Source organism: Camellia sinensis, chromosome 8, assembly GCF_055761805.1.
Source record: "Camellia sinensis isolate YWXY chromosome 8, ASM5576180v1, whole genome shotgun sequence".
Lineage (NCBI taxonomy): Eukaryota > Viridiplantae > Streptophyta > Magnoliopsida > Ericales > Theaceae > Camellia > Camellia sinensis.
In genome coordinates, this window is record NC_138968.1 from 87,912,268 (window position 1) to 87,984,356 (window position 72,089).

Consider the following 72,089-nt stretch of genomic DNA (forward strand, 5'->3'; position numbering starts at 1 on the left):
AAGCACTGAAATCATATGCCAAGTGATGACATATCATGCAAACAACACAAGTATATCGTGCAAGAGGATTTTATGCATTAACACTAGTGAAGTACACAACACTAGGACTATGCAATACATTGCTCAATAGACTAAACCACCCCTAAAAAGACCTCATGCTGCCAAAATAGTGGCCAAAATGATCTAAAATGATAGCATGAAAGGCAAGAAAATGATGTTCATGCATTGGCTCATAAACGAGGCATAAGGCTCAACTCTCAAACACAATTAAAGAGCGATATATATGAGTGTATGATGGAAGTATATGCTCTGAAATTTCATCCCAAATGATGCCATATCATACAAACAACACATATACAACATGTTAAAGGCTCCAAAACTCAACGCTAGTCAAGGCCCTTTACACTACAACCATACTGAGCAATGCTCAAATGACCTTAACCATTCAAAACAAACCTAAGGTAGGTCAAAATAGTAGCAAAAACATGCTAGACTCACAGCATAGATGGCAAGAAAGATATGCTCAAGTATGAGGCCAACAAGACATAGAACCAAGAAGCAAGGAGGGGAGGCCATCCCTTCCTACTTTAGACCTTAAAACATGGTTTCTACCACTGAAATTCCTCTAAGTTTTAATGGTAGAAAGGCCAAACAAAGGGTGCCTCTAAAGCTTTAAAAGATGGCACCAAGCTTAAGCAAATAAGGCACACAAGAGGGTAGAACGCCCTCAACACCAAAGAGACCTTAGACAACCATTTTAAGCACTTAGAAACAAAGGTTTTTATAGTTGCAAGCAAGGCCTAAAATAGCATGCAAGGATGGCCAAATAAGCAATGAAAGTAAAGCTTTAAAGAGGATATGGGACTCACCCTTAAAGCGCAGCAAAACCAGCCACTTTTCTGAGCCAAAACCAGCTTTATGAAACTCCAAACAAACCTTAAGAAACCTTAGCTCCAAGGTAGGGTGTTTGGCTAAGAGGGTTGTGTACAAAAATGCAAAGAAAATACACTTCTAAGCACAATATATATATATATAGAGAGAGAGAGAGTGAGAGAAGTCTAGAGAGAGAGAGAGAGATATTTTGCTTCTCCAAAATTCTGAGCCCCTTAGAAGGGGGAGACACCTTCCCTTATATAGAGGAAGCAAGCATAAGCTTGCTTGACAAGCTTAGAGCTTGTTCCAATCCCTCTATACACGTATATAGAGGATGCATTCTATGCCTAACAGCTGGCACAACTGGCACCAAAAATATCTGTAAAAATAGAAAAATGGCCGTAGGCCACTTCAACTAGCCTACAGGCCACTTAAAGTGGCCTACAAGAGGAGAAAGTGGCCTACAACCACCAAAAGTGTCCAACAGGCCCTCCCCTCCCTCTAGGCAAGGGGTAATAAGGTATGGTCCAAAAACAAACCAAAAAGAAGAGAGCTAAGAGAACCCAAGACAAGGCATTCAGCCGAAAGCTCTGGAAACTAGCCTACCGGCCACGGTAAGTGGCCTACAAGAGGGAAAAGTAGCCTACAGCTACAAAAAGTGGCCTACAGGCCTCTCTCTCCCTCTAGGAAAAGGCACCAAGGCATGGTCCAAAAACAAACCAAGAATAAGAAAGTTAAGAGGTCTCGAGACAAGGCGTTTAGGCAAAAGCTCCAAAAACTCATAACGAGTACAAACACGCGCAATCACCGAGTGCACAAACGATGACATCAAAGTCTTGCGGTCTGTCAAAAATGGGGTGCCTACAACCGGCCATCCCTTTTGGCTGCCCGTCACCCTTGTGCCTTACTGGCCAAGTGTGTGGCCTACCAACTAGAATTGGTGGCCTGTCGACCACAAGTGTGTTTTGCATATATTTTCTGCTAGCTGTTTGCACAGATGTTTGCATCTACCTACACATATATGGATGGATGTTTTTGAGGGAGTGTGATGTTTTTCGATAAATAGAGGACCTCCCCTTCCATTTTTGTGGGTTAAAAAAATTAAAGCAAAATTAATTTTCTCTCTCAACAATTCTCTCTCTTTTGAAATTTCTTGAGCTTTTTGCCTATACACTCTTAACCAAACCTTGCCATCTTTGATTTGAGGTACTTTTGAGCCTACTTTGAGCTCTTGAGGGTGTGTATGTGTTGAATTGTTGCTTGAAAGTGTTCTTCTCTCCGAGAGAGGCATCTGGCAGTAGGACAATGGCCTTTTTCTGGTGAAATTCGTCCATGCATGAGCATTCCTCATTTCCCGAGGCAGAGTAATTAGAATAGCTAGCTTAGTACTTCTTTCATGTTGTATTCATGTAATTAATTGGTTCGTTTTGATTTGCAATTAATTAATTGGTTAGTTCAATTAGTTAGTTAATTTGTTATAATAATTAATTAGCTAGTTTAGTTGATTATTTCATTCGGTTTGTAATTCGTAGTAATTAGCTTAGCTAGTTATTTTATTCAGATCCTCCTGCGTGAGGGTGCAAACTTGTAAAAATGTGTATGTCTTCCTACCCCACATCTTTCTTCTTTTTATTTACCTGCTTATGATGGTTAGTTTAGAAGCATCATGTTTCATTTAGCATCTCTGATGTTTGCATCCACTTGTATTGCATGCATTGAGGCTCGATGCATCATTCTAACTTGCATCATTAGTTAAATGCATATTTGAATATGTGCTTAGACCGCATGCTATCAAATTCATTCATATGCCATATTAGTAGCCGAGCCTAGTAGTTGCATTTTTGCATGCGTTGCATTAGTCATGTTGCATAAGTTAGGATCATGCATTTTTTCTAACTCTTTTGTTTATTTTGGCTTGGAGTACTAGGTGAGCCTTTACTCGCTTTAGCATATCACATAGGTGTGATTGTTTCCACATCTAGCATGTTCACCATGAGGCTAATTGCTTAAATGATATAATTGTTTGAATGCCTGTGGATGAAGGCTAGTTGCTTGACTTGGGATAATTTGATTAATGGCCATTTTAGCCCACTTTTTTGAGTGGCAAATTCACAAAAAAACTTTGAAATAAAACATGAAATCAAATGTTCCAATTCTTGCAAAAATTAGTCTATACTTGTGTGAGTCACATAGTAATATAGCTAAAAATCGGAATAAGAGCATATAATGTAAATCAGAATCATATCATGAATAGTAGAGGCCAATCTTTGATCGGGTGAGGGGGGTGATCAATTCATGACCTTCCCCTCTCGTACCTAAGTTCCCGAGCCGAGACAACTTCGGTGATGATGGACTAATGGCCTTTAACACGAGTCTTGGGTTTCCTAAATTTTCCAAAAATATTTAGATGGCGACTTTGAAATCTGACAAAGCAGTCCATTTTTGGCGTTTTATTCAAAATATCAATTTTCCAAAAAGAATTTTCAGATTTGGACTCTTTTTGTGTTTTGACTATTGCACATTGCACTTGTGAAATCAGATTCAGAACCACAGGTAGAGTCCGAACTGTAGGGCTTCTCGTATTCTGAAAGGAGCTCAAAAAGTAGAGCTACAAGCACAAATTAGGAATGAAGCCGGGTATTCCACTCCCTCCTCTAGGTAGGTCTGATCATACCCGAATTGGCATCTGAACTAAAAGGAAAAATAGAACACGCAGTGTGTGAGGCCAATCAACTGTATGCCTGTCTGTTAGACATGTTATAACTCATCTCAGTCAGATTGAGCCAAGGGCAACGCCAAGCTATGTCAGTTGCGGACCTACTACACATCCAATTGCACCACCATCCCTCATTGGGAAAGTCCACTAGTCGCTAGCGAAAGAAATAAGCTCGAGCTGAATACTTGAGACAAGGGTCCACCTCTCTCTGCTTATCCATGAGCCATACTTGGGAAGGGATGAAAAATAAGAGAGATTAAAGAATAGAGAGATGCGCGTGAAGAGAAAAGTAAAGAAAGGGCTTTAAGAGAAAATAGAGTATGAGTGCCGAGTTATGTGTGAGGCATATATCAAAAAGGGTAGGAAACAATACCTGAAGAAGTAGTGGACTCCCCGCAAATCTGGTGGTCTCTCGCCGATGAAAAGCATCTAAGTTGATCAAGGTCTTAGCCAACGTCAAACCAATACAACTCTTACCTTCTTTCAGACATTAGGCCATTTCGATCAACTAAATGTTGGTTCGGCCGTAACTAGGGGCAGGAAGAAAATGTGCAAGTATGCATAAGCAGAGAGCATGTTACCGAAAACCTCGCCAGAGAGGGTCGCCTCTATCACCAATGTCAGAAAACTGATGAATCAAGCTGGGTATATCTAGCTCTCCATCATGGGCCAAAGATCGAGCTTCGTGCAAAGTGAGCCCACACATTTGTCCCAAAGCCTGGGCGTGGCCAAAATAGGACTAAGGCATGATTTCCTCATCGAGCCAGGTTTCCATCAATGCTCAAAATTCTTCAAGAGTTGGACACATTTCTTGTGTGCCGAAGCGAAATACATGCATAATTGGGTCCCAACATCGAACCGTGGCACGGAGGAATGGAAAAAAAAATGGAGTACGGCTCAATAGGAAAAGTGCATTTATGCCAAAACCTCATAAATTTACCTTTTCTGTGCCGTCCAAAGTGGTTATCTAATCCGTAAACTTCTCAGCAAGGAATATCTCCATTTGTGGAGGAAACAGTAGCAAAAATGAGGTTCTGATGATGAAATCATGAAGAAAGCCCTTTTGTAGAAGATATGACTGTGAGTGGAGGCCAACTATTAGCTGTCTGGTGGATCCATCACAAGTGGCCGGCTGCTCACTTTTTCTGGCCTGCCGCCCACTTGTGTGGCGTGCCGTCCACTTGTGGGCCTAGCAGTTTTGGCAATCTGGTTTTGTTTTGATCTTTGTGTTTTAAGGTCTGGTTTTGAGTCTTTTGGTTTTAGCAAGCGTACATAGTTATGTTCAGTTGTTTTTACTTTGTTTGTTTTACTTGTCGAGCTATATTTTGTTTGTTGGTCGGCTCATTATCTGGTTAAGAAGATTGTTCCAATACAATCCGTTTTTAATCTATGCAAATGTGGTACCCATGATGGGAAAACAATAACTCATTTCATAAAACTGCAGGGCTTTCCCCCGATCATAGTTTTTATAAAAGAGAGTACAAGTTTGCAAAAGCAAAAAGAAGCTATACATGCGCTAAACTACCAAAATAAAAGAAACTAAGCAAAAAAGTACAAAAATTGGTGCCAGTCATCTCAATCTCGAGAGGCCCTCTTCGTCCTCTTCTTCAGAGGGGACACAGGGGTACTGTCTCCATGAGCACCACTATCAGATTCAGACTCTAAGCAAAAACCGGTACCATTATCTCCGCTCCCTACCTCAGAGCCAGCCTCGATGTCATTTTCTCTCCCTCATCCCGAGCCAATGGCATCGTCTCCGCTCTCAAATGACTCAGAATGTTGACTCACTGCCTCCTCGAAATCACTGGTCTCGGTATGACAAAAATAGTTACAAAATAAGATCCACTAACAATACATTTCAAAAGAGTAAGATAATACAGAGGAAAATAACCCTAACATCGTTTAGGACAACCAGTACTCTTCAAATGTCTCTGGTTTTTTGTTGTCCTAATATGTTTCTCCGATACTTGACATGAAACTCCATGATCTTGAAATGCTCAGTAAACACACACACACCCCACCCCATTTTCTAATCCAATACACATTCACATGTATAACAAACATTTAAGCATGAAGGTCAAGTGACAGGTAGAGAATTACAAGATTAGAAATTAGCAACTAGAAATCTCCAAAAGAGATCTCATCCTCCCAACCTCAAGAGTTGAACTCAGATTATTCGGTATGCCCCATCTTTTGCTCCTTTGTAGACCTTACCCAGATGCTCACCACGGTTACATACCACGTATGCCAACTATGGACCTCAGAAGAGATAGTAAAATAAGGGTATTGCCCATTCCATCCATACACCAAATAACCTAGGGTCCGAATGCAACCGATTCCTTCAAGGGTCCTAAATGTAGGAACGTGTGGGTATGCCTTTCATACTCAAAGTATAGAGGGGTGGTGTATTTATAGGAAAAATGGTGTGAAAAGTCTATATTGCCTATTGGTTGACAATGAATTAAATAGTTTGGATTTAGTTATGATTCAATGGAATGGAGGATGATTAAGGTGCCTAATTAGGAGTCATGATCTAGTTATGGATTTTTGTTGGGATTGAATTGAAAGTATAAATAAAATCCCTAGTGTTTGGGATACTAAGGTACTAGGGTTATGATTACATCCTCAAATCATGCAAAGTGTATCAAAAGTACATGCATATATATATATATATATATTCACCTAGTATAGCCTGCCACATGGGTGGATGTTTTTAAAGATTTTTCTTTCATTATGCGTACTAAAAATCTATATATTGAAGATATTGTTGGACAATATTATTTGTTTAATTAAAGGTACAATCATATATATATATATATATATATGTATGTATGTATGTATGTATACAATGGTACTAGTATGATGGCAAAATGTAATTCAATCAAAGATTAAGGGTTTGAGCTTTAATTTATGATTTGAAAAATCTATTTAAGAGTATATTATAATTAATTTAGGGTATGAAAATTCAATTCGATTTAAGTTTCTTCATTTCGAATTAAACAACGATCAACTGAACGAGCATGATGAAAACTAAATATAGGGTTTTGAGTGATAAATCTTCAATTGAGAAGTTAATTAATTAGTATTAGGGTTTTAGATAGGTTCGATTTGGGTTTGTGTGATTTTGATCAGGATGCGTTTTCAATTTCAGGTTTAAAATTGCAAGACATCAAGGAATTGAGGGTTTTCATTTAAGTAATTCAAAAGTGAAGGCCTCAAAGAAATTACAAAAGTCAGGGGCTTCGCAAGGAGAGAGATTAGAAGGTCGGCACACCTAAAGGAAGTGATGACCTTGTCTAAAGGTTCCACAAAGAAAATGCATTCGTTAGAACTGAGGATCTCATTTTCTGACAAAGACTTGTCATGAATTCACTATCTACATAGTGACGCTCTGGTGGTGACCCTTCAAATTAGGATAAAAAGGATACTGGTGAATCAAGGCAGCTCATCGAAGATCACGTACTACGAGTTGTTCAAGAAATTAGGGTTGTCACATGACGACCTATATCCTATAGATTCACCATTGTATGACTTTAATTCCAGCCTAATTTTTTCTCTAGAAAAGGTCTTCTGGCCAGTAAGGGTAGGAATAGTAATTCAACAGGTGGAGTTTTAGGTAGTGAATGTCTCCTCTCCATATAATACGATAATTGGACGGGTGTGGCTTCACAAAATGAAAGCAGTTTCGTCCACCTTTCATCAGGTTATATGGTTCCCAACAGAAGATGGCATTTTTGAAATCAGAGGTGATCAAATGCTTGCTAAGCAATGCATGGCAGTATCTTCTGTCGACAAGAGGATTTAGGAGTTCTGAACACAAAAAGAATTTAAGGAACAGGTCGGCATGGAGCCTTCCGTGGAAAGTGCAGAAGAATTGGAAAAAGTGCCAACGACCCAACAGACGAGGAAAAGTTCTTTCTTGTTGGAAAAAGGCATAGTTCGAAAGAAAGAGACTAGTTGATCTACTTTCTACTATAATTTAAGGATGCGTTCGCATGGACTCCATACGAGATGAAAACAATAGATCTGGAAGTGGCTTGCCACAAGCTAAACATGGACCCAAACTTCAAATCGATAATATAGAAGAGTAGGATATTGGCACCACAATACGTGGAAGCCGTTAAAGAGGAAGTAACAAGGTTACTAGAAGCCAACGCCATCCGAGAGGTTCAATATCCGGAGTGGTTATCCAATACCGTCGTTGTAAAGAAAAAGAGTAGAAAGTGGAGAGTTTGTGTAGACTTTACCAGCTTAAATAGAGCATGTCCAAATGATAACTTTCCTTTGCCAAAAAATGACCAGTTGGTAGATGCCACATCTGGACACCAAAGGATGAGCTTGTTGGATGCGTACCGAGGGTATCATCAAATAGTTATGCACCTAGATGATCAGGAGAAAAAGAACTTCATCACCTCTATAGGGTTGTTCGGCTACAAGGTGTTGTCGTTCGGATTAAAGAATGCAGGGCAACTTACCAACGTCTGGTTACGAAGATGTTCCATTGTTTGATTGGGCGAAACCTTTATGTGTATATCGATGACATGGTAATCAAGTCGCAATGAAGTGAGGACCATTTGACAAGTTTCGGGAAGCATTTGCAATCCTCTGAAGATTCAAGATGATGCTTAACGCAGCAAAGTGTGCCTTTGGGGTTGACGTGGGAAAGTTTCTTGGCTATACAGTCACTGAATGGGGAATACAGGCAAGCCCCGAGTAGATTCAAGTATTGCTTGACATAACCCCACTTACGTTGTAACAGCTCGAGTGGAGACTGGACCCTTATTCATTTTCGTATAAAGATGTTGTATTAAAATGGTTTTCTATCAAAAATTAGACTGGACTTGAAATTTTTTTAAGTATGGAAATTGAGTTTTTCAAAACTTACGATTTAGAAAATAATTTTTGACAGTAATTATTCCTTATATATTAAATAGTCTAATATGATTTTATTTGATTTTTCTACGAAGTATTAGCCCCTTTACTTCAACATCAAAATTAGAAATTTCAGTCGAAAAATTATTTTTGTACTAAAATTGGGGGAACCACTTTTTGATTTAATTGGATTTTGATTTTTCTTTTTAATTTTTTTTTCTTTGAATCCAAATGGGGGGTATTTTCTTATTTACATTGTAAACTTAAGTAAATGAAATATAAATGTAAAAGGCTAAACGAAAGCATTTCAGGTTGATGTACTAGGAGTCCCTCAGTGCCTCAAGTGCTGAGCCTGTGTGCCGTGTTGTGTTTAGGGTGACCGCTTCGGTGGTCAATTTACTAATTGAGCGGTGAAGGGGGTGCATTCAGTATTTTGTTTTGCTAATCGAAATACTTAGAAATTGATTTCACCGCTCAATCAATAGAAAGACAGATCGAGTGGTCTACACAAATCAACAAACTTAAAAGTTGACTTATCTCCATTTTTCTTTCACTTTTTCAAATCCTCTCTCTCTCTCTCTCTCTCTCTCTCTCTCTCTCTCTCTAACACCAATTTCCAAAACCCTGGTCCCTAAAACACTTGATTCCCCTCATTTCTACTAACAAACCACCTTAGATCTTTCAAGAGAGTTGAAGAACAAACCTTTATCAAGATATCTACCGATTGATTCGTGATTTTGTTAAAGCGTCAAGTTGGGTTTTCATCTTTTCATCATCACCTTTGAGGTAGGAATACGTTTAACCTTATATATCTATATTTTGATTCGATTATGTGTTAGTTTTATAATATATGTAGGATATGGGATGGATGATTTGATCTAATGGGTATTTATGGAAAAATTAGGTTTTGTTTCAATAATCTTCTAATGTTTGAATATTCTTGAATAAAATCAACTTTGATTCCATGATTTTTGAATTTATAGAGAATATAGAGAAAAGCCCTAAATTTTACAAAACCCTAGCTATGGATTTTGGTGTATAAGAGATAAATGAAAATAAATTGATGTTGTGTGGATGTGTTAAAACATTTTGTGATGAGGTAAATTTAGGGATTTGTTGAAATGATATGTTGTGTGATGTATTTGGTACCTATGCGGGGAAATTGAGGTGCCACTTGCTCGATCGTGTGAGGACGACAAATATGGGAATGTTTGAGGTGGCCATGTGTTCGATTGTGTGACAACAATGAATATGGAAAACTTGAGGTGCCTATTGGCCATCCGTGTGAGGACAGGAAAATATGGACATAATTGAAACGATGTGCTTTGGAATATAGAAATAAGGGATTAGTGTTCATGGATAAGGGGCAGGGTTATACATAATTTAAATCAAATATTTATATGCTTGGTTAAATATATTATCCACTAGGCAATCGCTCATTTCTATCTAACAAAATTTCTAGACTTTGTGAGCCACTACCACCCCACTGAAGAGGAAGAGGATCAACCCATTTGTTTAAAATTTAAGGATATTTTGAAATTGTAATTCAATAGTTGAACTTTTAATTTTTTTTTGGAATCAAGGGCTCCTTTTGTTCATTGAAGGCCATGTCATAAATATTGTAAGCCTGTAGGGCATTTGTTTGACTTTCTCTAACTTCTTGAACTATGAAAGCTTAATATGTATTTTGTAGCTCTAGATTAGTAGTTCAATGAGAAGCAAAGCCTTTCGGACTTGTGTAGTAAATTGTAGTTGTTGATACATCTATATCTCAACCAGGTTGGATGGTTTTTTGTTTCAGAGTTGGTAGCGCTACAACTTAGTATCAGAGCTAACCAGGTTTGAGCTCATAGGATGTGGCTCTTGCCACAATGTGTTTATCATGCTATGATGGGACACTTGTGTGTTTTATGTGCTTTGTGTGTATATATGGCTATTTGGGTATGGGCTTAAGCTTCTAGGATATAGCCTGTGCCTATTCCATTTATTGAAATCCTTTTAGAAAGGCACCTGATCAATTGTTTTTCCACTTGGAGGTCGTTGAGCTCCATGGGACTAGTTGGCATCCTAGAATAGTAACTTGTATGTGCTCTATGGGACTATGTGCTTACCTACTTTGCCTTATGTGATGTAGATATGTGTATAGGTGTGCATGCTTATGTGTGTGTGATGCGTGAGGTAACATTGTGGGTATATGAATTGTGAGCTTAATCTTATCTCTATTTTCTTAGAGGATGTCCAAACACGAGTGACCGCAATTGAGGGAAACCTTTGTTGACGCCAATTTTATTGGTAAGGTATATAGTTTTGCGATAACATGAGAACACAATTGCGAGATTTGTATGGAACCTTAATTTACCGACTTTGTAAGTTCATGAGAAGTAATTGTTACTTTAGGAAAGTAAAGCTTTTATTTTATGGTGAATGGTTTGTCGTTATGAAGAGTTTTGGAAGTAAAATGGGATAGAAGTTATACCCGTTGAGTGTAGTATGGTCTGGTTGGGACTTTAGTGATAATTAGAATATCCTAAGAACATATGTTGGAAACATGGATGTTAGAACTAGTGAACTAAACCGAATCTTTCAAAAAAATGAGTTTAGTCTGTTTGAGTTGATTGTTGAGTGGAGTAAGGAGAAGATGGCATAATTGGAGTACATATAATTAGAATACCAAGCATTTCCTTCCCCTATAAATGTATCTATATTGAACTTAATTTTGGAGTTAACGTGTGAAACTATTGAGATCCACAAGAGTTGATGATAAGTGTTTTAGAATCTGGGAAAAAAATTAAATTTAAAAAAAAAATAATTATTGGAAGTTGTGTTAGACATGTTCAAATGAATTGATGTCAAACCTCATGGTCATTTTAAGCTATAGGTAACAAATTTGAAAGTGAGAGTCGTAAGTAAGTCTTTTAAGCTAGGTTTGGTGTATGTTGACTATATGATTTGGGTGCTTGAAATGGAGGGCAACCTGAGTCCTTGTACCTTACAGTAATGACTATTTTGTAGTACGAGTGTGATTTTGTGTAATGGCTTTCGTCCCACTGTGAGTAAAATGGGAATATGTATCATTGATATACAAGTTTAGTACTATCACTAAGTTCAACACGAAGTATTCAATCTAGAGAATTTAGCATTTGTTGTTTATGATTGTTTCAGCGTGTGATCTAGAATTCGTAAGGATTGAAATTATATATGAATTCCTAAATGAATTCGATGTGAGTTGTGACTATGAAAATGGTGTGAGTATAGTAAAAATTAACTCCTCCATTTTTATTTATTTATTTTTTTGCGATGATGACATTTTGTGTTATAATATGTTGAAATAGTTGCATAGGGGAGTATGAGTTGTTTGGTGAAGAGGAAAATGACCTTATTATAGTTTTGTCTTACCTTGGGGGTGAGGAAACTTTGCAAAGTAAGAGCCTTGATTTACCATATTACTAAGTTGTGGCATAATTGAGCATGTGTGTTTACCAATAGGTGGCTCATAAATACCCTGGATTGATGATGCCTAGAAAATTTTTGATCCTTATTATCCGACTTGACGTGTTCATTCTAGTGTGTATTTGAGTATATCTGGGTGAATCTCTATAGTGAGTATTTATTATTACCTTTAATCGACATGAATGCACGTGCTCCTCTTGGTGAGTGAAAACCTTAGGGGGGAAATCATTGGTTATGTAACGAGTAGAAAATGTGCTAACCTATACCCTTGCCTTTCAATGCTAGCGTCTGGATGATGCAGTAAGTGGTGCTAGAGAGAGTTATGGAACTATCTATTAATACAAAAATTAGTTGGGGTAGCCTTCCTTTATAAGTCTTCTATGTTTAATTGAAATGGTAGTTAGTATCACCATATTGTGACCTCGTTAGTTAAGAAAATTAAATCCTCGTTCTCATTTCAAAAAATTTGTTAAGTGGTTTGGGTGTAATGGTCTTAAAAGTAAGAGGTTGACTTTAGTCTTGATTGCCTTTCATTAATTTCTCATGCTAAATTAGTCGCCTATGAGTGTGGGTAATTGTAATTTTTGGGTAAGAAAATTATTTCTTAATGGTTGATCTAATGATGCAATCTTGGTTTTTTCAATTCCACCATGGGTGTGGAAAGATTTTGGGTCACTGGTGTGTTAATCTAGCATGGTTATTGAGGCTATCCTTGTGTATTCGACTTACAGTGGATAAGAATAGTTTTGATTTTGAAATGATTTATAGTTCTCCTGCTTTTGATTAATTAAGATAATTTAAATTCTAGATTTAGCTGTTATCTTTAAGATAGTTTTCTTGTAATTAGTTGGGAAATTTTTGACTAGATAGAAGGTGTGACTCATCATTGAACTAAGATGTTGGGTTGTGATTTAAGGAGTAGGAGTATGTTGTTGACTTCAAGGAATGTACCATGTTGTGCAGTTATAGGTAGATGATTTTCCTTGCGTGGTGTGTTACTTATTGTTGTGGCGTTAGTAGAGGTTGACAGGGAGTCACCTCAGAACTTGTCTTAAGCTTAGAAATGAAGCATGTGAATGAGAATTGCTTGGGGTTGGGTGTGTGTGTGTGTGTGTGTGACTCACGGGAGTGATAAGTCATGCTAATTGCATGATAGTTGTTTATAGTGGGTTGCGTGTGACCCTTATGATAGGGTTGTTGCGAAAATTGTTTTTGTGAGTTTGAAAATTTTGATGGATCGTCAATAGATTGTAATGGCAGCTGTGAGGGAAAGTGATTCCCAAGCTTAAAAGTGAACCTTATTTGTTGTTTTACTTAATATTATCGATATTGTTTTGAATTGTTGTTACTTGCATTATTGTGATTAGGGGATGAAATTAGCGTGATGGTGATGAGATTGTTGGTTGGGTGACGACTGGATGTTTCACTGGTTGAAGTGTTTTGAGAAAAGAGTTGGGAATGAAATTTCCTATTGATTATGATTTGGTTTGGTCGGAATTGGAATTTATTGTTGGGAATGTGAAAAGGAATAAAAGAAGATAGTTATGTAGAGATGTATTGAGCCATATAATTTCTATAAACCTTAATCGTTTTCAAATAAAATAATATATATGTATATATATATATATATATATATATAAACTAAAAAGAATATAAAAAAAAATTGTCTTTTATTGATGCTCGGTTTGGATCTAAACATTTTTTTTTTTTTTATATAAAATTTTATAGAAAAGAAGAGATACTTTATATTCTAGTAGTGAGTAATTTTTTTAAGGTGTTATTGGCTGTTAAATATTTTGAAAACTCAATTGTGGAATATGTGGGCATTATTTGCTAGCCAAATTGCAAGTGCCTAGACTATGGTAAATTGATTCGTTAAGACTTGCCTCACGGAGAAACCATATTGGCGAACTATATATCTTATATAATTCCTTTCCTTTCTTGCAAGAATGGGTTGAGGACTTCTTAGTATGAAGCGAAAGTTTATTTTGTGAGGTTTTGGTTATTGTGCGACCATAGAGTTATTTCCTTGCATGTGAATGTGTTTGGGATGCACGTAAGGTAGGGCATACCAATGAGATCTTTTGCTTGATTTCTAATCTCGTTGACACGATGAGTTCTTGTGATTATTAGAAGCATTCATGTTTATTCTTGCCTAATCTTGCCAACCAGGGACCTATACATAACGAGAGCCACTCATTTTGATGGAGGGAGCCTTTGTAATCCTTGTGAATGAGTTAGAGGAAAGACTCACCATTTAGCGTTGTTACTTGTATCAGTTGGAGTGTCATTCGGTGTGAGTTATGAATAATGCAAATATGAAGAGTCACATCGTTTGGAGGAGGGGAAGTAGAAATGTGTAAAGTTATAAAAGAATGGCAGATACGAGTAACAGGGATAGTGGAGGGCAGAGGATCGGAGCAGGTGGATGGCAGCCAGTTTTGTATGGAAGAAGAAGGCAAGACCAGCGGATTGGAGTCCAGAACGATAGAATAAGAGTCATTACAGTTTTTGTGGATAATCTTCCATGGTCAATGAATCCTAAAGGTCTGTTCCTCCTATTTTCAAAGTTCGGGGTAGTTAAGGATGTATTCATTCCAAATAAAACCAGGAAGTCCACCAGATCAAGGTTTGGGTTTGTTAGATATGATTGTTCAGTGGCAGCTGATGTAGCTATCCGAAAAGCTAATGGCATATGGTGTGACGACAAGGAACTTCATGTTAAGAAAGCAGCCTTTGAGAAAGTAAGAAGTAATACAAATATAGTGGGGGAGACAAAAAAGGTGGTTACTCATACAGATAAGCCGAGTGGTTATAAGGGAAGAAATGATGGCAGTGTAGACAAGAAGATAATGGGTCATCAATCATATGCAGAAGCCCTAGTTCAAGAAAGCAAACAAGGGGATAAAGGTCATGTCATCTTGGGGGTGGAATCAGGAAATGGATGGCTGTATAACAGTGTTATAGTCAAATTGAAAAGTTATTATGCTTTCTCTGACTTCCGTGATAGCGTCCTCCAAATTGGTTCCAAGGATGTGGTGGTCAGAAAAGGAGGGGGAAAGATGGCCGTTGTGTCGTTCTTGTCGGCGGAGGACATGAAATCTCAGATGGCCCTTTTGGAAGATTGTTTAAAAGAATGGTGTGCGTCTGTCACAGAGTGGAGGAGGGGGACATATTTAGCTCCGGAAAGAGCTGTGTGGCTGTGTTGTTATGGGGTGCCCCTGAATTTATGGAGCAATGATACGTTCATGAAGATAGGCCGGTTATGGGGAGAAATAATCCGAATAGATGAGGATACATTAAATCAGGTGTCATTTAGCTATGGGAGGATAAAAGTAGCAACAAGTGTAATGTCTTCCATTAACACAGTAGTACATATCCAATGTAATGATATGATGTATCCAGTTAGAGTGTGCGAAGAGCATGTGATGGTAACTAAAGTAATGGGTGATTCATACAAGGTGAAGTCATCTCAGAAGAGGGAAGATCTTTGCAGCGCAGTTGGGATGGCAAGCCATGCTGCTGGGAATGGAATGAACTCGAACAAGGAGGATGCTGAGGTGGAGGATTCAGCGCAAAATGAGCTGGATACTTACGCTGATATGGCAAGATCAAACAGGGATGAGATGGCAGTCAATGTACCTGTGGTGGAGGAGCTGATTCCTAATGATTGCTCCACCTCGGTAGTGGAAGAGACGGTTGGCGATGCTTCGGGAAGACGCGTGACTATCAAAGCAGGCGTGGGAACAACTTCTGGAGTGCTGTCTACGGCTCAAGGTCATAATGAAGGAAGTGGGAATGAGGATAGGACTGGACTTGTTAATGGGTTTATGAAAAGCTTGAGTGGAAATGGACTGGACAAAGATGGAATATCACTAGAAGTTAATTTGGGTGAAGTTCAGTGTTGTGGGCTACCATATGGGCCCATTATCAATGGAAATAATTCAAGAGGGGTGGGCTTGGATCATACGAGGCTTCAGGTCCATGGGAATGGGTCAATATCATCACCTATGCATTGCACTATTGTACAAAGAAACACAGGCACAAAAATGGGTGAGGTGAAGCAGAGGAAAAAGTTGGTGAGAAGGAGGGGGACTTCAATTGCTAGCAGAAATTCGACGGAACTACAGAGGAAAGGTAGCGGAGGAAGATGGGAGAGGATGGGTGGAGCAGTGGTTATGGGAAGTTGGAGCAGAGGGGCTGCGCTTAGGGCAAAATTGGGGTTATCAGCAAGATCGGTGCCCCAAGGGTCAACAGCAAAATCAGGATCAAACGGGAGTAGTACGAGGGTTGACAAGGTCTTGCATGAAGAGGCTAAGGCAACAATTCGCATAGGTAAAGCTCTTGGCATCTGTTTTGAAGATAAGGAAGAGGAGGTAATCATCAAATTAAAAGAGATGGAAGCCAAAGATAAAGAGAGGGCAGCACCTAGGGTTTCAGAAGCACAAAGCTGATGTGCTTCAACTTGGCGGTATAAGGTGTTAAGCATTTATGTTAATGAAGTTACTATCATGGAATGTAAGGGGTTTGGGCAAAGCCGAAAAGAGGAGGAAGGTCAGAAGCATTCTTAAAGACAGAAAAATTGAGTTTGCTTGCTTCCAAGAGACAAAGAGATCTGATGTTTCATCCTTATTTGTACAATCATTATGGCCAGATGAAGATATGGAATATATGGTGGTTGATTCTGTAGGAAGGGCAGGGGGATTGTTGTGTATTTGGAAGTCATCTGTATTCCAGCTCTCTCAGTGCTGTAGCACTAGGCACTGTATTATACTCTCTGGGACACTTTTGCCAAATTTCAAATGTGTACTGCTCAATATCCATGCTCCAAATGAGGTAAATGAGAGGGGTAAATTTTGGAGTGTATTACATAGATTGAAATCAATGTTTAGTGATCCTTGGTGCTTGGCTGGGGACTTTAATGAAATTAGGAATATTGGGGAAAGAAGAGGATGTTCCAGAAGAGACAAAGGGATGAAGGAGTTCAACCAATTCATTGAAAAGTTAGAGCTTGTTGATTTACCTATGATGGGTAGGCAATTTACTTGGTGTAATGCTACTGAAGGCGAAAGATGGAGTAGGATTGATAGGATCTTGCTGTCAACTGAGTGGCTGGAAAGGGTTAATTTTAAACTATGGGGGTTGGAGAGAAGTGTGTCTGACCATTGTCCACTGTTACTGTTAGAAGATGGGAGGGATTGGGGTCCAAGGCCGTTTCGCTTTTTAAATGCTTGGTTTCTCCATCCCAATTTTGGAAGCCTTGTGAAGAAATCCTGGGAGGAGTCTGCTTTGTCTGGATGGGCAGGTTTTGTTATAATGAATAAACTAAAGATGCTTCGAGCAGATTTGAAGAAATGGAATAGAGAGGTTTTTGGGAATGTAACTTCGGCGTTAAAGGTAGCAGAGGAGGAGCTTCATGCTATTGATTTAGTGGCTGAGTCGAGAAATCTTGAGGAGAATGAAGTTCGAAGAAGAAGAGAAGTCAGAAAAGAAGTATGGTCACTGGCTAAACGAGAAGAATGGATGTGGAAGCAGAAATCTAGACTGAATTGGAACCTTCAAGGGGACAAAAACACAAGATTTTTTCATATTGTTGCCACCAGTAGACAGAATAAAAATTTGTTAAACTCAATTGAAGTAGATGGGGTGATGTACGAAGATCCTTGTAGGATTAAACAGGAGGTGTTTAAACATTTCAAAAGGAGATTTTCAGAGGAGTGGAAATCCAGGCCCAAGCTTAAAGGTCTCTTCGAAACCATTGGGCATGATGAAGTTTCGGATGGGTTAGTTGCGCCATTCTCTGAGGAGGAAATATGGAGGGCTGTGAAGGAAAGTGATGGCAACAAGGCTCCAGGACCGGATGGGTTTAACATGGCCTGCTTTCAGAAGTGCTGGAAGGTGTTTAAAAAAGAAATCCTACAGTTCTTTAATGAATTCTATGATAATGGGCGTCTAGCTAAAGGGATTAATAGTTCTTTCACAACCTTAATTCCTAAGAAAGATTGTCCGGAGGGTATTTCGGATTATAGGCCAATTAGCCTTATTGGTTCCATCTATAAGATTCTTTCTAAGGTTCTAGCATCAAGGTTGAAAAAGGTGCTACCAAGGATAATTGGGGATTCTCAAACTGCATTCATTGGGGGACGGAACATTTTGGATGGGGTGTTAATATCTAATGAAATTGTGGATTGGTGGAAGAAGAAGAAGCTGAAAGGGATGATTTTGAAATTGGATTTTGAAAAAGCTTTCGACTCAGTAAATTGGGAGTGTTTATTCGAAATGCTGTCCAGCTTTGGCTTTCAAAACAAGTGGACAAGGTGGATAAAGGAATGCTTGCAATCATCTAGAGTTTCAATCTTGGTGAATGGCTCACCTACAGCTGAATTTTGTCCAGAAAACGGACTCAGACAAGGGGATCCACTGTCGCCGTTTCTCTTTATCATTGTGGCTGAAGGTCTTAATATGTTATTCCAAAGGGCGAAAGATGTGGGGCTAATCAAAGGAGTTGTTATAGGCACTAGGAGGATCAATGTAACCCACCTACAATTCGCGGATGATACTATTGTGTTTTGCGAGGCTGAAGAGCAAGAAATTCTGAATGTTAAACGAATCTTGAGATGTTTTGAAATGCTGTCTGGATTAAGGATTAACTTCCATAAAAGTAAGGTATGTGGGGTGGGGGTACAAAATGAGGTGGTGGCTGATTTCGCCAAGAGACTGAACTGTCAAGGTCAAAAGCTGCCTTTCACATATCTTGGGTTGCCTCTTGGGGCTAGTCCAAAAAAGAAGACTACATGGTTGCCAGTGATCAATAAATTCAAGTCCAAGTTAGCTTCTTGGAAGAGAAAGACACTCTCTTTTGGGGGTCGGTTAACTATGATCAAGTCAGTGTTAACTTCATTACCAGTGTATTATTTATCTTTATTTAAAGTCCCTGTGGGTGTAGTTAAGTTGTTAGATAGAATCCAAGCCAGGTTCTTATGGGGAGGTCTGGAAACAAAAAAGAAGCTCCATATGGTGCGTTGGGAAGAGATCACTAAAAAGAAATGGTGTGGTGGTTTGGGTATTAGAAGGCTGAGAGATGTTAATGAGTGTCTCTTAGCAAAATGGTGGTGGAGATATGGTGGTGAGGATCAAGCATTGTGGAAAGATGTTGTGGCTAGCAAGTACAGCAGCTTTGGTGGGAGATGGAGACCTTTTTTGGTGGAAGGCATTCAGTGTTCAAGAATATGGGGTGATATTCTTAATTTAGAGCATATCAGTCCCAACTTATTTAACTTCTTCATGGAGAATTCTGTCATCAAAGTTGGAAATGGGAGGAGAATTAGTTTTTGGGAGGATCATTGGGCATCTAATTGTAGTTTGAGGGTTGAGTTTCCCAGATTATTTGAGCTGTCAGATGACAAAGAGGCTAATCTTAATCAGATGATTGACAGGAGAAACAATTCAGCTGGGTGGAGCCTTAGGTTCAGAAGAGGTCTGAGGGCTTGGGAGGAAGATGAGTTGGAAAGACTTAGAGCATACTTGATTGCTCATGAGCCAATTTTAACAGATAGTGTTGACTCCTTAGTTTGGAAAGCCTCAATTTCAGGAATGTTCACCATACAATCAGTATATAGCAGGAATGATGCAGCTCAGGGGTCGGAGGATGTTAGGTGGATTTGGCAGAATTTATCTCCTCCAAGAGTGCAGTTTTTCGGATGGCTTGTTTGGAAGGGTAGAATCAAGTCTAGAGCATTCCTTCAGCGTATAGGGTGCCTCAGTCAGGATGCAACCACAGAGTGTGTGTTCTGTGGCTGTGCTATTGAAACAGATTGTCATGTGTTGCTCCATTGCATGTTTGCTTGGAAAATTTGGTCGAATATTATGTCCTGGTGGGGTATGCAATGGGTAATTCCTGAGAATGCTAGAGGTGTGTTGGAGTGGTGGAGAGGGTTCAAATGGAGTATATTTGAAACTAAAATTTGGAATGTAATTCCATTAGCTGTGTTTTGGTCAATATGGACTCTGAGGAATGATTGTATTTTCAATGGCAAACAGCACTGCTTTATGGATGTCTGTGAACTAATTAAAACTAGAATTGCCCTATGGATAAGATCTAATACAAGTCTGTCGCAGTACTCTGTTCATGATGTGGTTGAGAATCTGCCCCAGGTGCGTAGGTGTTTGGGGGGGAGGGGTGTGTAATCTTAGAATCTAATGCAGGTGCTCCGGGTGTATATTGATATGGCAGTGAGATCAGTTGGTGTTTTAAGTAATTTCTGGGGTGAAGTAGTAGAGATATTGAGCTGTGGATGTCTTTTGTTCTACTGCTGGTTTTTCTGCTTTCTATCTCTGCACAGATTTGATCTGAACTGCTGTGGTGCCTTTCTTGCTGCTATGGGCTTCTGATAAAGATGTAATTCTCTGTGGTGAACTAAGGACTGCTGTCTTTTGGGCTATTGATATGGCAGTGAGATCAATTGGTGCTTTAAGTAAACTCCTGGGGTGAAGTAGTGAAGCTTTGTGTTATGGGGCTGCTGTTGTATCTCTGCACAGAGTTGATTGTATTCTGCTGAAGCTTTGATCTGTTTTGGCGAAGATGGTCTTCTGATAAAGATGCAACTCTACTATATAAGGACTGCTGTCTTTTGGACTCGGTTGTTGAGGTCTGCATCTGATTGGAGTTCCTGCTGGAGTTCCTGCTGTTCTGAGGTTTGAGTAGCAGATACAACAATGTTGGGTCAATTGAAGTATTATTGCATTGGTGGGCTGGGGGTGGGTGGAAAACAACTCTACCTTGTTGATGTATGTCTCTTGCCTCACTGTGTTGTTTTGGTTGGTTGTTCTGTCTTTGCGGTTGGATTCTCTCCAACTTTGTTAGAGTGCTAGCAGATGATAGGGCGGTCTTATCGGTGCCAACCTAGTTGGGACTGGTTTGTTTCGCTTTGATGCTCTTTGCACTCATCGCTATTGTCATTGATGTAATTTTCTTTTGGTTCATCAATAAATTTTATCTTTTGCTGATCAAAAAAAAAAAAAACATCGTTTGGAGGAGGGCTACACATGGTTGGTTAGTATTTTTAAACAAAAGGAAAATAAAGAGACACCAGAGAGTATTATCAAAGAAATGTACAATTTTACGGTTTGGATTCTCTTAAATTGGTCATCTAACTTGAGAGAGTTTTTGAGTTTGGTAGGCCTATTTTGTTACAGACCTTAGTGATCAGAACCAATTAATTTTTAGTACTTGTTGAGTAAAACATTCATATAAAAATTTAAAATTATCAAACATTAGTAACTATATATTTTACTCATATTTGTTTTAAAAAAAATAAACGAGAATTATAATTTCGAGAGTAGTCATCTATTTTTTGAAATACAGATGTGATTAAAACATATAACTATTGATATCCGATCATCTTAATTTTTGGTAGGGCGAATTATACTAATGGTCCCGATAATTTGAGGCTTGTGTCCTTTTAGTTCCTAATTCTTCAATTGTGACACATTTGACCATGAATTTTGAATCTTGTTCCAAATAAGGACAATTGAAGATACCATTGCTTAATTTCAAGGGCAAAATCATTAATTTGATAAAATATAAACTAATTTGACAAAAATAAATGTCAAAAAAATATTTTAAAATTTTTAAAAATTATTGCTATCCACTAAAGATAAAATTATGTAAAATTGATAAATCTCTTAAACATTTATTTATTTATTTATTTTATAAAATTAATTTTTATTATGTGTTTGGATGACGATCATGTAATGGTTAGTTGTTTTTATTTTCATTAAATTAGTTTCTATTTTTTTTAGAAAGTCAAATATGACGACAACTTTGATATCATTATTAAACCAATTAATTAAATCAAAAAATCTAAAACTAAAAATATTTCATATATTAAATATATAGATTACACATTAAAATCTTAACAACCACCGATTACATAAATATCATCCATACACATAATAAAAATTAATTTGGTAAAAAATAAATAAATGTCTAAAAGATTTATCAATTTTACATAATTTTATCTATGGTTAGTAGAAATAATTTTTAAAAATCTAAAAATATTTTTTGACATTTATTTTTGTCAAATTAATTTATATTTTATCAAATTGACAATTTTATCCTTGTTTTTAAGTAATAGTATCTTCAATTATCTTTATTTAGAATAAGATTCAAAATACAGGGTCAAATGTGTCACTATTGAAAAGTCAAAGACCAAAGTGACACGAGCTCCAAACTATAGGGGCTGTTAGTGTAATTCGCCCTTTTTTGTATATATTCTACTCTACGAGCGTTTGAAAGCTTTGTTTCGCAAGATAGGGGATGCAAAACAAGTTTTTAGCTCACTAAAAGACAAAATAGATTAAAATGGTAATAAGATAAAATGTTACATTTAAACTATAATCATTTCTTTTTTTTTTTTTCACAAAACTACAAAAAAAAGTCAACATTTCATTCCCAATCAAACTTTTTAGTCATATTAAAATAGTCAAAAAAATCAGAAAGTCAAGTTAAAAAAATTCTTTCCAAACGAAGGCTTAAAAATAGTTCTTTAAGCAGTTCAAAGTACCAATGTTGGTCCTAAAATAGGTATACCAAATCCAAACGCTCTCTCAAATTGTCCAAACCATGTACTAAATTTATGTACAATTTTTATTTAATTATTTGTATAGTATTTCTCCCCAAGGAAATCATACATGAAGTATATCTTTGCTGGTGTGATGTGGACTACTCTTCTTAACGTGAATAATGCTACATTGCGTCAAAAAACACTGCAATTAATTCCTTAAAAATCTAACCAAAAAGAAAAGTGAAACTTCAAAGAAAATAGTTGGCAAGTTTGACCAGGAAACCATCAAAAATGTTTTCATTCATTGTTATTTCTTTTAATTCAATAATTATAATTCGAGGAAATTATGTTAGTAGTCTCTGTATTTTGATTATTGTGTCATTTTGGTTTTTATAATTTCAATTGACTCAATTTTCAACATGACTTTATGAATTTTTCTCAATTTAGTCCAATTGATTACAATTATTAACAGTTTTTATCAAAAAATATGCACATAAGTGACATATGAAACAGTTTAGGGATAAATTTATAAATTTGTGAGTTAACTTCAACCAATTTAGTGATAATTTTTCGTCAAAAATACTAATTAACAGTGCTATCAATTGGACCAAAATTACATAAAATCTAGAATTAAATATCAAAAGTGAAACAATTGAAAATATAACGACTAAAATAACATAAGAGGCAAAATATAAGGACTATCGGTATAATATGTCCTTATAATTCAGCACAATTGCGTTACTATATATTCTATTAAATATGTATTTTTATGTTGGGTAAATCACAAATATACTCCTGAGATTTAATTAAAATACGAATCGTCCCCTGTGATTATGAAAATAACATTCCACCCCAGAGGTTTCTAATTTCATAACAAATCATTCCTTTATTAATAAATTATCAAATCAATTACAATTTTTAATGACATTAAAAATATGTTTCAATTAATAATTTATGTAATTTTATTATTGTATTGGAGAGCAATTATAAATTTTATTTTTTTTAATTAATTCTATTAAATAAGAAATTCTAACAATGAGATATTTGCAATTTTTCAAATCACCCGGGGGGGGAGAAAATTTATTTTAAGCAAATTTCAGAAGGTGTATTTGTAATTTATCCTTTTATTTTTTACACCATTTTCTTTTTCTCGAGAAATTACAAGGTAGAAAAATCCAACAAAGAATACTTTGTTCTCAAATCGTCTTATTTCTGTCTCCAACTCATAATCACCAGGTGATTGAAAATCTCAAGACAAATAATCCCAAAACAAAATTCAATATTTTTGAAATCGAAAGACATAAATTTTGGGGATCGAATATCCCTGCCGAAAAATTAAGTACAATCAAGGGATCAAATACTTCATTATTAGTACTCATAAGAGATTTAAACTTTGAACTTTCTTTCAAGATTTGTTCATGTCCAAGGATGTTCCCAAGCCAAGCCAACATTGCTGCCATCAAAAGAAAAGCCTGAGTTATCATAGGGTGGATTTTGTTGTTGAGATTGTGATGTATCCATAGCTTGCATGCATTGCATGCTAACAAGCTCTGCTTGTGTCTTAGCCAATTCTGCTTGAAGCTCGGTAACTTTCTTGTGAAGCTGGTAAATTATGCCTGCACAACCATAAACCGGGTCTTTAATCCTAGCATTCGATTCATACACGATGCTGCTCACTGCATCTGCCCTTTGTGATTCTGGAAGTTCCTATATACATAATTACAATTTAATGCATTTAATAATGTTATATGTTAAAAAAAAAAAAGAAAAAGAAAAATTACATAAATGTATTTGGTTTCACTTTTCAAAAAACACTTTTCAGAAAATTCTACTTTCTTATTTTTCGTATTTTTTTGTTTTTACTGATTTTTTTTTAATATTTTAAGCAATTTTTTTAATTTTTAGGCATACCTAACTTAGGTGTATCTAAAAAGTAAAAAATTTGTGAAGAAAAACTTTTAAAAATTCACTAAATACCCAAAATACAAAAAAAAAATACGAGAATTCAGTACATTTTTTATATTTTTATGTATTTATTAATTTTTTAAAATATTTTTTCACAATTTTTTACTTTTTAGATACATCTAAGTAATGTACATCTAAAAAGTAAAAAAAAAATGTTTAGAATTTAAAAAATATTCACTAAAAACAAAAAATACAAAAATAAAAAAACTTAATTTTCAGAAAACTTAATTCAAAAAATTTAAACCAAACACACTGTTTGTGTTTCAAATATCTTTTATGTGCACACAACATTATTGTCAAAGTATTAATCAGTATGACTTGAGGCAATGTTTAACCTTAAGAACTAAAGGCAGTGCTCAGCCACTTCACGATTAACGTGTGTGTGTGGGAGTGCATGGTACTCTCAATGAAAGGAAAATAATATATGAGTCAATTATTTTAACTTAATATTTAGATTTAATGATATGTAATAAAAATAATTAGTCAATAATTAAAGAAGATATATGAGAGCGCAAGAATTACTTTAGATATTTTGATTGATGGTCACATCATTTTATATAACACTAGTCTTAATAAAAAGTTCAAAAAAATTATACAAATATGATATACGGTTCAGTTTTATTATTTCAAATAATGTTGTACACTTATTTTTAAAATGATACAGTGATTTCCTAAAGAATAACATTCTTCAATCTGAAACATGCTTTTGAATTAAATTTTAAAAGTTCAAAACGACTTACACTTTGAAAATTTTCATATATATATAAATTTTGGGTACAAGAATATATTAAATATTTTTAAAGTCGTAAAATTTTCGAGGTAGTGAAAGAGAAACTAAGGAGGAGCCATGAATGAGACCAAATTAGCTTGAAAGCTTAAGAAGCATAATACCTGCAACAACTTGATGATGTTGCTAGCTCCAAAGACTCTGTGGGCAACGCTGAACCTAAATAGATCAGTAGGAGGAAAGTAGGGAGCCAAAAGACAGTTGCTGATGCAGCGACGACGCAGAATTTTGCAAGCACCACAAGGGCTCATAATAACACCACTTGAAGGAGGAGGAGGAAGAGGAGGAGATTGGGTTTTAGAAGAAGATGATGCCAATGGAGTCAATTCCATCTTTCTGGAGAGAGAGAGAGAGATTTGGAGGTGATGAGTGCTACGTAGGAGGAAGGAGGATGAGTTGCTTTGGGATATATAAACACAGAAAATAACATGGGACATCATTCAGGTGACAGAAATAACATGTGACATCATTCAGGTGATAGAGTAGACGGGTTAGTTAACAAGCAAAAATAACTTCAAATATTTTGTAATTCTTTATTTATAAAAATATTAGGAGAAATTATAATTTAGTGGTAATTTGTAAAAACTATTCACCATGTTGTTTCCACTTTTCATAAAAACACTTTTCAAAAAATTTTATTTTCTTATTTTTTTATTTTTACTGATTTTTTATAAATATTTTAAGCAATTTTTTTTTAAAATATTTTTAGACATACTTAATATAAATAAACTTAAAAAGTACAATTTCTATGAAAAAAAATCTTTAAAAAATTCAAAAATTTAGTATATTTTTCGTATTTTTGTATATTTATTAATTTCTTTAAATAGTTTTTTCAAATATTTTACTTTTAGTTGTATCTAAGAAAAGCGCATCTAAAAAAGTAAAAAAAAAATACTTAAAATTTTAAAAATATTTACTAAAAACAAAAAAACAAGAAAATAAAAAAATTAGCTTTCAGAAAACTAAAAATAAACACACTGATTATAATTTCATAAAAAAATTATAATTTTTATTATTAATATTTACAATATTTATCAGTTATTTATACTCATTTTTTTTAGAATATTACTGGTATGTTATTTGCCCAAAATATAATGGAACAACAGTAAATATTACCCTAAAGTCTAATAATTTTCCGACATGAAGACACACGTGTCTTCCATTTGATGCACAAAATTTCGTTTAACGTGGCTGCTTGCTCAGCTTTAGGTAATACAAAAATAATATAAACAGTTTATCTTCTAGATTGTTATTTGTAAAAAAAATAATTAATCAATTATTAGATAAATATAAGATAGAATTTTATTAAATATTTTAGTAACTGTCACATCACTGAATTTATAAGTGAGTATAAATTTTGGTTTAGAGTAGCACTACTCTTGTGAATATTATTAACCTCGATTAAAAAATAGATTACAAACACCTTGTTTTGTTTTGATTATTTTTTGAACATTAAAGTTTTTAATTTTCGTATTTTTTTGTTTTTAGTAATTTGTGTAATATTTTAAGTAAAAATTTACTTTCAAATGTATATAACTCAGATGTAACTGAAAAGTAAAATATTTGTGAAAAATATTTTAAAATATTAATAAATTCACAAAAATATAAAAATGTATTGAATATATATATATATATATATATTGTATTTTTTGTATTTGATTAATTTTTTAAAGATTTTTTCTGTAAATATTTTATTTTTGAAGTGTGTTTGGGTTAGGTGCATTTAAAAGATTAAAAAAAAAAAAAGCTTAAGATATTAAAATTGTTGAACAAAAAAAAAAAAATACAAAATAAAGAACATGGAAAAAACTCAATTTTTTAAAAAGTGGGCTTAATTTTCTGAAACTAAATACGGTAAAAAATAGTGTGAATGGCTATAAGTCGTAGCAATAAGTAGGCTAATTAGTGGTACTCATAATTTAATAGATCATAGTAAAATATTTTCAGTCAAAACTAAAGCCGATATAAGGTATAAAGTTAAGAAAATTATTGAAAAGTCTAATCTAAAGACCATATAAGGTGTAAAGTTAAGTGGATATTTTTTTATTAGTGAGAGATCTACCTTTTGTGAAATAGTTTAGTGAGAAATCTTTTTATTATTTTGAAAAGTATTTTATTTTCAATTTTATCCATTAATCTATTTGTTAAATTTTTTTGACTATCTGTTTAATTTTTTTTACTATCTATTCAATTTTTTTTCCTTATCTATTCAAATATCTGTCCAAATTTTATTATTCATTTAATTTTTTTGCTTATCTATTTAAATCTATCTGTGTAAATTTTATTAACTGTTCAATTTTTTGTCCTAAATTCTATCTGTTGATTTTTTTATCTGTTCAATTTTTTGTTATTGAAATACACCAAACTACTATATGTTCAAATTTCGAAGAAATTTGAGATTTTAAGATCTATTCAAAAGATCTATCCAAATTTTATCTATTCAAATTTTGAAAAAAATTTGTCTATTTTTTTTTTATAATCTGTTCCAATCTGTTTCATTATCATCATCATCATCATCATCAACAATAACAATAATCAACAACAAAAATAATAACAACAATAAATTGAACAGATTTGAACCATTTTTGAACAAAATCCGAACAAATCTTAGCCATTTTAAACAGATCTGAGCCATTTTCATATATTTGCCACTATTAAAACAAATTTCGTACATTTTATCCAAAATCCAAAAGCATAGAAAAAAGAAGAAAATCTTAACAACAGAAGATGATTTGCTCTGTCATGTCTTCACCAATTTGCTCTCCGTCTCTACTGACGTCGTCGGAGTTCCATTGCCATGAGTTCGCTTTGAAAAGGAGATTCGATTAGTGTACTTCAATCTAGAGAAGGCAAGATCACGAAACCATAACAACAACAAGAAGCTAGATGGGGACTAGGAGGTTATGTGCCTCTCCTGGATTTTTTAATTATTTTTTTTAAATTTTTTTTATACATATGAATATAAATAAAATTTTAAACAAAAATAATATTTAAAATAAAATATCAATGGTATTTTTTAATTTATGAAAATAGTAGTGATTGTTTTATTGAAAATGAAGTGACTGCAACAAATTATATTTTTATGTATAAAAATTTTGTGAAAAAAATCTCAATATAAAGGTAATGTACATCATTATTAATATGCAAATATAATTTATCTCACTATATATATGTGAAAATTACTAAAGTGTTAGTTATATTTGCATGTGGAGTTCACCTTTCATATGTCGCTTTACTATTAGTTGGTGATATCATATGTCCATAATGACGTGATATCACTATTATATGAAATTTTTACTCAAGTTTTGTACAAACTTGATTTATCTTATTATAGACGTCCCCGAACGTCCCGGGAAAATCCCGTTTTGTCCATTGGACTTACTACAGTTCGGACTCAAATGTCACGGTTCTTAATCTGATCTCGCAAAGTGCAATACGGGATTGATAAATCACCAAAGAGTCCAAATCCGACAAATCGTTTTGAAAAACTGATTTTTAGAAAGAAGTGCCAAACATGGACTGCTTTGCCAGATACAGAGTCGCCACCTAAATATTTTATTTTGGAGAAATCACTACAAAAAAAATCACTTTTGGCGACTAAATTTTTAGTCGCCAAAAGTCTGTTTTTAGTCGCTGAAAGTCAGTTTTTGACTTTTCCCGACAAAATTTTTTAGTCGCCACATTTGTCGCGTATCTGTGGTCGCGGACGGTATTGGCGACTAAACCTTTTTTAGTCGCCAAAAATAGGTGTTTACCGACTAATAAATTAGTCGCCAATAGTGTTTTTCACTTTTGGAAATAATACATTTACCGACTAAAAATTTAGTCGCCAATAGTCACTAAATCGTCGACTAAACGGTTTAGTCGCCAAAATAAAGACTTTTGGCGACTAAAATTTTAGTCGCCAAAGGTGTTTCCGGCGAAAAAAAAAAACCGACTTTTTTTTTGCTTTTCCTGAGTTTCGAACCCTAACCATCCCATATTCCCAGCCTTTTTGCACAACACTCCCTCCACTATGCCACTACAACTTCACATGAATATATATGCAATATATATTATTTATATAGTATATTAACCGGATTAATACAAAATAATAATATATACAAATATAATTATTTTAATTCAATATAATTATTTAAAAAATAAATTATTTACTAAAAAAAATTTAGGCCACTTTTGGCGACTAAAGTCAGTTTTAGTCGGCAAAACCCCTACTTTTAGCTACTAATTTTTTTTTAGTAGCCAAAAACAGCCACTTTTGGCGACTAAAGTCAGGTTTAGTAGCCAAAACTCCTCCTTTTAGCTACTAATTTTTTTTTAGTAGCCAAAAACAGCACTTTTGGCGACTAAAGTCAGGTTTAGTCGGCAAAACCCCTCCTTTTAGCTACTAATTTTTTTTTAGTAGCTAAAAACAACACTTTTGGCGACTAAAGTCGGGTTTAGTCGGCAAAACCCCTCCTTTTTAGCTACTAATTTTTGTAGTAGCAAAAAATCTGCACTTTTGGCGACTAAACTGAATTTTAGTCGCCAAAACCCCTACTTTTGGCTACGAAATTGATTTTAGTCGCCAATAACTATGCATTTGGCTACTAAATTGTCTTAGTCGCCAAAAGTGAACACTTTTGCCGACTAATTGCATTTTAGTCGCCGATTGTCCTACTTTCAGCGACGAAAATTCATTTTTTAGTCGCCAAAGCTGGATTTTCTTGTAGTGAATTTAGGAAACCCCGACTCATGCCTAAGGTCACGTGTCCGTCATCACCAAAGTTGCCTCGGCTCAGGAACTTGGGTACGATTGGGAAAGGTCATGCAATGAGCACCCCCGCTCGCCCAATCAAAAATCGGCCACTACTAAACATGATATCTTATTTTTGAAAACATATGTGCTCTTATTCCGGTTTATTAGCCTAGAATTGCTACGTTATGCGCACAACATACAAGTATAGACTGGATCGTCTAAGTTGGAACAAAACATCTTATGGTTGTTTTTTAAAACGGTTTGCTACTCGCAAGTAGGCTAAAATACGGATTTTTCCACCCTTAAGTGGGCTTAGAAAACATGGTTGTTTGCCACTCTCAAGTGGGTTTAAAACTCGCGATTGATGAATTGTTCCAATTTAAATAATCCAACATTCACCCACAGGCAATCATACAGGTATATCACATAAGCAGTTAGCCTCATGGCAAGCATGCTATCATGGCAGTCACTCACACACATGCAAGGATGCTAAAGCATAAACACTCACCGAGTACTCCGAGCCAAAGAAAGAAGCTAATTAGAAATCATGCATGAATCCTAACTATGCTGAGATGCCTAATGCAACACATACAGGATGCAACTAAGATAGACTCAGCTATTCTAAAATGACATATGAGATGTTACAGATAACATGTATTCAACTTGGAATTGAAATACAATGCAGTTACCATGATGCACCGAGCCTGGTGCATGCAAGACAGATGAAAGGACGCAATCATGCGAGCATAAGGATGCTAATTGAAACATGCCCTAAAACTAACCATCATAAGGTGGTAAATAAAAGGGAGAAAGACGTGGGGTTGGAAGACATGCATCACACACACGCACACTTATTACAACAATTGGCTCTCTCGACGGAGGGTCCGAATAAATAATACAACACCAACTAGCTAATCTAAGCTAATCTAATTAAGCTAGTTATTACACAACCAAAATGAATAATAAATTACAGCTAATTATTACACAACTATAATTAATTAACAAACCAACTAAGTAAGCAATTAAACTAGCATGCAAACTACATGAATGTGGACTGCCTCAGCTCTGCCTTGAACGATAAAGGATGCATGCATGCTCAAGTCGCCTTGTCGGGAAATCCATTGCGATGCCCCGGCTTGCCTTTGTTTGCAATTGATTTCAGAACACTGCACAAGGCCCTAGAAGGCTGAAACTCCACCTTGGGAATCTGCGGGAAGGCTGCCGACCAGCTATTGGTCTTTGAGACCACCTGCCGACCACCTTTTGTGGGAGAAACCAAAAGGGGTGTGTAGACACCCCATTTTTGACCGTCCTCAAGACTTGGACGTCACCGTTTGAACACCCGGTGATCTTCCATGTTTGTGTTCGTCTGGAGTTCCCGGAGGACTCGGCTCGCGCGCCCTGCCTCAGAATCTCCGAACTTGACTGTTTAGTGTCTGGTTTTGCACCAAACACTTTTGTTTTGCCTTAGAGGGGCAGGGAATGCCTTGTGAGACATCCCCATACACCACCGGCAGTGGCTGGAGGCCACCGGCTGGTCATTTTCTGCCATCGGCACTTTTGTTTGCCGGTCGGCACACTTTATTGCCGGTCGGCATAATATGTTGCCGGTCGGCACTGTTTTTTTCCGAAATAGCATTTTTGGGCAGCCGACCACTGTTCATCCACTTTATGGAGATATTTTGTGCCAGCTGTGATAGCTGGCACCAACTCTCCCCCCCTCCTTACACGTGTATGGAGGGATTTCCCTCTAGCCAAGCTTGTTGAATAAGCTTTGCAAGAGGGATCCTTATAAGAGAGGGGCTTTCCTCTTGGTTCTAGGTTAGAAAAACAGAAGCAAAAACCAGCCTTTGGAGATATAGATACATATTATATCTATACCTCTCTCCCTCTCCCTTCTTGTGTGTGTTTCTTGGCTCAAAAGGTGTGTTTTACCTTACTTTTGCACCATTACACACACCATTACACCTTACTCCGAGATTGAGGGACTTGGAAGAGTTGTTTCTTGAGTTTTGGACTGGTTTTGATCCAAAGAAGGAGGCTAGACCATTTGTTCTTCAAGGGTTCTTCAAGGGTGAGCATCTTCCTTTTTATTCCCCAAACTTGCATTGGTTTTCTACCTACTTTGTTTACTGTTTTAGCTCTTGTGTATAACATAAAAAAGGCTCATATTTCCCTGCTCTAAGACTTTCATTAAGGTCACTTTGTGGTTTGAGTGCAAACTCACCCTCATAGGCCTTGTTTGGTCTATTTTGGTGCCTCTTTGATAAGGTTTTGTTCACTTCAGCATTTTGATCTTTTCATCACTAAAAATCAGTGTATTTTAGTGTCAAAAAGGATGGTTTGAAGTCTTGCATAGGGGAGGGACACCCCTCTTCCTTCATGGTTTGTTTACTTGCTTTTTTGGGCTCAAAAGGGTAGCATGTGTGCTTGATGTCTCTTAGCTTCATTTCAGCATTTTTTTAGGCATCTTAGGTCATATATAACCTCTGTTTTTGGTCGGATTTGGGCCTCTTTGTATGCTTGTAACACTTGCTTTGTATTGCTCCATCTTGCTTAGAAATGCATCTCATGGTTAGGCCATGATTCTTGTGAGAGTTGGCTTAGTTCCATGAAGTTCTTAGTGATGTCTTTCCATGCTTAAGGTTTATTGGTTATCCATTTAGCCATGCTTGACATGTTTGTTAGGGTTGCTTTGTATTTTGGCTTAAAAGCCTTGAGCATGATGGCCTCTAACATGTATGTTTGCGATTACCCTCATGATTTAACATCATCTAAGGATCATTTTTTAGTCCAAGAATCATGCTTATATGTGTGCATGCATGGCCTCCATCATGCCTTGAGGGTGTGTCCTCTTATGCCTAAGAATGAGCCTTAGTGCATATGCTTCATGGGTGATACTTTAGCTGCCATATTAGGAGTCTTTGGGGTCCTATTTTGCATGCACAAATTCTGTTTTTGCTTTGCTTTAATCATGCCATGAGTAGTCATGTTAATGAGGGTGAAATGTTTCGTTTTTGTGCCTTAACTTTGGGATCATAAGTTTGCTTGTTCACATGAGTTGATTGTCCATCATTTTGAGCACTTTTGGCCACTGTTTTGAGAAGGGTGAGGGCCTGCCCCTTTGCCATTTTAAGCCCTCTTGCATGCTTGCTCCATGTTTGTTGCATAGTTGTTCCATTAATCTTTGTAGCACATCAATCCCATGGTCAATTTGCCCCATGTTTGCATCATGTTTGTATCTTGTACGCTTGGTATTATACATTTTGTCATGTTGGTTGCATAATGCTTGTTGTGCTTTACATCTTGGTGGCATGATACATTTGAGGCTTGTGAGCATTACATGCATTGCATTTACTTGGTTTGGGGTGTCAAACCAAGTGTGGGAATCAAGGACCATTCATACTTCAAGTGATGTAATGTGCCTTGATTCCCGGTCGTCGGGACCTTTGACTCCAACTTGATAAGGCCCTGGTTTTCATGTTGTTTGTTGCATACATCTTCATATCAAATGGCAAATTCGATCCTTTGACCCGCCATGTACCATTGATGGTTCAAGGATCGAAAGTCACGCTTCTTTGAGTTCAAAATATGATAAGAAGTATGACCATGCTCACACGTGTCTAAAAACTCCATGCCATGCACTGTCAGTTCTCTGTTTGCTGTCAAATTGTCTTCTGCAGGAAGTTTCTGCCGACCGGCAGAATTTAGTGCCGACCGGCACTATCTGGAGTGCCGATGAATCCAATAAAGTGCCGATGGTAATTTTGAAGTGCCGGTGGCAATTCTGTCTGGCCGTTGGTTCTCTGCAGGATGCAAGGAGCTTGCTCCAGTACTTTGGCAATTTTCAGAAAGACGAGGCAGTACAAACAGAGGCGACAGGAGTATAGTACGGGTTTTCCGGGCAGGACGGATTCGAGCATGCATCATCTGCGCGCCCCGAGGCAGAGGCTGTGGCCACCCTCTTCATTCTTTTGCTTCCTTTCTTTTAATTAATTAGGAAATTTTGTAATAATTTTATTTGTTCATTATTTTGGGACTGTAATATTAATTCGAACCCTCAGAGTGAGGGTAAACATGTAATAAGTGTGGGTGAGTGTGTGTATGTCTTCCAATCCCCATTTCTTTCTTCCCTTTTATTTACCAGCTTATGATGGTAGATTAGGGCATTTTTGAAATTAGCATACCTTATGATATGCATGCGTGCATTCATGCATCTGTTAACATGCACCGGGCTCGGTACATCATACTAACCGCATTCGTATTTTCAAATTCCAAAATTGAATACATGAATCAGTTGGTTGCATATCGTATGCCATATCTAGGTTAACCGAGCCTAACTAGAATTGCACCTTGTATGTGTTGCATTAGGCAAAATAACATGAACTAGGACACGCACATTTGCTAACTAGTTTATTGTTTTGGCACGGAGTACAATGTAAGTGGTTATGCTTTAGCATCCAACATGCATGTGAATGTTGCCATAATAGTATGCTTGCCATGCGGCTAAGTGTTTACATGAGATAAATTGCTTGAATGCCTGTGGGTGGAGGTCAAATTGCTTAAATTGGGATAATGCGTTAAAACTATATTTGTTTTAAGCCCACTAGATAGTGGCAAAACCGTCTTTTCTAAAAAGCCCACTTGAGGGTGGCAAAATCTGTATTTTAGCCTACTTGCGAGTAGCAAACCATTTTCAGAACGAACATGGAATGTTTTGTTCCAATTTGGGCAATTTGGTCTATACTTGTTTGCTGCGCGCATAACATAGTAATTATAGGCTAATGAATGGGATAAGAACACATAAAGTTTTCAAATACGGATATCACGGTTAGTAGAGACCGGTCTTCGGACCGGGCGAAAGGGGGTGCTCATAGCTGACCTTCCCCGATCGTACCCAAGCTCCCGAGCCGAGACAACTCCGGTGATAACGGACATGTGGCCTTCGGCACCGAGTCAGGGTTTCCTAAATTCCCCCATTTTAAAATATTTAGGTGGCGACTCTGTATCTGGCAAAGCAGTCCATGTTTGGCACTACTTTTTCAAAAATCTGTTTCTCAAAACGATTTGCCAGATTTGGACTCTTTGGTTCAGATTAAGAACCGTGACACAAGTCGAGTCCAAACTGTAGTAACCCCAAATGAACAGAACGGGACTCATCCTCCCGGGGCGTTCGGGGCTTGTTACAGTTTCTGGCGACTCTGCTGGGGAGATTTAGAGAGCTTGACTCAAACTTGTGATATCCTGTTTTGATCTCATTCATGTGTTTCTTTGCATTGCATGTGCATTGGTGCGCCTAGGAACACAGTGTTTGCCATCTGCCATTCCTGAACGGTTTGCCGGAGGCTTGTCTTGTCAAGGCATGTCCGTAAGGTTGACCGGCTATGGGCTCTGACAGCATGGGAACACAAACCCCGGTTTACCGGGGCACCCTTTTTGACCATTCGACCTAGTGCATATTCGGATCCATAGTGACCATTCCAAATTAGGACAGGCTGCTTACCCGATATTAGGTTGTTTGAGAACCGCTGTGTGCGTAGTGAAACCCTAGCTCCTGACAAAATAGGACAGGGAAACCCTACCCCAACATAGGGGTGTTTTGGCTCTCTTTACTTGCTATGTGCTGTTAGAATGTATTTCTGCAGGGAAATGAACACGCCAGTTTGTAAGTCTGGGCATCAGGCCTGAGGGCATCAGTATCAGTTTTAAGAGAATCAGTTATCTGCGGGTATCAGGGTTCAGTATTGGGAATAGAGATGTTGAGAACAGCGATCAAATGTCGAGGAACAGTGTGTTCGGCTTATCGACCATGTGTTTTGAATATCCAACTGTATATTATTTGTTTATTCTATGCCGTTGTGCTGTCCAGTTGTTGGTTTATTTATTGCTTTATTTATCTTTTTGCTAGGTAGTTTAGCATCATTGCGTCCAACCCGGTAGACATTCCCCAAGCACTTTGGATCAGAGGTCGCAAGCTCCATCGATCTGAGGATCTGATAGAAGGACAACCAGTGTACCATTCTCTACCCCCGGTTACTAAACGGAAAGCAACTAGGCAGAGGATATCGGTTCAACAGTCAGTACAGAGGGCTTCGTCTACCCCACCTGTGTACAGTAGGGATCAGGATCCTGTTTCACCCACAGAGAGGGAACGCATACCAGCAATTCAACCAGAGCAGAACAGTATGGCTAGCTTAGAGGAGATGGTGCGCCAACTTCAGGAAAGTATGAAAATAATGCAGCAAGATGCTGCCCGACAGGCAGAATTTGCCAAGCAACAGGCTACAGTTATGAGCGAGCAAGCGGATTTAATTGGGAGATTGCAACAGCAAACTGGGGCATCGCCTTCGCAGCAAATCCCTCCTCCATTAAGGGTCCCAATACCCGAAGAGACACCAAACGCCCGGAATGTCCAAGAAGATACAGATATCCCAACGGGGCCGGCTCCACCCCCGATTCCGCCTCAACAATCCAAGGCGCCCACTCCCATTAATGTATCGGATTCTCCCTTTGAGTCCGAGGTAGACCCCATGACGTTAAAAATGCACAAGCTTGAAAAGCTGTTCAAGAAATCTCAAGGTGCGAAGTCCATTTCGGACATTGGAGATGGATACATCGACACAGCTGTGACGCTGCCAGATCGGTTTAAGATGCCCCAAATTGATCGTTTTGACGGGTCTGAGGATCCCATGGTACACCTGCGACTATTCTCAGATGTCTTAAGGCCAATGGGCCTCACTAGATTGCAGAAACTATCTTTATTCGGCCGGACCTTGTCGGGTGTGGCGTCCGCATGGTATGCCAAGTTGGAGGATGACGTCAAGAAAAATTGGGACGAGATGGCTGAGGCCTTCATCCTGCAGTACTCGTATAACACACAAATCGAGATCACGACCCGGGATCTCGAGACAACGAGGCAAGAACCCAAGGAAAGCTTCTCAGAGTTTGTAACTAGATGGCGGGCTAAGGCTTCAATGATGACCTTGAGACCCACAGACAAAGACCAGATTCGGATGATTGTGCGCAATCTTCAGCCGAAGCTAATGCAAAAGATGATTGTAGTCCCCTTTCCCACCTTTGCTGATCTGCATGAAATGGGGGTGCAGATCGAGGATGCCTTGAGACAAGGTTGGATCGATAATGATCGGGAGCAACCCCGCAGAAATTTCAATCGTAGTACTAAAGCAGGCCCGAGTGGCGCTACGACTGCCAGGACCTCCGAAGTGAGTATGGTCACCACTAACCCTTCCCCAAGAAATACGGCAGCCACACCATTCTCCGGTGCGTCCGGAAGCAACTCACAAACAGCCAAATACCCTCCCAGAAACACCAGAACCTTCGCTCCACTTTATATGCCCCTGTCCAAAGCTTTGGGGGTTTTGATCAGAAAAGGGCATCTGAAGCCCCTAGAGCCGCGGCCCTTACCTGAAAGACTGCCTGCCACCCACAACCCGGCCAAGTATTGTGCGTTCCACCAGCAGCACGGTCATGACACCGACCTATGCTTTCGTTTACGTCATGAAATTCAAGATCTCATTGATAATGGGGTGACTTTACCTCCTGAGAAACCCAATGTTACCACAAATCCTCTCCCCACACATAACCAAGTTCCACCACCCAAAAGAATCAACTTCATCTACACTGGGGTCGCATCCTACGATCCTAGTATCTACATCACACCCTCCTACCTGCCTAAACCTAAAGTTTTCCTCCCTGATTGCACCGATTTGTGCATGATGGACGTCTCCATAACCCAACCCAAGCCAGTGGTGGTGACCATTGAGAACAGGAAAGAGGTTGTCAAACCGAAGTCTGCGGAGTCTGAGAATGATGTTGGGAATGCTTACAGTCCGAGTGAGTACATTTCACCAGTGGGCCAGAATAGACCAAATGTCGAATTTCCAGTCGAGGGAGAGCTGTGTGTAATCCGAGGGGACAATTCAGGACAGGGAATGGATGATTTGACGGCCGTGGAAAAGGATGTTGTCAAGTTCCAATTTCATGATGACCAAGACTCAGCCATGAACTGGTTTGATTATGAAGAGTCAGCAGAAGCCACGGGGTGGTAAGACGATCAACCGGATGTAATAGAGGAGTTCTAGTCAGAACAAGGCCCGGCAGGGGCAGGAATGTCAACGACGGCCGGGAGTGTCGAAGAGCAGAATACATCGCCGGAGAGCGCCGGTGTTGAGAGTTTCGCTCGGGAATGGAGCATTTTGAGTACAGGGATCAGTGAGCAATCAATTGCATTGACACAGTCAGAACAAGAGAGATTCGAGGATTCTGAGAGGATCAGGAAATCAAAAGGCCACGTGGGGGTCGAAACCGTCACGGAAACGAAGGATGCTGCGAGCATAGGGATAAAAGGTACTGTGAGTATCGGGATAGTTGTGCCAGAACCAGACAGATGCTTGTCAGTCGCAGATGGTATGTGGTGGGAAGACGACGATCTATGTCTTGCCCACACAGACGAGGATTGGAAAGGTAACCAACCAGATGATACCTGGTATATCGGCGAAGTCGATCACATGACTAGGAGTGGACGGTATTTCAAGCCTCCACACCTAGATCAACCAGAGGCGTCTGGAAAAGATAATGAAGCAGAGAAACAAAAGGAGAAGCAACTCGAAGATGAGGCCGTATTGAGACAATTGAAAAAGATACAAGCAGACATCTCCATCTGGGGACTGCTTATGGCTTCTCGAGTACATAGGCAGGCTGTCCTGTCAGCCATGGATAAGGCCAAACTTTCCATAGATACCACGCCCGAACAGCTGGTGGGCTTAGTCTTTTCGGGAGGAAGTTCCCCAGCATTGAGTTTTTCTGACAAAGAGCTGCCACCCGAGGGTGCGAACCATAACAAACCGCTCTACATCTCTGTCGAGTGCAGAGATAAATGGATACCTGTGGTACTTGTCGACACGGGGTCCGCCATCAACGTCTGCCCGGCAAGGACAGCTTATGCGATTGGTTTGAAAGTCACGGATTTTGTGCCAACGGCCCAGGTGATTCGGGCGTATGACAACACAAGCCGGGAAGTAATGGGGACAGTTAAGATTCAAACAAAAGTTGGGCCAGGACAGCACGAGATAGATTTCCATGTCTTGGAGGTTCCTGCAACGTTCAACTTGCTTTTGGGACGGCCGTGGCTGCATCAGGTAAAGGCGGTCTCCTCTACCTTACATCAAGTGGTGAAATACCCCTATGGGAAGGGAGTAGCCATTGTTTTTGGAAACTCATCAATTCATCCACCCCCAGAGGTATCTACGCCTGTTCTAGAAATTGAGCACGGTATAGAAGATGTGTTCATATCAGGTTTTACCTTGGCCGAGGCTCGGGTCGTACAGAACATCATGGCAGCTAACGAAGGGGTGTATGTCAGCGCCCAAGCAGTCTACCTCATGAACAAACTCCAGCACATCCCCGGGATGGGATTAGGCAAGAGCGGTAGGAAAGGTGCCGTAGCATCGACCGAAGTGCCACATAACCCCCATACCTTTGGTTTGGGCTACCTACCTACCAAAGAGGATTGGATAAGGAAAGGAAAGGAAATGGTCGGAAGGGCCAGGGCGAAACAGATGGGAAAGCCCTTTGACTTAATGCACCAGCCCATTCGGGGGACCCTGAACGGACGTTTCGTCCGGGAGGGGGAGGACTTTCCGTTCTGTGGCTTCCTAGAGCCGTGGCTCAATGCGGAGAAGAAGCGCGTACCGGGATTTGAGATTTTCTTTGATTTACAGTTACCTGAGGATGACATCGCCGAAGGGCAGGCAGAACTATCGGCTGAGGCTGAGCAAAGTAAGGAAGTGCAGTCTGAGGACGCCGAAAATGAAATAGGGGCAACGCTGGCGTGTCTGCTATCAGATCCTCCGATCGAACAGAGGTTCTTGGGGGATAGTTCCTCGGTATGTGTGGTTGGGAATGAAGCGGCTGCGGGCCTACCATCAGCCATCTTGGATGCATCCATCGCACCTTCTCTCATCTGGCAATATGAAGAAGGCTTTTTATCAAGCAGCACCGGGTCAGGTAGTGAGCCGGAATCTGATTCTACCGAATCTTGTACGTCGGAATCAGATTCCAGCTCAACTGAGTCTGGGTCCGGTATTCCCGGGGGTGATAACCCGGATACCACAGTCCTGTCTAGGTCGTCTTTTTCATTTTCTTTTGAGTCTGTTGTAACGGAAGAATCTGACGGCTCGGAAGTATTTAATGAGAACGACGTGGATGTGGTTTCGGAGTATTTTTTTGTGCCTTTGATTTATTGCTTAAATCAGGATTTTCAAAATTTTGATGAAAACGACGAGGAAGAAATTCCTCCGGTTTTGCAACGGTTAATTGATCAAGAGCAGGAAAGATTTGTTAAACCTTTAATGGATGAAATCACTACTGTGAATGTTGGTACTGAGAAGGACCCGCGGCTGGTCCAGATCGGGTCCACGTTGTCTTCTGAGGAACGCGAGCGCTTAGTCGCTTTGTTAAAAGATTTCAAAGATGTTTTCGCGTGGTCCTACGAAGACATGCCTGGAATCGATCCTGAGATTGTACAGCACCGGATCCCTCTTGATCCCGAGGCCCGACCCGTCAAACAGAAGCTCAGGAGGATCCGCCCTGATTGGGCCATTAAGATCAAGGAAGAGGTCACCAAGCAGATCGATGCAGGCTTCCTGTTGGTGTCTGAGTATCCGACTTGGCTGGCCAACATTGTTCCGGTGCCGAAGAAAGATGGCAGAATTCGGGTCTGTGTAGACTTCAGAGATTTGAACAGGGCCAGTCCGAAGGACGACTTTCCATTGCCGCACATTGATGAACTGATAGATTTCACGGCAGGACATGCCTTACTTTCGTTCATGGATGGTTTCTCAGGCTATAATCAGCTAGTAATGGCGCCCGAGGACCGGGAGAAGACTGCATTCACTACCCCGTGGGGTACATATTGTTATCGAGTGATGCCATTTGGGCTGAAAAATGCTGGAGCTACCTATCAACGGGCAGCAACTACAATATTGCATGATATGATCCATAAAGAGGTCGAGGTGTACGTGGACGACATGATTGTCAAGTCTAAAGAAAGAGAGGGCCACTACACCGCCTTACAAAAGTTTTTTCAAAGGATCAGAGAATTTCGGCTGCGGCTAAATCCCCAGAAGTGTACTTTTGGTGTTATAGCAGGAAAGATGCTAGGATTTCTGATAACGCAAAGGGGCATCGAGGTCGACCCTTCCAAAATCAAGGCCATCTTAGAAATGCCACCACCGAGGACTGAAAAGGAGGTACGAGGCTTTCTAGGTAAAGTGCAATTCATAAGGCGGTTTATCTCTAAATTAACCTTGACTTGTGAACCACTTTTTGGTCTCCTAAAGAAAGGAAAGAAATTCCAATGGGACGGCCGATGTCAAGCAGCTTTTGAGCAGATCAAAGGGTATCTACAGAACCCGCCTGTGTTATCACCGCCAGAACCGGGGAGACCGTTGATATTGTATCTTTCGGTAACTGAGACCACCATGGGCTGCATGCTCGCGCAGGAGTCAGAAGATAAAGTGGAAAGGGCTATCTACTATCTGAGCAAGAAGATGCTGGATTACGAGACCCGCTATACACCACTGGAGAAGGCTTGTTTAGCCTTGGTATGGGCTACCAGGAAGCTGCGGCACTACCTGTTAGCTCACTCTGTAATGTTGGTTTCATGTTTGGATCCCATCAAATATCTTTTCGAGAAACCAGCACTTACGGGTAGGCTAGCTCGTTGGTTGCTATTGCTTTTCGAATTTGACTTGAAGTATGTAACACGCAAGTCGGTGAAAGGGAGAGCGGTAGCGGAGTTCCTTGCCGACCACCCGGTTGAGGGGGATGAAGCGGTTGAGTACCTATTCCCAGATGAAACCATTCTGCATATCGAGGATGAAACTTGGACGATGTACTTTGACGGAGCGTCAAACCAGTATGGGTATGGGATAGGAGTGTTGCTGATAGCGCCTGACGATTCCCGTATCCCTTTAGCATTCAAGCTCCGGTTCAGAGTCTCGAACAATGAGGCAGAGTATGAGGCATGTATTGCTGGTCTGGAAGCAGCCCTAGAGCTAGGGGTAAGACGGTTGGACGTCAGTGGGGACTCGAATCTTGTTGTGTCTCAAGCAAAAGGAGACTGGAAGGTCAAGGAGGAAAGGATGATAATTTACCACCAAACCTTGGATTTGTTAATTCCTCGGTTCGAGAAACTAAATTTCACCCACCTCGTAAGAGAGAACAACAGGTTTGCAGATTCGTTAGCAACTCTATCTTCCATGATAGACATCCCGTCGGGAGTCCGGATGCGTCCAGTCATCATTGATCAGAAGTTTGCGCCAGCATACGAGTCAATTTCCGCCATAGATGAGGCCCAAGACGACAACCCCTGGTATTACGATATTTGGAACTTCTTGGAAAAGGAGACGTATCCACTAGGGGCAAGCGCCAAGGATAAAAGGGCCATTAGAAGAATGGCTGTTCAGTTCATCATCTGCGGAGGTAAGCTGTACAAAAGGGGTCATCTGGGAATGCATAAGCTCTGTGTAGAAGCTGAAGAGTCGAAGCGCCTGATGGAGGCCATCCACGGAGGGGAGTGCGGTGCACACACGAATGGAGTAATGTTGGCCAGAAAGATCCTTAGGCAGGGTTACTACTGGTCGACCATGGAAGAGGATTGTATCGGCTTTGTTCGGCGATGCCACAAATGCCAGATCCATGCAAACCGTATGAATATCCCGCCATCCAAGTTGTACAACATGACTTCCCCGTGGCCATTTTCCATATGGGGGATCGATGTGATCGGAGCTATTACCCCGAAGGGGTCGAACGGACATGAGTATATCCTCGTAGCGATAGATTATTTCACAAAGTGGGTCGAGGCCCAATCATACGCGGTATTGAAAGCGTCGCACGTCGCAAAATTCATCAGAAACAACATCATTTGTCGCTACGGGGTGCCAAATGAGATCATCTCGGATAATGGATCCCACTTTAAGAAAGAAGTGGTCGACTTGTTGGAAAAGTATAACGTGGCTTTTCATAAGTCATCTACGTATCGGCCGCAAACAAATGGAGCAGTTAAGGCCACCAACAAGAACATCAAACGTATACTGCGAAAAATGATGGAGACCTATCGAGATTGGCCAGATAAGTTGCCGTTTGCTCTGTGGGGCTACAGGACTTCAATTAGAACTTCTACCGGAGCAACTCCGTATTCGTTAGTTTATGGAATGGAGGCTGTTCTACCTATTGAAATTGAAGTTCCGTCTTTACGGGTATTGGCCGAGTGTCAGATAGCTGAGGCAGATTGGCAGCAGAGCAGGTTCGAGGAACTTATGCTCTTTGACGAAAGGAGACTGAAAGCACTGTACCACGTTCAGAGTTATCAGCGCAGGATTGCTCGGGCTTTTAACAAGAGGGTTAAGTCCAGAAATCTAAAGGAAGGGGATTTGGTGCTCAAAGACAACCGAGCTCCCATCCACGACCCGAGGGGCAAGTTCAGACCCAATTGGACTGGTCCCTACATCATCAAAGCTATCTGGTCAGGCGGAGCTGTGGTTCAGATGGACTTAGATGGCTTAGAATTCTCTCAACCGATCAATATGGACAAGTTGAAGAAATACTATCCTTGAGAGGCTCGTTAGGCCGAAAACCCGAAAGGGCGACCTAGGCAAAAGTTAGAGCACAGAAAATTAGAAAATATAAAAACTGAGCTCGCAAGGCTGAAAACCCGCAAAGGGCAGCTTTGGCAAAAGTTAGAGCGCAAAAGGAGAGTGAAAATACTCGAGCGAACCCAAGCCGGAACTACGTAAGGCTTGATTCCCATGTTTGGGATACGTAGGCAGCTTCATCCTGAAGTTCAGCCATAACACTTCCCCGATCAACTTCGTCCATTTGATCATCTCAGCCATCTTTGTTCATCAGCATTCGTTGGAATCTCCGGTACAGTACCACTCAGACTAGGGGCAACTTTCCGTTACTATGCAGTGCTGCGGCGCTCTTCAGACTAGGGGCAACTTTCCAGTTGCAGGAATCTGGGGTTGTGCATCTCGAGTGACAGATCTCAGGCGTGTCCAGTTCTGATCCACATCAAAAATACCTTTGAAAAGTTTTAATATAAGCTGACTTTGTTCAAATAATCTCTTTACAACTTTGACCATTTTTGGACCAAGGTGGAAAATTTTCAGTGCCACAACTTTCAATTTCTTTGATTTCAAAACAGAGTTCTCCTGCTCTTACATACAATTGAAGTTGCTTTTTTTTATTACATTCATAAGAGAAAACTTGAAAGTACTAATAAAGCAATAAATCTAGGGCATGGTCAAGTCAGGTGTCCCTGTGCCCCCTCCCAGAGCTGGTCGAAGCCTCTGATGCCAAGCTGGGCCCGATCTGTGCTTCTTCATTGAGCCAATCTATGCACTCATCAGACAAAGTGCAACTAAAAATAGGAGCGGGGGCCAGGAGTTCCCTCATCCTCCATGCAGTGGCCTGCCAAGCAAGCTGCGCGCCTCGGGCTGGAAATGCAGCAGGATACTCTATCCCCTCTGGCGGGCAGGTCTGATCATGGCCAAATTGGCGTCGAATTCGAAATGGGAAATAGAATACACAATGAGTTAGACCAACCAGTTGAATCCTAGTCTGCCGAGGCATATTGTAACTCATTGCCGGAAGGTTCAACCAAGGGCACCGCCAAGCAATACGGTCTGTGGACAAGTGGCACATCCAAGCGAACCACCATCCCTCATCTAAGGCATTGACTAGACGGTGCCGGAAGAAGTAGCCGCGAGCTGAATATGCTGGGCAGGAGTCCACAACCTGCAATTTATCCATTAGCCACACCTGGGGAGGGATTGAAAAATGAGAGATTAAAGAATAGAGAGATGTACGATGAGAGAAGAGTGAGAATGGGTTTTTGTGAGAAAAGACTGAGCTCGAGGGCCGAGTGATGTGAGCAATACAGAAATGCGAGATTAGGTGGGAAACATTACATGTAGTAGTAGTGGACTCCCCGCCAATCTGCACATCTCATGACGGTAAAAGGCGTCTAAGCCCATTAGCGTCTCGGCCAGAACCATGGCAATACAGCTCTTGCCCTCTCTCAAGCCTTGGGCAACCTCAATCAGCCGGACACTAGCCCCTCCAGAGCCCGAGACAAATAGAAAGTGGGATAGCATGCATAAACAGAGGGCATGCCGTCGGAAGCCTTGCCAGTGATGGTTGCTGCGATCACCAGCATCAGAAAATTGATTGGCCAAACTCGGAATGTCTAACATCCCGTCGCCCATCAGAGACCGAGCATCGCGCATGCTGAGTCCGCACATGCGCCCTAAGGATTGGGCATGACCAAAATTAAGTTGGGGCAGGAGCTCCTCGTCGCGCTCGGACTCCATTAGAGCTCGGAAATCTTCGAAGGTAGGACATATCTCTTGCCCGGCGAAGCTGAAGACATGTGTCACCGGATTCCAAAACCTTGCCGCGGCATGAAGAAACGGGAAATGCAACGGGGTACGACTCAGAGTGAATAGTGCATTTATGCTGAAACCCCGGAAATTCACTTTTTCCGAGCCATCGAAGCTAGCAATCCAAGTTGTGAGATTTTGAACAAGAAACTCTTCCATTGGAGCAAATCAGTGTGAAAATGAGAAAAACTACGAAGCTGGGATCTCTTGTAGGAGATAAGGGTGAGTGGGGGACAGGTGTCAACATTCTGGTGGTCCCCCTCGTTTAGTGCCGACCGGCCAAAACAACCTGTCGACCGGCCATTTTAGTTTGCCGACAAAACAGATATATGGCCGGTAGCCACTCCTTGCAGCCGGTGGTCCCTACACCATGCCGGTGGACTTCCTTCTGGTTTCCTGAGCTGTTTATGCTAAGAAGTGGGAAACTTCACCACCTCCAAACCCCTCCGGCAATAAACTCTTGCGAAGCCACGCCCGTCTGCTTATCGAGTTTTGAACATTTGCTTATCGAGTTGTATTTCGCTCTCTTGTAGCTCTCGATTTGTTTATCGAGTTGTATTCACACTTGTTTGGTTGTGTCGTGTCCTTGTTTTGCTTATCGAGTTGTAAGTCGGTTCACTACCTGATTATTACGATGGCAACTTTCCGAAATGAGTTCAATTTCGTTCACATTGTGGTGTGATACCCTGCGATGCGATGCATAGAAGATCCCCAAATGCAACATCTTTTGAATAAAATGGTTCGTTTCATTTCCATCACATGTTTTGCAAAGTGTGCGGATTTTAAGAAAGAAAATAAAACCTGCCTGAGGCAGTGCAATGTGCTTAAACTACTAGTAAAAAGGAAAATAAAGCGTAGAATGACAGTGTAGCCAAGTATCAGAATTGATACCGGTGAAACTCCCCTTGCGGTTAACGCACCTTCCGCATCTTTGTTCGGGTCAGCCACGTCGTTGGACGCCCTCAAAATACGGGAAATCACACATTTGAAACGTGAACCTTTGAGTTGACCTCAGGCCACAACTTCTACGAGCAACGCTCGATGCGTGCGAAGAATGTCCCGCCCCGTATCCTTTTCATGCTTTGTGAGCCCCGCAAATTGTTTCGATTATGCTGTGTAATAGTACGTTCCTTTACCTGCGTAGACCGCATGTTTTGATTGCGTAGACCGCATGTTTAATTCCAATACCTGCGTAGACCGCATGTTTTTGATTGCGTAGACCGCATGTTTAATTTCATTACTTGCGTAGACCGCATGTTTTGATTGCGTAGACCGCATGCTTAATTTCATTACCTGCGTAGACCGCATGTTTTTGATTGCGTAGACCGCATGTTTAATTTCATTACTTGCGTAGACCGCATGTTTTGATTGCATAGACCGCATGCTTAATTTCATTACCTGCGTAGACCGCATGTTTTTGATTGCGTAGACCGCATGCTTAATTCCATTACCTGCGTAGACCGCATGTTTTGATTGCGTAGACCGCATGCTTAATTTCATTACCTGCGTAGACCGCATGTTTTTGATTGCGTAGACCGCATGCTTAATTCCATTACCTGCGTAGACCGCATGCTTAATTCCATTACCTGCGTAGACCACATGTTTTGATTGCGTAGACCGCATGCTTAATTTCATTACCTGCGTAGACCGCATGTTTTGATTGCGTAGACCGCATGTTTAATTCCAATACCTGCGTAGACCGCATGTTTTTGATTGCGTAGACCGCATGTTTAATTCCAATACCTGCGTAGACCGCATGTTTTGATTGCGTAGACCGCATGTTTAATTCCAATACCTGCGTAGACCGCATGTTTTGATTGCGTAGACCGCATGCTTAATTTCATTACCTGCGTAGACCGCATGTTTTGATTGCGTAGACTGCATGTTTAATTTCAATACCTGCGTAGACCGCATGTTTTGATTGCGTAGACCGCATGCTTAATTTCATTACCTGCGTAGACCGCATGTTTTGATTGCGTAGACCGCATGCTTAATTTCATTACCTGCGTAGACCGCATGTCTTGATTGCGTAGACCGCATGTTCAGTTTCATCACCTGCGTAGACCGCATGTTTCAACTGCGTAGACCGCATATTTGCTAAATATCATCACCTGCGTAGACCGCATGATCATGATCAATTTTGTTGCCTGTGTAGACCGCTTGCTCCACGTACCTATTTGTATCTTCACAGCGTTGTCATGCTCCCCACTTGCTTTGCGCTGTCACGCATTTCGAGTACACCACTATCCTTGCATTGTCATGCATGTTGCCAACCATATTGTACCTGTTAGGCTTGTTTTCTTTTCAGGCACGATATTGTATGTACGGTTCATTTGAGGCTGGTGCAACCAGACGAGCCGCACAGGTATTTTATCTCCGAGTGAGACGTATTGAGAATTCCATAATTCTCTTACATCCTTTCTGCATTGTAGTGTAGTTTGGTATGCTAGCTTAAAACTGTCGCATGTTTGCTTCGTTACAGCTTCCTTTGCATGATCATAAGTTATGCTCGGCTCCGTGCATTGTCTTGCATTTTGCCCCCTGCCTTCGGGCGCCTATCTTATTTGTCTTGTATGTTTGTCTGAGTCTTCGGCCTTGTCAAAAATGGGTCGTCTTTGGGCTTTGACATTCACTCCCGTCATTGTTATGACTTTCGAGTTCTGTCAAAGAGGGGCAACTGTAGACACCCCATTTTTGACCGTCCTCAAGACTTGGACGTCACCGTTTGAACACCCGGTGATCATCCATGTTTGTGTTCGTCTGGAGTTCCCGGAGGACTCGGCTCGCGCGCCCTGCCTCAGAATCTCCGAACTTGACTGTTTAGTGTCTGGTTTTGCACCAAACACTTTTGTTTTGCCTTAGAGGGGCAGGGAATGCCTTGTGAGACATCCCCATACACCACCGGCAGTGGCTGGAGGCCACCGGCTGGTCATTTTCTGCCATCGGCACTTTTGTTTGCCGGTCGGCACACTTTATTGCCGGTCGGCATAATATGTTGCCGGTCGGCACTGTTTTTTGCCGAAATAGCATTTTTGGGCAGCCGACCACTGTTCATCCACTTTATGGAGATATTTTGTGCCAGCTGTGATAGCTGGCACCAACTCTCCCCCCCTCCATACACGTGTATGGAGGGATTTCCCTCTAGCCAAGCTTGTTGAATAAGCTTTGCAAGAGGGATCCTTATAAGAGAGGGGCTTTCCTCTTGGTTCTAGGTTAGAAAAACAGAAGCAAAAACCAGCCTTTGGAGATATAGATACATATTATATCTATACCTCTCTCCTTCTCCCTTCTTGTGTGTGTTTCTTGGCTCAAAAGGTGTGTTTTACCTTACTTTTGCACCATTACACACACCATTACACCTTACTCCGAGATTGAGGGACTTGGAGGAGTTGTTTCTTGAGTTTTGGACTGGTTTTGATCCAAAGAAGGAGGCTAGACCATTTGTTCTTCAAGGGTTCTTCAAGGGTGAGCATCTTCCTTTTTATTCCCCAAACTTGCATTGGTTTTCTACCTACTTTGTTTACTGTTTTAGCTCTTGTGTATAACATAAAAAAGGCTCATATTTCCCTGCTCTAAGACTTTCATTAAGGTCACTTTGTGGTTTGAGTGCAAACTCACCCTCATAGGCCTTGTTTGGTCTATTTTGGTGCCTCTTTGATAAGGTTTTGTTCACTTCGGCATTTTGATCTTTTCATCACTAAAAATCAGTGTATTTTAGTGTCAAAAAGGATGGTTTGAAGTCTTGCATAGGGGAGGGACACCCCTCTCCCTTCATGGTTTGTTTACTTGCTTTTTTGGGCTCAAAAGGGTAGCATGTGTGCTTGATGTCTCTTAGCTTCATTTCAGCATTTTTTTAGGCATCTTAGGTCATATATAACCTCTGTTTTTGGTCGGATTTGGGCCTCTTTGTATGCTTGTAACACTTGCTTTGTATTGCTCCATCTTGCTTAGAAATGCATCTCATGGTTAGGCCATGATTCTTGTGAGAGTTGGCTTAGTTCCATGAAGTTCTTAGTGATGTCTTTCCATGCTTAAGGTTTATTGGTTATCCATTTAGCCATGCTTGACATGTTTGTTAGGGTTGCTTTGTATTTTGGCTTAAAAGCCTTGAGCATGATGGCCTCTAACATGTATGTTTGTGATTACCCTCATGATTTAACATCATCTAAGGATCATTTTTTAGTCCAAGAATCATGCTTATATGTGTGCATGCATGGCCTCCTTCATGCCTTGAGGATGTGTCCTCTTATGCCTAAGAATGAGCCTTAGTGCATATGCTTCATGGGTGATACTTTAGCTGCCATATTAGGAGTCTTTGGGGTCCTATTTTGCATGCACAAATTCTGTTTTTGCTTTGCTTTAATCATGCCATGAGTAGTCATGTTAATGAGGGTGAAATGTTTCGTTTTTGTGCCTTAACTTTGGGATCATAAGTTTTCTTGTTCACATGAGTTGATTGTCCATCATTTTGAGCACTTTTGGCCACTGTTTTGAGAAGGGTGAGGGCCTGCCCCTTTGCCATTTTAAGCCCTCTTGCATGCTTGCTCCATGTTTGTTGCATAGTTGTTCCATTAATCTTTGTAGCACATCAATCCCATGGTCAATTTGCCCCATGTTTGCATCATGTTTGTATCTTGTACGCTTGGTATTATACATTTTGTCATGTTGGTTGCATAATGCTTGTTGTGCTTTACATCTTGGTGGCATGATACATTTGAGGCTTGTGAGCATTACATGCATTGCATTTACTTGGTTTGGGGTGTCAAACCAAGTGTGGGAATCAAGGACCATTCATACTTCAAGTGATGTAATGTGCCTTGATTCCCGGTCGTCGGGACCTTTGACTCCAACTTGATAAGGCCCCGGTTTTCATGTTGTTTGTTGCATACATCTTCATATCAAATGGCAAATTCGATCCTTTGACCCGCCATGTACCATTGATGGTTCAAGGATCGAAAGTCACGCTTCTTTGAGTTCAAAATATGATAAGAAGTATGACCATGCTCACACGTGTCTAAAAACTCCATGCCATGCACTGTCAGTTCTCTGTTTGCTGTCAAATTGTCTTCTGCAGGAAGTTTCTGCCGACCGGCAGAATTTAGTGCCGACCGGCACTATCTAGAGTGCCGATGAATCCAATAAAGTGCCGATGGTAATTTTGAAGTGCCGGTGGCAATTCTGTCTGGCCGGCGGTTCTCTGCAGGATGCAAGGAGCTTGCTCCAGTACTTTGGCAATTTTCAGAAAGACGAGGCAGTACAAACAGAGGCGACAGGAGTATAGTACGGGTTTTCCGGGCAGGACGGATTCGAGCATGCATCATCTGCGCGCCCCGAGGCAGAGGCTGTGGCCACCCTCTTCATTCTTTTGCTTCCTTTCTTTTAATTAATTAGGAAATTTTGTAATAATTTTATTTGTTCATTATTTTGGGACTGTAATATTAATTCGAACCCTCTGAGTGAGGGTAAACATGTAATAAGTGTGGGTGAGTGTATGTATGTCTTCCAATCCCCATTTCTTTCTTCCCTTTTATTTACCAGCTTATGATGGTAGATTAGGGCATTTTTGAAATTAGCATACCTTATGATATGCATGCGTGCATTCATGCATCTGTTAACATGCACCGGGCTCGGTACATCATACTAACCGCATTCGTATTTTCAAATTCCAAAATTGAATACATGAATCAGTTGGTTGCATATCGTATGCCACATCTAGGTTAACCGAGCCTAACTAGAATTGCACCTTGTATGTGTTGCATTAGGCAAAATAACATGAACTAGGACACGCACATTTGCTAACTAGTTTATTGTTTTGGCACGGAGTACAATGTAAGTGGTTATGCTTTAGCATCCAACATGCGTGTGAATGTTGCCATAATAGTATGCTTGCCATGCGGCTAAGTGTTTACATGAGATAAATTGCTTGAATGCCTGTGGGTGGAGGTCAAATTGCTTAAATTGGGATAATGCGTTAAAACTATATTTGTTTTAAGCCCACTAGATAGTGGCAAAACCGTCTTTTCTAAAAAGCCCACTTGATGGTGGCAAAATCTGTATTTTAGCCTACTTGCGAGTAGCAAACCATTTTCAGAACGAACATGGAATGTTTTGTTCCAATTTGGGCAATTTGGTCTATACTTGTTTGCTGCGCGCATAACATAGTAATTATAGGCTAATGAATGGGATAAGAACACATAAAGTTTTCAAATACGGATATCACGGTTAGTAGAGGCCGGTCTTCGGACCGGGCGAAACGGGGTGCTCATAGCTGACCTTCCCCGACCGTACCCAAGCTCCCGAGCCGAGACAACTCCGGTGATGACGGACATGTGGCCTTCGGCACCGAGTCAGGGTTTCCTAAATTCCCCCATTTTAAAATATTTAGGTGGCGACTCTGTATCTGGCAAAGCAGTCCATGTTTGGCACTACTTTTTCAAAAATCTGTTTCTCAAAACGATTTGCCAGATTTGGACTCTTTGGTTCAGATTAAGAACCGTGACACAAGTCGAGTCCAAACTGTAGTAACCCCAAATGAACAGAACGGGACTCATCCTCCCGGGGCGTTCGGGGCTTGTTACAGGGTGGTCAGCGTGCCAGAAAGGCTGGTCGGCCGACCAGTTTCTGCCTCTGGTTTCTGTTTTTCTGCAACAAGGAGCAAGAGAGAGGCATGTCAAGGTATTTTCAACATTTGTGTGCACGACCACTCTCCGCATCATTGCATAAGCTCAAGGGAGTGTAGTCCTCGACCCTCGGGCCACCAATCACGCAATTTGATGCATGATGGCCGAGGAGCCGAATTGCACGACACAATGTGAAATGAATGCACATATTAACACCTAAAACCAACAACTCCGTCATGGGTAGTCAAGAGTGTTGGCGATCGAGAATCGAGGCACGTTTCGTCACTTTAAGTATGAAACATCCCTCGTTTCCCGTGTTCGGACTAAGTCCTATTCTGAACACAATGCAACAAACAATGGCATGCACAATACAACTTTAAGTATGCAACCTAAATGCTATACAACTAAGTGATGCAAACATGCAAAGGATGACATGCAAACATGCAACTAGCATACACAATGCTATGTGATAAAAACAAGACTCCGAAGCTCATGCTAGCATACACAATGCAAGGACCAAAGCCTAAGGCACAAAAACATAACATGCATTGAAAGGACTAAACATGGAGTACAATGGCATATATATTCCAGCTCTGAAATGGCATATAACATGACTCCAAAATGACTCCGAATCATGCAAACAACTCACACAGCGCATGTTGAATGGCTCAAGCATTGAAGCTAGTAAAGTGCGTTACACTATAGGCATGCAAAGCGATGCTCAAACGATGAAACCAACCCCAAACAGACCCTATGCAGGCCCAAAAGAGTAGCAAAATAGGTTGGGATGATGGCTTAAAAGGCACAAAAGTGATGCTCATGCAATGGCTCGCAAATAGGGCATAAATGCACAACTCTAAAGAGCACTTAAAGCATGGAAAATATGGAAGTGTAGCACCCCTACAAGCTCTGAAATATCATACCCAATGATGCTAAAACATGTAAATAGCTCAAGTTAAGCATGCAAGGGACCTCCAAACTCAAACCTAGTTAATACTATTACACAACAAGTATACATGGCTGGCATTTTTCGACCAAGAGGCCTCAAGACAGAGATAAGGCAGCCCAAAATATAAACAAAATCAATTTGAAGTGTGGCCAAAATATGCTAGAATAGAGGGCCAAAACAACATGCATTGTGAGCTAGTGAACACGAGTTACACTACAACCATATGAAGCATGTGAAGGACTACCAAACTAAGCAAAAATAGAGTCATGGCATGCCGAATGATGGCCCAAAACCCACTGAAACAAGTCCAATACATGCAAGAATGACATGCTCATTTGATAAGCCACGAAAGGGATTACTCTACACATGCAAGAAGCAAGCAAAAGGAAACCAAACCAGCCATTGTCAGAGCCTAGGCAGGTCCTAGAAGTCACCAAAAAGTGCCTGAACTAGGCCTCCAAATGGTATAAACATATGCTCCTTTGGTGGGCCAAAAATGCTAGTAAACAAGACAACAAGAGGGGGGGTCACCCCTCTCTGATTTAGGCCCTCAAAGCCACATTCTCACCACTGAAAATCCACTGAATTTCAATGGTAGGAAGTCCAAGCAAAGACTAGCTCGAATGCCTTATGGCATGGCACAAAACAAGGCTAAATAGAGCATGCAAGAGGGTAGATGACCCCCAACACCAAAAGAGCCTTAAACAAACATGAAAAACACTTAAATATAAAGCTTTTTTCAGTTGACAACAAAGCTCAAATAAGCATGCAAATGAGGCTAAGAGAAGGATCAAAACAATACTTAAAAATGAGGGAAATGAGTTACCCTTGAAGCTCAGCAAAACTAACAACTTTTCTTAACCAAAACCCAACTTTTGAGACCGCTCAAGACCCTCCAGCAACTCAATAACAATGGTGGAGGTGTATGGTTATGAGGTGGTGTGCTATGGGCCAAGAACAAAGCACTTACTAAGCCTAAAATATAGAGACAAAGAGAGGGATATAAGATTTGCCTTAGAGCAATTTTTCAACCTGGTATAAGGAGAGGGAGGGCCTCTCTTATAGAGTTTCAAAGCCAAAGCTTCTCCAAGAAGCTAAAAACTTGGTTGCAAATCCTCCATACACGTGTATGGAGGATCCAGTCTATACTTTCCATCTGGCACAACTGGTATGCACTCAGACAGACAAAGCAAGAGGAAGCTGGCCGACTAGAAGAAGTGGTCGGCCAACCCCTTTCCCTGGTCGGCTGACCAAGTCAAGTGGTCTCCAAGATAAAAATTGGTCGGCCATGGCAAATGGTGGTCTCCACTTTGAAAGCAAGCTAGTGGTGTGGTGGGAGACAAGCAAAGGTGGCCTAAAGACCAAGAAAACCCGCTTCCCAACAAGAAAACCGGCTGACGGGGAGAAAGTGGTCTCCAAGGAGAAAAGGTGGACTCCCACCCTTGTACCACCTCCCAAACAAGGAAAACAAGGTTCATGCCAAAAATGAACCAACACGGATGCAAAACGAGAGCTCGAGGGGCAAAGCGCACGGGCGGGTGCCCCGAAAACTAGCTGTAGAGCACAAAAGGTAGCGTATGAACACAAAGGTGGTCTCCTGGACCACAATGCCCCTCTAGACAGAGGAAACAAGGTGTGTTCCAAAAATCGTGCCAAACGGAGAATGTTAAGCGGTCCCGAACCGAGGCGCACGACCGACGGCTCCGAAAATCAAAAATTAGTCTCCAAACGGGAACAGTGGCCTACGACCACAAAAAGTAGCCCACGGCCACGGAGAGATGGTCTACAAGACCTCTCCCTCCCTCCGGGAAGAGAAAACAAGACCTGGTCTGCAGACCGAGTCAAGGCACAAAAAGTTGCAAGGCTCGGAGGGTAAGGCTCTCAGCCAAGAACTCCGAAACCTCAAAACGAACACAACATGCGCAATCACCGAGCGCTCAATCGATGACATCTGAGTCTTAAGGTCGGTCAAAAATGGGGTGTCCACACTTACCATTATATAATTTATTTTACATCTTAAATAGAAGAATTTTTTACATTGTCCATGATACACTAGTTACACACAATACTTTCTTTTTGATTTTACTCGAAGTTAATTGTAAAATTTTATGTGAAATACTTTTGTAACAATTTATTTAATTTTTTGTACTTAATATTAATTCATAAATTATTATTATCTTCTTATTATTGGTTATGAAAAAAAAAAAGAGAAGTTGTAATTAATAAGTGCCTCTCTTGATTTAATTCATTGGCTCTACCACTGACAACAACAAAAACAACAACACATCAGTTCTAGATTGAGAGATCATTGTTACCTTCCATCGATCGGTGAGGACTATGACATTCCAGTGAATCCATCACCACCACCACCTCTGCCCCGCTCATGGTCTTCGAAATGCGTACAAACACACATATACACATGCACACACACACACATAGAGAGAGAGAGAGAGAGAGAGAGAGAGAGAGAGAGAGAGAAGACAAAGTAATTGGTAATAAACGGGAATAAGCCGGAAGAGTACTTATATGGACAAAGTATTTTGGGAGAGAGAGAGAGAGAGAGAGGACAAAGTAATTGGGAATAAGCGGGAATAAACTGAAAGAGTACTTATATGGACAAAGTATTTTGGTCATTTTATCTCGAGTAATGTTAATTGTTAGAAATTGGGCGCCCATGTAGCATGACCCATGACCTTTTTAAACTTATCCATGTAAGTTTGAATTTCAATTCAAAACCTATCTGGATAACCCACTCTTGATATATATATATATATATATATATATATATATATATATATCTATCATATCAATTGATATGGATCGAAGATATACTCAACCTATATATCTGATACGTTATATGGGATATGGGATGTATCGAATAACGAATGATTTTTCCTATACTGACTCTTTCCCATTAAAATAACGATCAAGCTTTTTGCACTATGACTTGTGTGGGTGATACTCATATTGTGGTATCACTCCGCTGCTGGGTATTCATTGTTTGTGGTTTGTGAAGCACGTGATTTACCCACAAGGTTCTTCGCTTCAAGTTCTATCACCTAAGGTATGATCTGAAATTTTTACCCGTTGCGTTATACTTAATTTACATTGGTATCAAAGCATTAATGAGTATTTTCGCGCTTATTTTTATGCATTAAAATATGTGTATAATTTTATATAAATATATACACAATATATGCATGAAAATTAATAATTTTTCGAACTATCTTCGATCAACCTGAAATTTATATATATTGTAGTATATTTAATGTAGAACATATCTGCAAAGTTTCATGAAAATCCAACGGTTAGATTTCAAGAAAAATGGAGACCCATTTTATATTTTCGAAACTTTACATGCATTATGGTTTTACATGCTTTAATTTCAGTCCACAAATCTTACACATTTAGAATCATTGTTTCGAGGCCTTCGAAACCATATATTATTTGTTAGATTTGGATTTACGGTTGATGAGATACATCAAACCCTAATTTGGGTTCGTTTTGAATTTTTGATGGCTTAAGGAGGAAGATGAAGTGTAGGGTTTTTGCACTTCCACTCTCATTAGAGAGAGAGTGTAATACACCTCGGCATTTATGTTCCTTAAATGTCATTTTTGAGACCACAATGTTTTTATTTTGGAAAATGGAGTCCGACGGTACCAAAATTGGATCAGAAAACACCATAGAAGGCGGTACGTGATCCGCACTCGCCATCTGACGACGTCAGCTCCACCATGCGCGGGCCACGCGTCAGCCACAGCCCGCACGCGTGCACCGTCCGTGAACTCCATGCGCACGCCGTGTGCCGAGTCGCGCCGCGCCGCGCCATTTTCTACGCCGGCTTGGCTGGCTTGGCTACTGGGTGCTAAGGCGCTATTTGTTTTTTTTTTTTTTAATTTAATTTTTAATCGCATTAAATGGTCATAAATAATTTGTTATAGCTTTGTTTTGATCATGGTTGGCACTGTTGGACTTAGAATTGAATTGTTTATCTTCAGTAAAATTTTCAAAATTTTATGAAAATAAAAAATATTTTTCCTGAGATAATAATGCATTATTTCTATTTTAAAATCCCTCTGGTGTTTCATGATTAAGTTTCAGGGGTTGAAATTTTTATTGTAGACTACTGTAAAGGTTTACTATTTACTGGTATAATTGTTGCAGTCTACCAGATTCTGAAATATTTATTTTCGATTTTATGTGTGTTTATTAGTTATTTAAAATTTCAGAAAATTTCAAAAAATTTCCAGAAAATTTCAAAATGATGTACATTCTATTATGGCATAATTTGAATATTAAACATAGCATATTATTTTTTTTAGGGTTTGTAATATGTTGTGATTAGAGAAGCATGGTTTTTTTTATTAATTAAATTCTATTATTAAATGAATATAGCATAAGTTAATAGTAAATTTACATTAAGATGCTATTGTATGAAATTTATCATGCTTTGTACATGCCATAAGTAGTGGGAGGTTGATTTTTATTTTATTTTTATTTTTTTTTATTTTTTTTGCACATGGAATTAAACTAAATTTTGATAATTGTCACTAGAGGCGCAAGAGATGATTACGAGCATAGCAAATTTTCGATCTGAAGACGTGTAATATTATCATTATTTAATTTAGATTCTTTTGCTGGAAAATAATTTTTATGTTGTTATCATTAATATCCCCTGCGCATTTGTTTACTCTGTATGTAGAAATGAATGCTAAGACAGTGGTGGCAGACTTGACTAAGGGAGAGAAGTTGGATGGCGGCAATTATAACGTATGGCGCAGTAAGATCCAATACCTCCTCAATGAGCAAGAAGTGTTGACCACACTTGAACAAGTGATGGTTGAGCCTAAGCAGGGCAATACAGCTCAACATTGTCGTGATCTTGAAGTCTTTCAGACTTGGCATAACAAAGATCGGTGTGCGCGCTTTACTATGTTGAGCAACATGCACAAAACTTGATTAGTGAGTTTGAGCATTGCCCGACTGCATTTGAGATGCGGGAAGCTCTCATGCAAAAGTTTGGTATTACCTCTTTGGCAAAGCTACGTGGGTTGACTATGAAGTTTGACTCCTATCAGAAAAGGGTGCATCACTCGATGAGCCGCATTTGAGGGTCATGTCACCATCATACGTGAGCTTGCGACTGCTGGGCATAATTTGACTCAAGAGCAGCAAGTACAAGTTGTGATTCGCTCTTTGCCAAATTCTTGGGAGTAAATGAAGTAGAACATGATGCATAATGAGAGTGTGAAAACATTCAAAGACATATCACGTCATTTGGAGCTAGAGGCTGAACGCCTTGAGGCGGCTAAGTCTGATGGTTTTGCTATGGTGGTTAAGTCAAGCTCACGTAGGACTTCTCAGTTCAAGCGTGGAAAAGCAAAAGGTGCTCCTAAAAAGCCAGCAGCAGCTGCGCTAAAGCCCAATAGCGCTAGAAATTTCAAGCGTAAGGACAAGAGAGGTGGCAAGAAGGTAATGGCTAAATTAACATGCTTGAACTGTAACAAAGGACACTTCACTTGTGATTGCCCTGAGCAGAAGAAGATACTCCCTTACTTAATTTCTCAGATTTAGTGCTTTGTTTCTAGTCAAGCATTAGTTGCTCATTCTCCTCATTTTTGGGTTGTAGACTCCGGAGCAACATACCACATTGCGAGGGACAGAGTAGGATTCGTTGAGTATCGTTGAGTACCTGTTGGGAGCAGAAAAGTTTACATGGGGAACGAGTCCAGTGTCGATGTGTTTGGCATTGGCACATACAAGCTAGAAATGCAACGAGGGCGTACCTTGTATCTTCATGATGTTCTTTATGCTCTGGATATTCGGCGAAATTTAATTTCAGTTATTAGCATAATGCGCATTGGTTTTAGCTTTTGTTTTGAGAATAATGGTGTTAGCATTTATTTGGGAACAATTTTTTTTATAGCTTTGGTTATCTTTCAGATGGTTTTTTTGTTTTGGATGTGGATGATTCTAGTTTTAATAAAAATGTCAATGGCTCTGTTTCTAATATTGCATCTTTTTGCGATAATGATTCTATGAGATGGCATGCTAGATTAGGCTACATAGGGCAAGACAGGATGGCTAGATTGGCTAGAGAAGGTCTTTTAGGCCCACTCGCTAGAATCACTTTGCCTACTTGTGAGTACTGACTTGCTGGAAAGACAACACGGAAACCATTTGGGAAAGCCAAAACGGAATCTATCCCATTACAACTTATTCATTCTGATATATGTGGACCAATGAATGTGAGGACGAGGCATGGAGCCCCTTATTTCATCATTTTTATAGATGATTGCACTCATTTTGGCCATGTCTATTTGATTTCTCACAAGTCAAAAGCATTGGATTGCTTTAGACGGTATGTGAATGAGGTTGAGAATCAATTAGACAAGAGCATTAAGGCTCTAAGGACTGACCGGGGACGTGAGTATCTATCTGAGCAATTTAAAGTCCTCTATGAGGAAAAAATGAGTTATCAGGCAATTGACAATTTGTAGACGCGCCCGAATGTCCCGGGAAAATCCGGTTTTGTTGATTGGGCTCACTACAGTTCGGACTCAAATGTCACGGTTCTTAATCTGATCTTGCAATGTGCAATGCGAGATTGATAAATCACCAAAGAGTCCAAATCTGGCAAATCATTTTGAAAAACTGATTTTTAGAAAAAAGTGCCAAACATGGACTGCTTTGCCAGATACAAAGATGCCACCTAAATATTTCATTTTTGGAAAATTTAGGAAACCCTGACTCGTACCTAAGGCCATATGTCCGTCATCACCAAAGTTGTCTTGGCTCGGGAACTTGGGTACGAGAGGGGAAGGTCATGCAATGAGCACCCCCGCTCGCCCGATCAAAGATCGGCCTTTACTAACATGATATCTTGTTTTTTGAAAACACATGTGCTCTTATTCCGGTTTTTAGCCTAGAATTACTATGTGACGCGTATAGCATACAAGTATAGACTGGATCACCTAAGTTGGAACAAAACATCTCATGTTTGTTTGAAAATGGTTTGAAGGTGCTGCTCGCAAGGAGGCTAAAACGTGGATTTTGCCACCCTCAAGTGGGCTTAGAAAACATGATTTTGCCACAATCAAGTGGGCTTAGAACTCGTAATCAATGAATTGTTCCAATTCAAGTAATCCAACCTTCACCCACAGGCATTCAGGCAGTTATATCACATAAGCAGTTAGCCTCATGGCAAGCATGCTATCAGGGCTGTCACTCACACACATGCAAGGATGCTAAAGCATGAACACTTACCGAGTACTCCGAGCCAAAACAAAAGCTATATTAGAAATCAATGTCATGTGAAATGCAACTAAGATAGGCTCGGCTATTCTAAAATGCCATGTGAAATGCAATTTGATACATGTATTCAAATAGGAATTATAATACATTGCAGTTAGCATGATGCGCCGAGCCCGGTGCATGCAAGATAGATGAATGGATGCAAACATGCGAGCATAAAGATGTTAATTGAAACATGCCCTAAAACTAACCATCGTAAGTTAGTAAATAAAAGGGAGAAAGAAATGGGGGTTGGAAGACATGCATGACACACATGCACACTTATTTACAACAGTTGTGCCCTCTCGACGAAGGGTCCGAATGAATAATACAGAACCAACTAGCTAATCTAACCTAATCTAATTAAACTAGTTATTACACAACAGAATGAATAACAAGCTACAGCTAATTATTACATAACTCTAACTAACTAACAAATTAACTAAGTTGGCAATTGAATAAACATGTAAACTGTATGGAATAGGCTGCCTTCAATCTGCCTTAAATGACGGAGGATGTGTGCCCGGTCACCTTGTATGAAAATCCATCGCGATGCCCTGATTTGTCTCTGTTTGCAACTAGTCTCAGAACACTGCAAAAAGCTCTAGAAGGCTGAAACTCAATCATGGGAATCTGTAGAAGGGAGGCCGACCAGTTGTTGGCATTGGAGACCACCTGCCGACCACTTTTTGTGCTGAAAACCAGGAAAAGTGGTCGGCCAGCCACTTTATCTGGTTGGCCGACCAGTTTTCGCTACTGGTTTTTGGTTTGCTGCAACAGAGAGCAAGAAAGGGGCATGGCAAAGTATTTGCAACACATGTATGCATAACCACCCTCTCTATTACGTAAGCTCAAGAGAGTATGGTTCTCGACCCTCGGGCCACCAACCACGCATCTCGATACATGATGGCCAAGGAGCCCAAGTTGTATAACTCAATATGAAATGAATGCACACATGAACACATAAAGCCTAAAACTCCATCGTGTACAGTCAAGAGTGTCGGCGACCGAGAATTGAGGCATGTTTCATCACTTCGAGTATGAAACGTCCCCCGTTTCCCGTGTTTGGACTAACTCCTATTCCAAACACAATGCAACAAATAATGCAAAGGATACCAATTAGCATGCACAATGCAACGATAGTATACTCAATGCAATGTGACCTAAGCATACACAATGCAAAGGATAAGGCATACACAATGCAATGGACAACATAGCATGCAAACAACATGCAATCAATCATGCTCAATGGACTTAGACTAAAATGAACAGACCTCAGCCATGCCCAAATAGAGGCCATTTCACACCAAAACTTAGGCACAAAAAGGCAATGAACTCGTGCTCACGCAATGGCTCATCAACAAGGCATAAAGGTTAACTCTCAAACAAAATGTAGAAGTGACGAATATGAGAGTATGGCATAGGTACAAGCACTGAAATCATCAGCCATGTGATGTCATATCATGCAAATAGCTCAAATAAAGCATGCCAAGAGACCCGAAATACAAAGCTAGTCAAGGGTTTTACACTACAACCATACCAAGCAATGCTCAAATGACCTAAAGCACTCAAAACAGACCTAAGGTAGGTCAAAATGGTAGCAAAAAAAAGCTAAACTCGCAACAAAGATGGCAAGAAAGATAGGCCCTCGAATTAGCTCACAAACAAGGCATAAGGGCACAACTCTTAAGAACACTTAAAGAGTGGAAAATATGGAAGTGTAACAGCCCCACATGCTCTGAAATATCATTCTCAATGATGCGAAAACATGCAAATACCTCAAGTTAAGCATGCAAGAGACCTCAAAACTCAAAGCTAGTCAAGGCTATTACACTACAAGCATGCATGACAAGCCTTAATTCACCAAGAAGCCTTAAAAAAGAGCCAAGACAGCCCAAAATAAGAACAAAATCATGCTGGAACATAGCCAAAATATGCTAGGATAATGAGCCAGAACATCATGCATACAAAGCTAGTCAACAAGATTTACATTACAAGCATATGGAGAATGTAAGAGGCTACAAAACTGGCCAAAAACAGAGTCATGACATGTCAAATTATGGCAAAAAATCTACTGAAATGAAGCCAATACATGCTAGAAAGACATGCTCCTTTGATGGGCCATAAATGGGATTACACTATACATACAAGAAGCAAACACAAGGTGACCAAACCATCCATAGACAGAGCTAAGGAAGGCCCTAAAAGTCATGAAAAAGTGCTTGAACCAAGCCTTGAAAGTATGAAGATGCATGCTCCTTTGATAGGCTAAAAATGCAAGCAAACAAAACAAGGAGAGAGGATCACCCCCATCTGATTTGAGGCCTCAAAATGACATGCCTACCACTAAAAATTCACTGGATTTCAGTGGCTAGAAGGCCAAGAAAGGACTTGCTCAAAGGCCTTAAAACACGACACAAAATAAGGCCAAATAAGACATGCAAGTGGGTAGAAGACCCTCAACACCCAAGAGGCCTTAAACAAACATAAAAAACACTTGAATACAAAACTTTTTCCAGTTGCAAGCAAGGCCTAAATAAGCATGCAAATGAGACCAAGAGAGCAACCAAAATAAAGCTTAAAAGGAAGAAAAGAGGTTACCCTTGAAGCACTGCAAAACTAGCAGATTTCTTGAGCCAAAACCACCTCTTGAGCTCCCTCAAGAACTTCCAGTAACTTAGCAACAAGGTAAGAGAGGTTGTGTGTACAAGTGTGAAACAAAGCACCAATATAAAGAGAGAAAGAGAGGGATATAAAGAGAGTGTAAGCCTATCTCCTCTGCCCAAAATCAGAACCTGTGGAGTGGAGAGGGAGCCCATCTCTTATAGAAAAACCAAAGTTAAAGCTTCTTAAAGAAGCTAAAACTTGGATGCAATCCCTCCATACATGTGTATGGAGGATACAGTCTGTGCCGTCCAATTGGCACAGTTGGCATCCACACAGTCTGCCAAAACAGGGAGAGAGGTGCTGATCACATAAAGTGGTCGGCCTGCTACTGGCAGTGGTTAGCCGACCACTTCAAGTGGTCTCCCAGAAAAAAGTGGCCGGTCAGGGAAATTGGTGGTCTGCACACTGAAAGCAAGCCAATGGTGGGGGAAAGACCAGAAAAGGTGGCCTAAAGACCAAGAAAACTAGTTTCCCGACCAGAAAACCGGCTGGCGGGAAGGAAAGTGGTCTCCAAGGGAAAAAAACTAGTCTCCCATCATCGTACCACCTTCTAAACTAAGAATACAAGATTTGTACCAAAAACAAGCCAAAACGGATGCAAGACGAGAGTTTGGAAGGCAAAGAGCGCAACTGGGAGCCTCAAAAACAAGCTGTCAAGCACCAAAAGTGGTACACGACCACAAAAGTGGCCCCTCAGACCCCAGTGCCCCTCTAGGGAGAGGAAGGCAGGTATGGTTCAAGAACCAAGCCAAACGGAGAACGTTAAGCGGTCCCAAGACAAGGCGCATGACCGAAGGCTCCAAAAATCAGAAACTAGTCTCTAAACGGAAAGAGTGGCCTACGACCACGAAAAATTAGTCCACGACCACAGAGAGATGGTCTACAAGACATCTCCCTCCCTCCAAGAAGGGAAACAAGGCTTTGGTCCGCAAACCGAGCTGAAGCATAAAGAGTTCGGAGACCCGGAGGCAGGGCTCTCAGCCAAAACTCCAAAGCTCGAAACGAGCAGAACATGCACTATCACCGGGTGCTCAATCGATGACGTCTGAGTCTTAAGGTCGGTAAAAAATGGTGTGTCTACATAATTCCTGGGACTCCGCAGCAAAATGGTGTAGCGAAGATAAGGAATCGCACATTTCTTGACATGGTTAGATCTATGATGGCGCAAGCTAATCTTCCCATTTCTTATTGGGGAGATGCTTTGTTGACTACTCCCTACATCCTTAATCGTGTGCCCTCCAAATTAGTTCCTTCCACCCCATATGAGATGTGGATTGGCAAAAAGCCTGATTTGGGCATTTTGCGGCCTTGGGGTTCGGCAACTTACATACACAACGCTTCTTATAAGTTTGGGAAGTTGGGCCCTAGAGAAAAGAAGTGTATCTTCATTCGCTATAGTGAGCATTCTAAGGGCTATGTGTTTATTGGGGAGCATCCGGATGGAAGTGTGATTGAAATTGAGTGACGAGATGTGGATTTCCTAGAGGAGGATTTCCCTAGCAGAGGTGAGGTAACTAGAGATGTAAAACTCTATGAGATGGGGGATCTACTTGAAGGCGCACTTAGTAGCCTAGTAGAGAATGAGAAGATAATCCATCAAGCTCCTAGGGACAGTGGGAGCGATCTACCTGCCCATGGATTAGATCCAATAGATGAAGATTCTTAGGATTCTCAACTGCGTAGAAGCAAACGTGGAGCTGTACCCCATCGTCGTTTTGAGATTGAATGGCAATCATTCATGATTGCTCCAAGTGATGAGATGGAGCCTAAGAATCTAAAAACGACGACGGGGTATAGCTCCACATTTGCTTCTACGCAATTGAGAATCCAAAGAATCCTTACCCATTGGATCTGATCTATGGACCAGTAGATCACTCCCACTGTCCCTAGCAGCTTGAGGGATTATCTCCTCATACCCCATCATCATTTTGAGATTGAAGCGAAAGCATTCATGATTGCTTCGAGTGATGAGATGGAGCCTAAGAATCTCAAAGAGGCTCTCTCATCCCCTACTATTAAAGAATGGAGTGCTGCAATGGCTGAAGAAATAGAGTCTATGAAGAAAAATCATGTCTGAGACATGGTTGATTCGCCACTAGGGCACAAGACTATTGGGAACAAATAGATTCTCAAAATCAAGCGCAAGGTGGATGGTTCCATAGAAAGGTATAAGGCTCTCCTAGTGGCAAAAGGTTACACCCAATGAGAGGGTGTGGACTATGAGGAAACTTTTTCACCAGTTGTGAGGTTTGCCTCGATTTACCTAATTCTGGCCATAGTAGCTCAGTTGGACTTAGAGCTATATCAGATGGACGTTAAGATTGCATTTCTTAATGGAGAATTACATGAAAAGATCTATATGGATCAACTAGAAGGCTTTGTGGTAGTAGGTCAGGAGTGCGAAGTTTGGAAGCTTCAACGATCTATTTATGGCTTAAATCAATCATCTAGATAGTGGAATCTGAGATTTCATCAAGCCATTGTTTCTAATGGGTTTACGATGATCGATGAAGATCACTGTGTGTACGTTAAGCGGTCTAATGATATTTTTCTGATATTGTCATTATATGTAGATGACATATTATTGGCTGGAAATGACAAGGAAATGATTGTCGCCACTAAAAGGTGGTTGTTCTCTACATTTAAGATGAATGACATGGGTGAAACGAGCTATGTGCTCGGTGTTAAGATCCTTAGGGATCGCTCTAGGAGACTTCTCGGTTTGTCTCAAGAGACTTACATTAAGATTATCCTAGAGCGATTCCAAATGCAAAGCTGCAAACCCATTGACACTCCTGTTGCGAAAGGCGAGGGCCTAAGCCTTGATATGGGTCATAAGACTCCAAAACAGAATGAAAAGATGGCCTGTGTTCCCTATGCAAATGCTATTGGAAGAGCTTGATGTATGCTATGATGTGTACATGCCCTGACATTTGTTATGCAGTCAGATTGGTGAGTCGTTACCAATCCAACCAGGACCAGCTCATTGGAAAGCATTTAAGAGGATATTGCGGTATGTTAGAGGAACTGCAGATTACACACTTTGCTACCAAAGTTCATATCTACGTCTAGTTGGCTATTGTGATGCTGACTGGGGAGGAGACTTAAATGAGCATATGTCAACTTTAGGATATGCTTTCATGCTTAGCGATGGTGCTATTTCTTAGAGTAGTAAGAAGCAATCCTGTACCACCTTATCCACTATGGAGGCTGAGTTTGTGGCTTGTTCATTCGCCATTCAAGAAGCTGTTTGGTTGAGGAGATTCCTTCGGCATTTGGATATTGTCACACACACTTCAGACCCTGTGACTATCCATTGTGATAGCATGGCTGCACTCACTTACGCTAAGGATCCTAAATACCATGGGACAACCAAACACATTGATATAAGGTCCAACTTTATCAGAGACATTGTGGTGTAGAAAGAAGTGATCCTAGAGCACATCCCTACGAGTCGCATGGTTGCAGACCCTTTAACTGAGCCCATTGCTAGAGATGTTTATCTTACTCATGTTAGGGCTTTAGGACTACGTTGGTGGTGATATATATATGTGTATTCAATTGAACTCATATTTTTTGGTATATTTTTGCCATTAGTATTCATATTTGTTTCTATTACACATTTATGTTTACTACTTTTTGTAATGGTTTGTGAATTAGCATACACAGAATAAACAAATTGATGTTAGTACGCAAGATTGGCTCACTCACACGAGCAATCGCTCTTAGCGCTAGGTACCGAGTAAGGATGAGAATAGTGGCCTATTGTATTTGGAGCCAACATGGAAGCTAAAATTATCCACTAGCTATGTCGCCTTGGTTGGAGCCAAGATAAGGTCTTGTTAGAGACCGGCCATGGATATGAGAGTACCCACTTTTACATGATGTGCCTGTTATGGTTAACTAGATGCGAGATCTCATTTGATGCTTGAGAGGTGAGCAAATAGAGAATTCGAGTTAGACGCTAAGAAGCGACTTGTGTGCTTAAGAGCGACTTGACTAAGATCTGTATGGTGTGTGAGTTTAACATCACTCTTTGGAAGAGTTACTCCACTATAACATGCATTCATACTGCATGTGCTTATCGACCTGTTAGCGAGGTGAGAGAATGGATCCCTGCTTCTTCACCGTGTGACCCCTAAAAGTCATTTTTTCCTAAATAACTTCACTTTGTGCCCTTTGTGTAATAACCTTGTCCTGTACTATGTTAATTAATCATGATTATGTTTGTAATTGTGTGCTTAATTTGAATTTGGGTGTTAATTGCATGATTATATGTGATTTTGGCTTTGTATCTGTTCACCGTAGGAAAATCTGTTAGAATCTGTGCTTTGAATTGAAAATTGAAGGTCTTATCAGCCACAGAAACCGAAATTGACTACGCCATTGTGATTGGCGTAATTTTTAGAGCTTATGGTGAAATTTAATTAGAAATTGATTCGGATCAAAATAAGTAGATTCAGAATGATTAATTTGGGATTAATTACTTAGACTTAATCAACATGATCAAGCAAGCCTATAAATAGGCCATTATACACTTAAGTTTCCCATTTTTGAACTCAAAATCTGAAGTGTACTCTAGAGAGAAAGAACGGGACGGCTCTAGAGAGAGAGAAAGGCTCAAATTATGAATTTTGGGCTCAAGGCTTGAGAATTGGAAGCTAAACTCAAAGAACTAGCTAGAATTTGGGAGATTGGAGTTCCTAGTTGAGTAAATTCATGAGTTTGAGTTTGTAATTTTGTGAATTCAAGGTTTGATGATGGTTAAGAACATAACTTGAATTGAATTTGTTGAATTTGGAGCTTGTATGAACATGCATGTGTATAATTGCTATAATTTTGTATATTCAAGCATGAATCATGTTGAACAAGACGAATTGGGCACCAAATCTCACATGCATGCATGATTTTCATAAGTTACATGATCGTAAGCCTTGTTTGTACCAGTTATGATAGAATTAGAGTCAAGAATGTACATGCATGCATGATTGATGAAGATATGGAATTGGTTTGAGGGTAAATATACATGTTTTGGGACCATGAAGAGAATTCAAAATGATTTTGGATAAAGGGACCATGAATTTGAGCAATTGGCCTCATATTGTTCTTGTTCTCATGTTATGTAATATGTTACCATATTTTTGTGTCCAAAACATGAGCTTTGAACCTTTAAAATTTGAGTTTGAACTTGGAGAACAATTCTAGAAATTCCAGAATTCAGCACGTCCGCTCGAGCTTGGTAATGGGCACTCGAGCGTGAAATGCTAGCTCCCAGCAGTTTTGTAGACATTGTCGTCCGCTCGAGCGGGGAGAATCACACTCGAGCGTCCAAGGCATATGTTTGACCCTCAGCTCGAGCGTCTGAATTAACGCTCGAGCGTGAATATGAGGCAACCTGTACTTTTGCAAACCATGGGGGTCCGCTCGAGCGGCAGAACCCATGCTTGAGCGGGGACCCCTATTTCAGAAATTTTGTAAAGGTGTTTTGTGTTTCATTTTCCATTCTGTTTCACTTCCAAGGACTCTTAGGCATACATTAAGCATTGTGAATGAGTTAAAAGGATAAGAAAGAAGCCTAAGAGGGATGTATGAATTAAGAACGGATTGAATTGTTTGTGACCCATTATGTTTGTGAAATGTGTAGGGTCAAGCACGAGGGCTAATCCATCGGCAGAACACTGTGAGTAATATCTTAGTAAAGATATTTGAAGTATGTTATTTGTCCAATTGCTTATTTCCATATAAGTCTTATAAGTTTGTTAGATTGAGTTGTGGACAAATATTTGTTATGCCATATGGTTGGGCCAAAGGCCGTTGGACACAATTGACTGGGTTGAAGGCTGTTTGACATGAATGATTGGGCCAAAGGCCGTTTCATATGAATGATTGGGCCAAAGGCCGTTTGACATGAATGATTGGGCCAAAGGCCATTTGATATGAATGATTGGGCCGGAGGTCGTTTGACATGAATGATTAGGCCGAAGGCCGTTTGATATGAATGATTAGGCCGAAGGCCGTTTAACATGAATGATTGGGTCGAAGGCCGCTTGATATGAATGATTGAGCCGAAGGCCATTTGACATGAATGATTGGGCCGAAAGCTATTTGACATGAATGATTGGGCCAAAGGCCGTCGGACACCGTTTGACATGAACGATTGGGCCAAAGGCCGTCGGACACCGTTTGACATAAATGATTGGGCCAAAGGCCATCGGACATCAATGATTTGGGCTTGAGGCTGTTTGTTAAGGAGCGAAGTGGGCCAGGGGCCGTTTGATATGTTCGGGCTTTAATCGCCTAGTGTACTAAATAATGCACTAAATAGAATTCTAAATGGGCCCAAGGCCATTTGATATATGTGAATCTCATTCGTGTACTTTCTTTATTTGATATTATTCACTGGGCTTTCGCTCACACTCATTCATGCGTATGTAGGTGAGCAAAGAGACGTTCAACCCCAGCTTAGTGGAATTTAAGAAAGGAACCCGAGTTATTGACGTCAGCCCAGGTGCCTCACGCAAGAGGCTTTGTTTATGATCTTTTGTATTTCTTTTGTAATTCCTATTGGTCATAATAGACCATTTATATGTATAAGTTTTTGGTTTAGCTGACTGTGTGTTTGAATGATCCTGGGTACGCAAGATGTTAACCACCGATATGTGGTGTAGGTTATTATAATTGCTATATGTGAAATGTTTTGGTATGCCATGTAAGCATAGCTCATTGGACAAAATTTTTAAGTTTGCTTCCGTATTTGGCCCCATATTCTTAATTATTAATTGATATAAGGTTTGAGGCCGTAGGTAATCCCATGATTACTTGCCGGTTATGACCTTAATCTATAAGGGGGGTTCGGGTCATGACAGAGTGGTATCAAAGCACGAGTTAATAACTCACACACTTGTCCAAATGAGCCATAAGGTGTCTAGAAAAGACTTAAGTTGCATCCATTTGATAAGTACATGATGTAAGCATTGAGAACTTGTGATTATATAAGATATGAATTGTTGCACTAATGTGTAAAGTAAGTTTTGGTTGCTATGATGCACGTACATGAACATATGAATCATGAAAAGTTGCTTATGTGCATTCGATTCTGCGAATGGGTTTCTATGTGGAATATGAATATGGTTTAAGTGTATAATTACTTAGTAAGTGTTCAGCACACGATATCTGATAAGTATGCAATAATTTGTTATGTATCTATGTGTATCTGTGTTTATTTTTGTATTGGGCATTCCTGTATTTGGCATGGTTTAATAAGAGTTTGTGTAGATCTTGGATAAAGTAAGGGCATATGAGTTGGCAGACTCTTCCATAGCCCGACTTGATAGACTGGAAAGAATAGTACAAGAAATGGCAGAGATCTTAAGACAACAGCAGTTACCGTTACGGCAAGAACCTTTGCCACCACCAGTGCAAGAGCACCAAGTGAATGTGTTGGAAGTCACAAAATGTGTTGAGGTGCTAGACCGAACACTGATGACCGAAGCTAACATGAACCAATCTTCTGAATGGAAAAGCAAGTGACAAGGCTTTTTCTTAAAGAAAAGATCATTTAAAAGGCAAAATACGGATCATCGCGCACATCAAACTCTACAAGGAATATAACACCAACGTGTAATGAATGCGGTAAGAAACACCGAGGAGTTTGTTACCAAATTTCTGGGGCTTGTTATAGGTGTGGTAAAATGGACCATATGGTAAGGAACTGTCCCCGGACTAAACAAAACGTGAATAGACCCGTTGTCTTAGCCGGATTCGTGCCAATGGCAGGAGCTGCTAAACAAGATAGAGTAATTGCACTCGTCTCAAAAAGCACTTAGAATACTGCGACCGTTATCCCATGTATCTATACTGTTTATAAACGAATGCCTATATGTTGACTGATTCTGGACTGGTACATGTGTACAGCTTTGCTTGGGATACTATTTAATTCGATTCGGCACATTCTTTCATATATGCTCTATGTGTATCTAGATTGGCCAGACCCATAGGATTAATACCTTATTTACTATGTGTATCTGCCCCATTTGGGAAATTTGTGAAATACGTGTTGGGATATTTCTTGACTCTGTATATGCACATATACATCTAAACCTATGCTCAGGGTGACTTGTTATATCATTGTCTTCAATGACTAAACCACTGGAATTATGACTCTGTGATTGTGTGACTGAGTTGAGCACCTCGAATAATGAACTCTATAAATTGTGAGATCATACATTTTGATTGGTAGAAAATTGACTGGACTATATGACTACACTAGGCTTGACTCGTAAACCTATGCATTTGTGACTGATTTGGAAGTTTTGCAAAACAAATACTATATTATGTGCAACTAAGTAACTTTGTTTAAGGTGTTACTGTGCACCATGTACTTGCATATAAGACTTATTTGGGAACTGCTATATTGATTATGATACATACCTCCTAATATGAACAACGACATGCATATGCAACTACACATGAACTTATGTGAACAATGCCATATTGTACATGACCTGAAATACTTTGATATGAATAGTTGTGATGAATGACTCTGATATGACTTTGAGAACTGATGAACTTAGGACAGTTGTGAAACTATTGACTATGTACCTAAGCAAACGAGGTATGCCTTACAGAACCAAATGTGCCCATTTTGAGAAAACTTTTATCTGATTCGATCTGATAGAACTTTTGTTTGATTTGGCCTGATAGAACCCCCATTTGATATAATTTGACAAGACCTTTGCTTGGATTGATTTGATAAGACCCTCTATCTAATTTGATTTTGTTAAGGGGGATTATGAATTGTGTATGAATAAATAACCAAATTATTCTTGGAAAGAAAACTGATAGACCCAAAACTTGAATCCGTTTGGAATACTTGACTTATTTAGAAGACCTTATGTGGGCTATCAACCGACCGATCTAACCATGAACACCATTAAGAACCAACCTTTAATTATTGGAGACATACATGTTATAAATGAACAGAATTGTGCAAATCCAGTGATTGGATGTTTAAGGAATGACCACTTCTGTGTTACCGAATTCTTATCTATTTGACGCTATGGGAATCGATGACAGCAAATCGATTTGATTATAAACAGTACTGAACATTTATTTGTGACTGGTCAAA

At 39.9% G+C, this 72,089-nt stretch overlaps 1 protein-coding gene across 1 annotated transcript; it reads right to left on the minus strand.

Moving 5' to 3' along the window:
- Positions 1-23,652: 23,652 nt before the first annotated feature.
- Positions 23,653-25,589, minus strand: LOC114289020 (LOB domain-containing protein 1). Its single transcript, XM_028232660.2, has 2 exons — positions 25,333-25,589; positions 23,653-24,183 (listed from the first exon to the last, which is right to left on the minus strand). Exons 1-2 carry the CDS (start codon positions 25,558-25,560, stop codon positions 23,893-23,895), a joined length of 519 nt encoding a protein of 172 aa, XP_028088461.2. The 5' UTR covers positions 25,561-25,589; the 3' UTR covers positions 23,653-23,892.
- Positions 25,590-72,089: the final 46,500 nt, after the last annotated feature.

Bases quoted from the DNA above. Each gene is read 5' to 3' on its own strand.
- LOC114289020 (XM_028232660.2), bottom strand. From the start codon at position 25,560: ATGGAATTGACTCCATTGGCATCATCTTCTTCTAAAACCCAATCTCCT. The intron at 24,184-25,332 runs GTATTATGCTTC...TTATGTATATAG, and splicing joins ACATCATCAAGTTGTTGCAG to GAACTTCCAGAATCACAAAG.